The 72,089-nt window shown below is 41.6% G+C and overlaps 4 protein-coding genes across 9 annotated transcripts; 3 read left to right on the top strand and 1 right to left on the bottom strand.

Moving 5' to 3' along the window:
* Positions 1-1,962: 1,962 nt before the first annotated feature.
* Positions 1,963-6,797, top strand: LOC131258135 (nitrile-specifier protein 5). The gene is made up of 2 exons (XM_058259243.1): positions 1,963-2,043; positions 5,577-6,797. The coding sequence occupies exons 1-2, from the start codon at positions 2,014-2,016 to the stop codon at positions 6,519-6,521; spliced, it is 975 nt and encodes a 324-aa protein (XP_058115226.1). The 5' UTR covers positions 1,963-2,013; the 3' UTR covers positions 6,522-6,797.
* Positions 6,798-24,702: 17,905 nt separating this feature from the next.
* Positions 24,703-28,833, top strand: LOC131258134 (fasciclin-like arabinogalactan protein 1). The gene is made up of 2 exons (XM_058259241.1): positions 24,703-25,345; positions 27,964-28,833. The coding sequence occupies exons 1-2, from the start codon at positions 24,767-24,769 to the stop codon at positions 28,561-28,563; spliced, it is 1,179 nt and encodes a 392-aa protein (XP_058115224.1). The 5' UTR covers positions 24,703-24,766; the 3' UTR covers positions 28,564-28,833.
* A 9,485-nt stretch (positions 28,834-38,318) lies between these two features.
* Positions 38,319-43,675, top strand: LOC131258132 (callose synthase 3-like). 5 transcript variants are annotated; one of them, XM_058259236.1, is made up of 10 exons: positions 38,319-39,104; positions 39,450-39,595; positions 40,639-40,820; positions 40,948-41,044; positions 41,219-41,233; positions 42,089-42,212; positions 42,306-42,403; positions 42,489-42,627; positions 42,699-42,850; positions 43,316-43,675. In XM_058259236.1, exons 6-10 carry the CDS (start codon positions 42,159-42,161, stop codon positions 43,341-43,343), a joined length of 471 nt encoding a protein of 156 aa, XP_058115219.1. In that variant the 5' UTR covers positions 38,319-39,104; positions 39,450-39,595; positions 40,639-40,820; positions 40,948-41,044; positions 41,219-41,233; positions 42,089-42,158; the 3' UTR covers positions 43,344-43,675. The 5 variants fall into 5 exon arrangements, with proteins under 5 accessions (XP_058115219.1, XP_058115222.1, XP_058115220.1 ...); XM_058259240.1 differs by having other exon boundaries at positions 38,320-39,104; positions 43,327-43,675; XM_058259239.1 differs by lacking the exon at positions 39,450-39,595.
* A 1,011-nt stretch (positions 43,676-44,686) lies between these two features.
* Positions 44,687-64,100, bottom strand: LOC131258131 (thioredoxin-like protein YLS8). 2 transcript variants are annotated; one of them, XM_058259234.1, is made up of 3 exons: positions 63,978-64,100; positions 45,173-45,554; positions 44,687-44,900 (listed from the first exon to the last, which is right to left on the bottom strand). In XM_058259234.1, the coding sequence occupies exons 1-2, from the start codon at positions 64,095-64,097 to the stop codon at positions 45,246-45,248; spliced, it is 429 nt and encodes a 142-aa protein (XP_058115217.1). In that variant the 5' UTR covers positions 64,098-64,100; the 3' UTR covers positions 44,687-44,900; positions 45,173-45,245. The 2 variants fall into 2 exon arrangements, with proteins under 2 accessions (XP_058115217.1, XP_058115218.1); XM_058259235.1 differs by having other exon boundaries at positions 44,687-44,896.
* Between the last annotated feature and the right edge of the window lie 7,989 nt (positions 64,101-72,089).

Here is a 72,089-nt window from a genome sequence, read left to right as displayed (position 1 = left end):
TGACCTCCAATAAGGTAGTTGGTCTTGTTCTTCAGCAATTGGTTCAATTGAACCATTCTAGACCACATCGCTGGTCTATTCTTCAAGCAATGGTTTAACTTTGCTCTCTTACTGGAGTCACTGGAGTATATGAGAGGAGTGACTATCTCAGTTTGTTTGGGTTTGCTGGAGTGGGTTGAGTGATGGTTTGGAAACTCATCCAGGCCCTGTTTATATAGGCTATGGTGACTGAGGGTTATGGTCTAGGGAAATAAATCTCATTGACCGTTTTCTAGCTGTTGGAGAAAACTAGCCATTTATGGCTGTTTTTTACTGTTGTGCATGAGCCATAACCACTGCTGCATGCTGACTATTGTGAGACAGCAGCTAGCCATGCAGCAGTTACAGCATAGTTTTTGCACTAATGGCACAACAGTAACACTGCGCCACTAGTGCCTTTACAGTCATACTGTCTCACATGCTCACGCTCTCACACTGAGCCCGTGACCATGACCGAGCTTGAGCGCGCACACGGCAAGGTCTATAGTTTATGGACTATGTGGGCAAATAATAAGGTACTCCACACTTTTCATTTAAACCTCTAAATCTTCTCTTCCCTTTCCCATGTGGGACTATTCAGAAAACCCCATAAAATGTTTTTTACAAACATGTTTTAATATATATTATATTTTATTTTATTTAAAATATATTTTATAAAATCAATATTATGTAATAAGAACCAATTCAGTGACTTGGTTACTTTGATATTGATGTTGCTCACCAAGTGTTTGATAAAATGACTCAACAAAGTGTGGCCGGTGGCAAAGAAAATATGTATATGAAACAAATACTTTTTTTTTCTTGCTTGGAAGGTGTTTGATAAAATACCTGTAAAACCATTGTTGATGTTTTACATACAATGAGATTTTGAAGGTGCAGTTCATATGTTTGTAAAAATGTTGCACTGACAAACTTAACTCGAACTTGACTTGATCTCAACTCAAACTAGCTTGATCTGCTAATCAGACTTGAGAACCGAGCCAAGCTGAGTTCGAGCTGGTTCAGCTAGTGGCGGAGCTGAGTCGAGCTAAGTGTTTGACTCGAACCCTTGACCAGGTGTTGAAACTCCCGAGAGTCTACCACCCGAGCAAGAGCAAGGATGGTTAAGATGGAAAGCTCTTCAGGTTGGTTAGCCCGCACACCGACCTTTACACGCGCCACCACTTGCAGACCTGGTGAGTGTGCGGACCATCTGATCCGTCCATATTTATTGTACACTTCCCATCCATAGTGGGGTCCGCAACTTGGAAGTTTTTTATTGCATAAATGGAAGCCACGTGTGCGTGAGCGTGCCCCATCGTACTCTCCCACGCAGATTGCATGCAGCCCGCGGCTGGAGGAATATTCTTGCACCCCTAAGCTATGTGGGGCTACCGTGATGTATGTGCTGTATCTACTCCGTTCATATATCTTTCCATATCATTTTAAGACATGGAACCAAACGTGAGGCAGATCTAATTCTCAAAGTGAAATACATCATAGGAAACATGGGAGAAAATGATGCCGACCGTTGTAACATTTGCGTAATGTGTATTTCACATCCAACCCGTTCATAAGGTAAATCAAACCTATATGAAGGGAAAATATAAATTTTGCCTTCCTCCAAAACATTTCGTGGACCCCAAGAAGTTTTTAATGGTGAGCGTTCAATTAGCAATTGTTTTCTACGGTGTGGTTCACTTGAGATTTAAAATTCTTCGTATTTAGTTACATGAACTAAAATGAGTTGGATGAACTGATTAACGGATTGGATATAACATATAGATACAGTGGACCCCACAGAGCTTAGGTATGCAAGGATGCAATCTGCGTCCTCGCAGTGGAAATCACTCAATCAGTGGCACCATGGTAATTTCGTCGGCATCGGTGGGTATTTGTGGGAGTCAGCTCAGCAAGTGAACTTTAAATCCGTCCTATATAAACCCACTATAAAAGCTTCAGCAAACAGCAGCAGACAAAGGATTGCAGGAATCAATGGCTCTCTCTCAAGGAAAATGGATCAAGGTCTGTCCTCTCCTCTCTCTTTCAAAATTTACCAAATACATCCTCTTTTTTCTGAATTTTGTAAAACACCCCCGCGAGATGTTTCTTTTTCGATTTTAGTCCTACGTTAAAGAAGGACCGGGTTACTTTCGAGGGGGTTTCGGATCATACTCGGAAATCAGGATGGTGTTCTTATAAATTTCGTATATTTAAGGGATAGGGGCTTTAAGGAAATTCATGGGATTTTTCCTTTTTTTTGAGGTAGTTCCTCTACCACTGTTGGAGATGGGAACTAACTGCGTGTGGGGTCCACTGTAGTGTATTTATAGCATCCAACCCGTCCAGAAACGTTTCCCTGTCATGATAGTATAAGGGTTTAAAAAACAGAGATTCCAATCATCAGATGGGCCACCCAACGGAAAAAAATGGAACCATCCAAAACCTATAAATTCATCTGATGGCCCACCTGATAATTGGATCGGGCTGATTTTTGTGGGTTTCGATTTTCATGGTGGGGTGATACTTTTTGACGGATTGGATTTCATACACACAGTACGGTGGGCCCCAAATGAAGCTAGTTGCACGAAATCTCTAGCATTTTTTTGAGGAACCGGCTTCTTTTTTTTTCTCAAGTTCTATAATATTCCGTATAGCACTTGATACACAGGCGCTCAGAAACATGTTTACATGGCATAAGTTAAATCAAGTTAAACAGATTCAGTTGTGGAATCCAGTGTGTTTTAAATTCACAGTCCTAATATCGTATTGCTTGATTAATCCTAACATCTGATTCGTGGCCACTTGATTTTGGAAACAAGACCGTTGGATTTTGTTCATTTTTAACCGTCCATTAAATGTCCAGCTTTTCTATAGCCAGATAATCAAATAGTGTAATTTTTGGTTCATGATACATCTAAGATGGGAACCATAATTAGAATAGTTCAATTTGAATGAATTATGTGATAAGAATACAAGTTCTAAGTGCACGCGTATCATCAATCACACTCTGCCGGAGTATCAAAGTTCTGTCTTTTTCTCTGTTTCTGTATGTTTATTTAAATATATTGTATTGAAATAAGGCCATCAATAGGCCGGGCTCGGGCCTGAGAAATCAGAATTTTGAATCAGACGGGACCGACCGCCCGGCCCGAAGCAGGTCTAAATCTGGGCTGAGACCTACCCCAGGCCCGGCCCTTTGACAGCCCTAGTTGAAATAAAGAGATGAGAACGCAGGCAGGGGCACTGTAACTTGTAGTATAGTGCCATCTTTTCCCCCAATTTGCCATTTTTTAGCCAATCAGTGCCGTAGAATGAGTAGATCCCACCATGATGATCACCCTTACAAAAAATCAGGTTGATCGGCTAAATGAATGGACCACACATATATGTTGCTTTGTTGTGTCATACGATCGGTTGTCCATTGATTACAAATTTGTTGCCCACCTGACGGAAGGAAGGTCTGATTCTTGTGGTAAGTGATCTTCATGATGGGGCCTACCTTTTCCATGGTACTGATGTCCTACATAAATGGCATGTTAGCGGAAAGATGGTGCACTTCCACAAGTTGGGTATTGTTTAGGGGTGTACATCTAGTCGAACTAAGTCGAGCTGGCCTCAGCTCGACTTGGCTCAGCCACTAGCTGACCTCAGCTTGAACTCGACTCAGCTTAGTCCCCGAGCCTGACTGGCCAGCTCGACTCAATTTGGTTAGAAGCTTGGGCTGAGTTCGAGCCAAGATCGCCGTTGAGGCATTTTCGCAAACACTTAGACTGCAACTTCAAAATCCCACTACATGTAAAACAGAAGCGATGGTTTTACACGTATTTTATTAAACGCCTTCTAAGCAATATAAAAACCAAGAAAAAAAAAAAAAGGTATTTGTTTAATGTACATTCCTTCCTTACCACAACCACACTTGGTTGAGTTATTTCTTCAAACACTTAGTGAGCAACTTCAATAGCAAAGTAACTGAGTCATTGATCTGATTCGATTCGAGATCCGAGTCGAGCTGGGGTTCGAGCTCAAAAAATCAGCTCGACTCTGCTCGGACTCAGCTTCGAACGGAGTCAAATCGAGCTTTTTCGAGTCGTGTCAAGCCAGCTAACCGAGCTAGTTCGGTTCGTGTACACCCCTAGTACTACTATTGCTGTATGTGATCAATCCTGGCTGTAAATGAGATGTGTCATGTGCGTAGGACATCAGAGCCGTGCAAAAAGTGGGTCACACCATAAAGATTACCTGCATTGAAAATCAGGAGGATCCATTCATCAGGTTGGCCACACTTAAACGTTGAGTCACCCCATCGGTTATCTGGAAGGTGTAGCTTTTCGCTGGTGATCTTCATGGTGTTGGCCCACCTTCTGCCCGGCTCAGATGCTTTACACACATCATATGTTGGCGGGAAAGATGGGGCTGTTTGTAGAAGTTTAACATGATCATTGCCATGTTCAAATTAACGATTTAGATTAGTTTTATTCAGCTTTCTCCAAACTGATTGGACAATCTTGACCATTCCTTGCTGGGTTTTTCATGTTAGAACAGTCTCATAGGTAATGAGTTGGATTGTTAGGATTGTCCATCAAAATCAAATCCAAGGAAGGAACGTGCAATGGAAAGGTCCAAATCAATACAGGATGTTGTAGATGATCTGGACCATGTGTTTTATAGGTTAGGATGATCTGGTCGGTGTGATTTTGCCACTGTATCTCTTGATGGATGGGGTGGATCAATTAAAGTCAACCCTGAGGGATAATTTTCCAAAACTATCAGAAATAACTCTTGTTAATGGACGGTTGAATTCATTGTACATCGCATGTAAAACACCCAAATTCCTTGGGCCCCACCGTGTTATATATATAAATCCACTCCGTCCATCAGGTGAAAGCCCTTATTTGAAGCATACGAAAGAATAGACTGATTAAAATCTCCAGCAGGCCATTCCGGTGGGAACAAAATACCTCGAAGTTCACTCGGTGTAGGCTGCTTGAGTATTGGATCAGATTGATTTCTGCATCCTAACTTCATCCTAGTGAGTTACCCCAGATTTACGGTTTAGATGAATGATACACACGTTGGTGGGCCCCACACAGGTTGGCATCACATCCCCATTGTTCCATGTAGCGACTCACCAAAGTTGTGAATCTGGCTTTTTGTAAATGGTCATAGAATCAAGAACAAAGAAAAAAAAAAAAAAAAAAACACCTGTGAATTTCACATATACAACATGGTGGGCCCCACAGAGAATTGGGCATTTTATGCCTATCACAGGTGTTGCAGCTGAAGCTAGGTGGGGCCCACAGTGATGTATGTTTGAAATCCACGCCGGAAAATGGATAGGTAGAAGGAAATGACAAATTGCTCACATTCATCAATCATCATACATTGGTGGCCCACGTGATGAATGGCCTGGATGACTCATACTTACAGGAGCCCAGAATTTGGATGGTCTGGATCAAGCAGATCTATTGTAGTATTTATTTTTTCTTTTTCCAGTTTTACCCAACCAATCAGCTATATTTCTATTTTTATATTTCCATTTTATTCCCTCTGATCAGCTTGACCAGAAAGGAAGTGGGCCAGGAGCAAGAAGCTCCCATGCCATAACAGTCGTGGGCAAAAAGGCCTACGTGTTTGGTGGCGAGCTCGTGCCACGTGTCCCAGTCGACAACAAGCTCCACGTGTTCGATCTCGAGGATCTTACGTGGTCGATCGCAGATGTGACCGGCGACGTCCCACCGCCACGTGTCGGCGTGACAATGGCTGCAGTTGGTGGGACCATCTACGTTTTCGGTGGTAGGGATGCAGATCACACAGAGCTCAATGAGTTCTACTCTTTTGATACATACACAAATAGGTGGGCCTTAATCTCATCTGGGGAAGATGGGCCCACCAATCGGAGCTACCATTCTACGGCTGTGGATGACCGGCGGGTGTACGTGTTTGGTGGGTGTGGGGTCGCCGGCCGGCTGAATGATCTTTGGGCCTATGACGTCCATGATCATGAGTGGGTCAGATTCCCTGGGCCAGGTGAGAAATGTCGTGGTAGAGGTGGGCCAGGCCTGACGGTTTCAGGTGGGAAGATCTGGGTCGTATATGGATTCGCTGGTGAGGAGATGGATGATGTACACTGCTTTGATCCAATCAAAGAAGAGTGGGCCCTTATTGAGACAGTGGGGGAAAGGCCCACTCCTCGGAGTGTGTTTTCAACGGTTGGGATTGGGAAATACATATTTCTGTACGGTGGGGAAATCGATCCAAGTGATCAAGGGCATCTAGGGGCTGGGATGTTCTCAGCGGAATTTTTTGCGCTGGACACTGAGACGTTGAAATTTGAAAGATGGGAGGACTTGGCTGATGTGGGCCACCACCCTGGGCCACGTGGATGGTGTGCTTACTCTGCGGCCCAGATCAACGGCAAAGATGGATTGCTGGTTTACGGTGGAAATTCGCCGACGAATGATAGGCTGGACGATATTTTCTTTTTCACACCCGATGTGTAACGTTTCGGTGTCGGTGGGAATCTCAGCGCGCATTTCATAATGGGACTTTGGAAATTTACATTTTGAAATGCTTTCTGAATTCCCGCCAAGCCTCTTTAAAGAGTGTGGTGTGTATGCTAGTTGAGTGAGTGTGATAATCTGTAGCCTTAAATTCCTTATTTTGAAGTGATTTTGTGTGGACAATGTAATGTTTTAGGTGCACGTGTAATTGAAAGGGCTACTTGGCCGTTGGATGGCTTTAGAAAAAGAGCAATGGTGATGGACGGTTTTGATGCATGTAAACGTTGAAAGTCTGGGAACTAGATGTTATAGGACAGTGAAAGGTAGACGGTTGGAAATTGCAGGGGTTTGGGGTGGGCCCAAGGATAGGTGGGGCCTGGGCCATCTGGATTTTGAACCGAAAATTTCAGGCTGCGTAGAGTGTATGGTTTTTCAAATGAGACCCAAACAAAATCCGTGACTACTATGGACTGACTCGAGCTGGGGTAGCCTGCTGTCTGAGCGAGTCAGGCCAAGCTCAACTCGATTAGGCTCATGTAAAGTTGCAGTTGAGAGGGGTTCAGGTTCAGCCCAACCTCAATAGCCTGGGGCTGTTATTGACAATAGATACAAGCCCAGATCGGGAGGCCCAATTGATGAACGGTTAGGATGATCCTGTCACTAGTGAGCTGGGCAGCATGTCCTGGCTTATAAGGCCAGGGCGTGGTCCCCAAAAAGGATGGTAATGGACAGGGTGGCCCAGTCCTTGCAGCAAGGGCTTCGGCCCCTAAACTTGGCCCGAGGGCCGTAATCTAGACCGGTGCAATACTGGGGCAGGGCCATTGATGAATGGTCCAGCCCAAGCGGGTCGGGTCACATGAATGGTTTGGTTGTTTTAAGGCATTTTTAAATGGAAAAGGTTCTATGAGGTCAGACCTCATGAGAGATTCCCATGAGGTCGAGCACTATGGGCCACATGGTAATGGGTGTCAGACATCCACACCATCAGTTCGATGCATCATTTCATGAAGGACTATGGATGTAAAAATCAAGCCAATCCATTACTTAGATGGGCCACACTATAGGCAACTGTTGAGAGTGGATATCCACCCATTGAAACGTTCCTAATTGTTTATAGGCCGACTGAGATGTGGTTCATACATCCAACCCATCAGTTGTGTGTGTCCCACAGGGATGAATGGTCACACCAAATTTCAGGCCATTTGAAAACACAGGTGGGCTCACTAAGTTTACATGGTTTCAAATTATGTGGCCCACCTGAGTTTTGGATAGGGCTGATTTTTGGGACATCCCATGAGCTAGAGGGGACCCACTGAATGAATGGTGTGAATGTACAACACGCCATTGAATGGTAGTATCTTTTTCCTTTTAAATGTGGGGTCACATCTTCTTATCAAAACCATTTATACAGTGCGACTGGAGTGTACCATAAATTAACGACATCCAAACCGTACATCAGATTCTTTGACTTAATTTAATCGTATGTACCAAAAATCATCCACGTGGAAAAGTCAAGTGGGACACAGCACATGGAACATGTTGAGAGTGGACAGTCACACCCTCGATTTACGTGGACTCTCTCCATGTTGTTTATACGGAATCCAGGCCGTCCATACCCTTCATCTGACCAATCATGGGGAGGAGACCGAAGGGATTGTTTAGGATCTGAAGGAGTCAGAAAGACCTTGAAATTTGAAAATGCTTTTTTCCTTGTCCTCTTCTTTAGAGGAAAACTTTGTTAGGCCCACAAAGTTTCTGATCAGACTAATATTTATTTTTTTTTTCCTTTTATCGCAATAGTAATAACCCTATGAACGGTTTGGATGGCATATAAACATCACGGTGTGATTAAGGAAGGATCCAACGGTGGCTATTTCCATCCTCATTGTTTATATCAGTGGCCTGAGTTTTGATCTGCCTAACTTTGGGTTACTTTCCTATTTTAAGATTTCCAAACTGATGGATGGAGCGGATATGGAGTGGATATCTCACGGACATCGTGGTGGGTCCCACGTAGCTTCTGCCCACAGGCAGTTCCTGTTGGCTGGACGCTCTCAACAGTTCACATTAAGCTGAGAAAATTTTCAAACATCGAACGGCTGGAACAGGAACCTTTCTGGACATGGTCCATCCACGTAGGGGTCCCATCATAAGTACGGCCTGGATCAATTAAAAATGGGTCCCACCTGTACAAGCGGAGTACTGGAGGTACTCGTCGCGATGTTCCAGACGAGAGAATTATGGGAAGGAAACAGTGATACTCTGGTGGGAGCACATACGCTTGCAGTATCAATTGTTCAAGTGACATTACATAAATCTAAACCGTTCAAATGCAGGGACCTACTGCTAGTGGGCAAACCCAACACATATTTGTTAATTTCTGATCGTCTAATCGAGTTTCTGAGGTCGGACAGTTATCCGTACGACCATAGCTCCTGTGGGTCCCACCATGATGTATCTGTTTATCTGCTCCTTCCATCTATTTTATCAGATTATTTTAAGATATAGTACAAAAATTGAAGCAGTTTCAAAGCTCAGGTCAACCACACCAAATAGTGAGCTTGGGTTACATTAAATCACAAAGCATTAAATGTAAGAGTCATCTCTGGTGTGGTCCACTTGAGCTTTGGATCTACTTAATTTTTAGTTTCATAAGATAAAATAATCTGATAAAATGGATGGAAGTCGTGGATAAACAGATATATCATGGTGGGTCCCACAGGAACTCTGTTTAGACGGCTTAATGTCCGACTGGGAAGGTAAGTTTTGAGTAGTTGAGAAAAGAAGCTGGATAAAAGTGGCGTCTACAGTGATAATTTTCTCCCGCTTCCAGCAATTTTCTACCTCCACACGCACCACATGTACGAATCTGATACCAGAAAATCTGAAACGTGTATCATGTGGGACCCACCGTGTAGATAGTGTGATAAAATTATTTCGATCAACTATCGGTGGCCATACACGAAGAAATGCAATTTTTTTCTGGACCGTCCATCCTTTTCTTTAATGTCTATCCTACCTAATAGCTGACCGGCAGGAATTTTCATTCACAACATCTCGACACGAGGGGCCCACCTGATACATACATGGATGGGATTTCAGTATCAGGCTGACACGTGTGTCTTCTGTAGAAGTGCTTGTGTACTATCCGTAGCTTTTGGTCATACGTACTTTTTCCATTTTAACCGTCTAGTTTTTAAATGATTTCTAGGTTATGGTCATTGACAAGTCCATGCTGGGCTCCTATTTTGACGGTTTGGATTACGTACACGTGGCACTAAAATAACATCTCGCGTTCTTTATAGGCTACACCGCCCCACTCTAGTCTACGCCTAGGGGACTACGATTCGCACTGAACGGCGCGAGGAAAGCCGACGCTACCCATTTCTTACGGCGTCACATTCACCGAGTTGTTTTAAATAGTCATTAAAGAGATTCGCGCGAGGATAAACGGAAGAAGTAAGTCGCGTCACACGTGCCAACATGTAATACGTGAGAGAGATCTGGATATGTAACAGGTGGGCCACTGAGTTAACATACCCTCTCTTAGAATTTAAGCTGTTTCTCTCATCAGATTGGCAACATTTACACTGACTATAGGTCATGATTTTTCTAACCGTCCATTTCTCTCATAGGTATGTGCCGCAATCAATCAGACGATTGTCCTGGTTTAAGAAAATCTGAATTTTCAAAGCAGAACCAATAAAATGATTGGCTTGGATCTTGTACACGTGTTCCATGAAGTAACATATGGCGCGATTCACCACTTCCATGCCTCCACTAGGAAGCCTTGATCAGAACGGTGGGCCAAGTCACAAAACCGTTAGATCTTCGTTATTTGCACCCTCATTTCTTTCCACTTGAGATCTTGTTGCGATCGAGGATTTGTCGTGTTTTAGTTACGGCCGTTAAATCAACGGACACGATCTTCGAATCTTATAATTAGGGATTAGGGTAAGTTGGTCATTTGGAACCAGTCAAAGTTTGAAAATTGAAAAACGCCTGCGTGATTGAGGGGTTCTCTGTGACTATTTGCTGACGTGAATGGGCTTCATGTGGAGGAGATCTAACCCGTTCATTAGTTGGGCCACCTTGTCTGACCGTAGGATCCAAATTTCAGGACAGGTGGGCTACACCATGGTGAACAGTTGATTAAAACCGTCCAAATTACGTGTGGGGCCCACTGGGGTGTTTATATGCCATCCAATCTGTTCATGTGCATCATTAGAATGAATGGATTCCCCCCAACCAATAAGTTTTCAACGGTAGGCGTTCAATTCCCACTGTTTCTTGTGGTGTGGATCACTTGAACTTTGGATATGCTTCAATTCTAGGCGCAAGCTCTAAAACAATCTAGAAAAATGGATGGACGGCATGGATAAGACAATATCCAACGGTACTGAGTGACTCACCAGACAATATCCAATTAGCTTGCTTGTCCACGCATGTGAGCTTGGTAAAGCTCCATTTAGATGGGCCAATCAGATCAGGCCAAGGTCAACCTCAGCCCGATGGTCTATTTAAATGGGCCATGTTTTCAGTTCTGAGTTGATGAACGAGCTGTTATTCATTTGTGACCGTTGATTTTATCAAGATCAACAAGAGGTTTGTTTAAGAATGCTGCTAGAGACTCATCTACTAGCTTGGGCCCGGGCATGGACCGTCTGAATAATTTTCAGGTTGGACTTGGGCTCAAGTCATTTTAGCCCGGCCCAACTCAAATTTGTAGTACGTGCCATTCCAATTCTCCATCAGGCAATCAATTCATCTTGTGGATCCCACCATACATCCACTTGGTCCATCAGTTTCTGTCTCTTTAGTTTAGGCTTGTGGGCTGATTGTTAGTCACCCTTTTTACAACCGTCCATTTTACAAACCACAGATCCAACGGTAAGCATCACCTCACCAAAATACTTTGGAACCATAAGCAATCCAAGTCAGGTCTCACTGACCAGATGCTTCAAGTTGATGATCTAACCTATTTTCTGTGGTTGATCTCAACCGTCCGCTCTTTTGCATGCTATTATAAGTACATGGATAAATTCCTTGAATGTAATAGCCTTTACACGCAGGTGAATAAGAGCGATAGAAAAAGCTTCTTTTATTTTCTACCGACATTCTGGAGGACCCCACCATGATTCAACGGTCGGATCTGATGTGTGTTTGGACGGTCACACGTGGCCAAAACAACCAGCTGTATTGCAAGCTCATGTCCCACTTGTTGCAGAAGGTCCTTTTCCCATTATGATAGTGAAAATCATTATAGAGTGGGTGACACCTCAACATGTATATCATCTTTAAATAATAAGAAATACAGGTGTAAGCGTGTCCAATTCAGTTTCATATGTAAGGTGGGCCCCACTACTGATGGATTGTATCACCGAAAATAGGTGGATTGGACAGTCCTAGTCTCCAGCTAATGGACCTTTCTTGTTGAATTTGGACTCATTGGATTCACTACATCAACCGTCCATTGGATGACCATAAATCAGACGGCTGAGAGTATGGGATGATCCATTTAGTGTGATATTCAAAGGGTTATCTATGTACAGTGGGCCTCGTGATTTGGACGGTTCGGATTGAAGTACGAGGATGCCACGTGTGCATTGGCTATGTTCAAGTATCATGGGGTGGTTCTATGTAAGACAGCAAATACTGTCCGTTTTAGTCAAAACTCGCCGACAATGAGAAGGTGGGCGGAGTGAGAGAATCAAAGAAGGAATAGTCACATTCAGCTCCTGCATATGAACTTTTCCACATACAATCCTTTGTCTTCCTCCCACATGTGGCATATTCTGTAGATCCGTTCCATGAAAAGGGTGGGCCAAGAAATGAAGATCACTTCATTTAAAAATCAGACCGATTCACTAATTAGCAGGAAAAATCAATGGGAATCCATGATTCAATGTACTGAAATGGCCCACCCAACAAGTGGGTTAACCTGATTTTCTTTCTCAGTGATCTTCATGTCCTTGTCCATCTTTTTCACGGACCAGATTTTCTATTCGTGTCACACGTTACGGGAAAGGGAGGGCTGTATGTGAAAGTACTGATGAGGGAGTTGTATGTGATCATTTCTAAAAACAAAAGAAAAAGGGGGTCGCTATCCATGAATGGGTGTATATTTTACAGCTTCGCATGTAATTTCTTTTCAAAGATCGGAAAAGGACAAAAAAATACGATTAATATAATATACGGTCGTAAATGAACATGAGGAATGATCCGGTTCGAAAAGATGGGGCCTCATCTTTGATGCTTGATGGACCATCAGATATTTGTGGGGCCCACATTGGTTGAGCTGGGCCCTCTATCACAAATATTAGATGGCTAGGATCATTCGATCCAAGTAATAAGGGGACTATTTCAGCGATCCAATGCTCTCAGATGCACCATAAGTCATAGTGCTCGTAGTTGCATTGGGACATTCGGAAAGATCAAATGACTGATCTGGTCTGTCCATTAGGTGGAGTAAACATTTCATGTGTTACTAGTTTAATATCACACTAATCAGATGATTAATCAATCCGTTACACTGCCTTCGTCTTATAGCCATCCATTTTCCAAGCCAGGGATTTGATGGGTAAGATGACCTGTTAAAAATTATTTTTTACAACCATAAGCCATCCATGATAGGCCTCACAAATAAATATATCAAACTCATGATTGCACCTATTCTTAGATAAATAATCCTGACCATCCACTTCATCAGTGATTGCTTGGACAGTCCGGATCACTCTCACTCGAATAACAGTTCACTTGATGATTTCTCTTGAGGAGTGATCTATCACAATGTACAGGTGTGGCCCACCTGATGAGTAGATCTGACGGCTCACCTTTCGCGTGGCTGGAAAAGTGGTGTAGCATGGTAAGCTGAGCATGCTATGGGTGTACGTGACCATTTCCTTTTCAATTAAACCCTAATCATTGTAGAATCTGTATAAACACTAGGTCGTCTCAAGTACATCCCGTTGGACAGAAAGCTGAGGTCTATCGAAAGATAGCTTCCAACTTCTTAAGTGAATGAGAAATCCAACCTTTCCAATGAAAATAATAAGACTATTTTCTCATTAGGTGGGCCACACCATAGAAAAGAATTTCTTACAACTGATAAGTAGAAAAATAGAAATGTGGCCCATTCAATAAATGGGTGTGGATGATTTTTCTATGGCCTAATCTAGCGGTGGGACCAACATTTTGGACGGGTTGGATTTAATAAGAATATGAAATGTTGGAAGTTATTGCTGGATGATCCCTAACTTATGGTTCAACGGGTTAGACTTGAGACCTTCTGTACCGAACCATCTAACGGTTGTATAAAAATGCAGCTTACGAGACACACATGCGTCGCGACATTAATGTCACGATCGATGATGCGATGGTGGATACAGACATCCTTGGGTGGACCCCAGGGTCCACCCATAATCATATGCTGTATGCTTTAGGGCCCGTTTGGCCGGGTGGATAGGAAGGGATTGAATAGTACTAGGTGGATGGCATGATAGGCAATGATGGTGTTGTCAGGGGATTGTCTTGAGATCCATGGGGTTGCTATATACAGTCTGTTTGGCACGCCCGGCCAATCCCGAGATTAAACCTTCCCATTCCTTCCATTCTCTGGAACCAAACACGTCCCAGGCAAATTTGAACGGATTAAAGTGGATTGGATGGGATTTAAAGGTAATGATGGTGTTGTCCATGGATTGTCTTAAGATCCATGGGATTGGATCAGATCACCGACTCTGTTTGGCATGCCCGGCCAATCCCGGCCAATCCCGGGATTTAACTTCCAATCCCTTCCAATCCGACCAGCCAAACGGCCCCTTAAGGTGATCAAGTGGTGGTGAAAAATGGAGAGGGAATGTTGTATGCTTTCACACACGTGTAGAGCAGTACCATCAGTATGCAGCACACGTGCAAGTACGGAAGAGTGAGATGAATAGAAGGTTGGAAATAATGCTCAGTAAGATGAAATCTGAACAGAAAGTTTGAAAACCTGTTTATCAAATCTGAAAATTAAGTATTGAAATTAAAATAATTTATTTATTAACAAACTATTTTAAATTTATTAATTTATCACATTTGCACGGCTACGTTACAAACAAACCGTAATTGAATTCCTACCAATATTGTTAAAAACTTCATGGATTCCACCCTAATGCTTATTTGCCATCCAACTCATTGATAAAGTCATAAAGACCTAAGTGAGGAGACCACACCAATGTCATCTTATCCATTATCCAAATTTGTGGTGGTTTACAAGAAATTTTTAATGGTTAATTACTATTGTTTTTTGTACTATGGTTCATTTAAGATTTAAATCTACTTCATTTTCCAAGTCATGCCATAAAATAAACTTTTAGTATGGATGGATGACGTGGATGTGGTCACATACATCATGGCGCACCCAATAATTAGGGGTCTCACCCACCTTAATGGATTGAAGAATGTAGATTGCTTGAGTGGGTGTGTTAAAAAATTAATTTTTTTTAAAAAAAAAGAAGAAGAAGAAGAAGAAGAAGCCCATAGCTATTAGATGGTGTTTTGTGGTTCTACCATTATGTATGCGTTTTATTCATGTTATATATCCATTTTTCTGAATCATTTCAAGGAATGATTTCTAAAATGAGGGAGATCCAAGTCTTACATGGACCACACTGCAGGAAATAATTGTGATTGGATGCCCACCATTAAAAGCTTCTCGAGGACCACAAAAGTTTTGGATGAAGCTGATATAGTGTGGTAAATAAATATTACAGTGGGCCATAGGAAGTTTTGAATAGTGGGCATTTAATTACCACTCTTTTGTTCTGCTCTGGTGTTGTCCAGTTGAAACTTGGATGTATTTTATTTTTAGGCTTATACCTTAAAATGGTATGGAAAGATAGATGGACAGTGTGTATAAAACACATACATCATAATAGCACTGTCGTAGCCAACAATCTCTTGGCACCTAGAGTAGGCAATCGGAGTGAGATTGCCCATCCACCAATTATGTGCCACAAATTCCGGAAGCAAATTGCATAGCTAGGGATGCAGATTAATAGCTACTGAACCGACAATAGGAGTCTCGCTACTGAAGTGATGTCACCACGTTATGTGGACCTCACCATAGAAAAGAGTAGGGACAATGACTCCCACCTTTGAAACCTTCTTAGGCCCACCGTGATGTTTATTTGAGACATGGAATATGGAAAAACATAAATATTAGCTTGATGAAAAACTTGTATGGTCCAAAGAAGTTTTTAATGATTGGCGTCCAATCCCCACTATTTTTTGTGGTGGGGTCTACTTGAGCTTTGGAATTGCCTTATTCTTTGGCTCATGCCCTAAGATGATCTCTCCAAATGGATGGACCATGTGAATACAATACATACATTATGGTGGGGCCCATAAAACGTGGTGATGTCACTTCAATAGCAATATAGTGTGTTAGTGGTGTGTTGACATTATCAAGTTATGTAGGCTCCACCGTGATGTATGTGTTGTATCCACACTATACATACATTTGGCTACATTACTTTAGGTTATGACCTAAAAAATAAGATTCATCTAAAACTCAAGTGGACCACAAAATATAAAACATTAGTGACTATAATTTCTACTATTGAAAACTTCCTAAAGACCACCGTGATGTTTATTTGCCATCTAACATGTTCATGAGGTCACACAAACTTAAATGAAAGGTAAAAAACAAATATCAATTGATTCAAAAACTTCAATGCCCCAAGAAGTTTTCAACAACACACTCAATCCCCCCACATTATATGGTGTGGTCCATTTAAACCTTGGATCAACCTTAGTTTTTAGCCCATATCCTAAAAATATCTCGTAAATTGGGTGGACAGTAGGATAAAATACATATATCATGTTGGGCCTATAGATCTTGGTAACCTTGATACACTTGGTAGGTTGGTGGTTTTCAATATTCCAGGCGAGAATGGTTACTACATCATTGGAACTTAGCCATATGAACCATCACCTACTATGATGTATAAAAGACATTTTCTATCTATTTTTTTATACTACTTTAAGACATAAGATAAAATGTGATGTATATATAAAGCTTAAGTAAACTACATTACAGGAAACAAATGGGAATTAAGTGCCTATCATTGAAAACTTGTTGTGATTACAAAAAGCCCTAATCAAGATGATATTTATTTTTTCCCTTCATCCAGTTTTGCATGACCTTAAAAAAATGTTAGATGGCAAACAAATCCCATAATGGCCTTAAGAAGGTTTCAATGATAGTTGTTCAATTCTCATTATTTTGTACATGTGATCCACTTAAACTTTGAAAGTACCTCACTTTCCGGGCTTATGCTCTACAATGATTTGGATGTGCCTCATTTATGTAGATCTAACACATAAGTTATGGCAGGGCTAGAGAAGTTTCACATTAAAAGTTGAGTAATGTGCTAAGCTAGCAATTTATTCTTTAGAGAGAAATTTTTTATAATAGCGTGCACGCGACAATTTTAATAAAATCAACACAGCGCATTATGTATTAATCATTAAGTTAGACTTTCTTGCTGAAAAAATTCGACAAAAATTAGGAATATTTTTTCATGATTGGCATTAACAAACATTATTTACCACTGGTCGCTTTTCAAATTCCATATTAGGTAAAAATAAATAAATTTAGCAATAACAAACAGCCTGGCGGTTTGAACGGCCTGGATTGAGGTGCATGAATTGTACGGTTAGTGAGCAACTCGTACTCTGAGGGTAGACAACTGGCTATCAAAATCCTAACCGTCCATTTCCCCGTAACTGTGTGGCCAACCTGCTTAATAGACAGGCCTTAATTTTGGAGTAGGGAACAATCACCACGGTGGCCATCGTATGAACGGCTCCGATCATTTTACTTTCGCTTGTTTGAAGAATAATAGCGTCCTTCTTATCAGCAAGCGCATTGTTCTCTGACACGCTGGATTAACACGTGGGACCTTTTTTGTGATCTAAACCGTTGATATGGTTGGGCCCACTTTCCTTAAAGACACCCTTTAAATCTTATACAGTGAAATTTCCTAAATCTGTGGAAGTAGACCATGGGTCCATCTGTTTTCCCAACCGTCTATAACCGTAGGCCGAAACATCAACTTTTTAGATAGAAATTTCAGATGAATTCCCCATCCTGTTTGGTCCATCTGATCAACGGTTTAGATCATTAATCCACGATTCCCACACGTGCAAAACCCTAGTCGAGAACACACCCAACCTTTACTAGTGAGGAGGATAGCACGTGCGGAGTGCTAGAACTCGCGGCGGCCAGAAATCACAGCCGTCGAATGCGCTGTTGCTCCCAACCACTCGCCCCAGCCAAAGAGCATTTGTCGGTGGAGGCATCTCCTGACGTAAGAGAAAGGCCCGATCTTCGTACACGTGGCAGCATCCAATAAGATCTTCTCGACCAGCCTGGCGCTCTTTTGGAATGCATGGCCAGGAGCTGGACCGAGGCCCCACGTCCTAACCATGGTTACCTAACCCAGGTAAGGATACAAACGAAAAACACCCACAGAGTTCATCAAAACTACGGAAATACCCCTCTTGCTGTGATTGACCGTTAGGCATGTGGTAACGTGTCAGTCCAGTCTCGTTTTCCGTTTCGGGGTCCCTGCTAACGTGCGCCCCGGTCTCAACGCCTTCACCTTCAGACGGCGAGATCAACGGCTCAGATAGGCCGCGTTTAGCGCATTAGGGGACCCGTGCACGTTAGATATACCCTCGGTAAAGAAAGGGGTGCATTGCTTTAATGCCTTGTTTTCTGATAAAGATGCCCAAATCACGTGATAGCGAAGGCTTTATTTAAAGAGAAAAACTATGATACTCTGGCAGTATGTGTTAGATGATACTCAGGCACTCAAGGCTTACTTATAAATTGCATAAATGACTTATAAAATAATCCAATTTAAACTATCCAAATTATGGTCCAAGTTTAGATGTGCCATTAACCAAAATTACGTATATTTGATTATTGGTGGACATTAATTGGACGGTTAAAAATGAAATATCCAATGGTTAGTGGGGTTAGAATTTTTCAAACAACTCGAGTTTCGGGGTACGACTATTGACAGCAGTTTACATAATTTAGTTGGTTTAATTTGATTATTATATGGCACGTGAAAAAGTTCGGAGTTGCCTGAGTATCAAGCTTCTTACTTTTCCAGAGTATCAAATAATTTGATCTATTACTTAAACCTCGTTACCATCGTTGCTTTTTCAAAGCGCAAGTTAGCAAATTACAGGTTTTGTCAAAAGATAAAAGAAATTGATACTCTGGCGGAGTGTATTGGCTGATAGTCTGATACACAGAAATTGCATGAGTATCTTACAAGCAGTCAAATCAAACCGTCCAAAAAATGTTACCTAGTGTAGATGTATCATAGAACAAAAATTAAGCTTATTCGATTATCTGACTCGCGGATTGGTGGATATTTATTGGACGGTTAAAATGAAAAATATCCAACGGTCCTATTTCGATAATCAAGTATCCACCAATCAGAGATTACGATTTTTCAAACAATCTGATCTCGGAATGCAACTTTGAGACACCAATATGAATGTAGTCGGTTTTATTTTTTATTTAATATTTGCCACATGTACAATTTCTGTGTGCCTGTGTATCAAGTGTCATACTTAGCCTGAGTATCTTATATGCATATTTTTTTCCAATTATGGTAACTTTGCCTGACACTTAATTTAAACCGTCTAAATTATCGGCCATAATTAGATTGACTATAAACCATAAATGATACTGATTTGGTGGGGTATTTATTGGACGGTTGTAAGGAAAGAATGCCAAAAAGTCCGAAGTCAAATAATAAGTGTCCACAGATCACTAATTAGAGGTCAGGTGTATATACGATCTAATTTGATCCTAAATGTGCCACGTGGACAAGTTCTGTCTGCATGTGTATTGGCCATTTTACGCTACCAGAGCATCAGACGACTCCGATAAGGGGATACCCGAATAGACTGTCAATTGGTGTCTGGATCCATGGATACTCACTGTACCCGATCTCATAATATAATTTCAGGCCTGAATTTATTTTTCCAGTTTGGAAAATGGTACCATAAGGTAGACCTCATGGGAACTTCCCATGAAGCCGAACTATGTATTCGGTGAACTTGTCTTGGGATACTACAATCCCATGGATCTTAAGGGCTTGTTTGGCCGGCAGATCCCATGGTATTAGGAGGGATGGGATCAATTTTAAGGTAATGATGGTGGTCTCAGTGGATTGTCTTAAGATCTATGGGATTGCTTATATCCTGGGACTTGTTCACTCGGTCTGTTTGGCACACCCTGCATAACCCGGGATTTTACGTTCTAATCCATCCAACCGAGGGATAGGATCAATTTTAAGGTAATGATGGTGATGTCAGTGGATTGTCTTAAGATCCATGGGATTGCTCATATCCCGGGACAAGTTCACCAGATCTGTTTGGCTCATCATGCCTATCTCAGCTTGATGTGTGTCGAACATCAACGCATTGAATTTGATGGGTCCCCTTTAGATCAAGGGATATGTCAAAAATCAACCGTATGCAGAACTCAGGTGGGCCATACCATCTAAAATCATGTGAAGATATACTAAAACATATAAAAGTACTTGGTGGGGCAACTTAGTTTTGGATGCGGCTGAAACTTGGTTTGACCCCTCATCCAATTGGGACACACAATGAATGGTCTGGATTTGTAAATCACATCTCGATGGGCCCAATAAATGATTATAAATGTTTTAATGGGAGGATAACCTCTCTCAACTGCTGTCTATGGTGTGGCCAACGAAAACATGAATTGATTTGATTTTTAAGCCCATGGCCCACCATAAAATGATGCATATGACTAATGGGGTAGATGTTCGACACACATCACAGTGGGGCCCACACATCTTGACCTCATGGGAAGTTCCCATGAGGTCGACCTCATAGTACCATTTCGCACTTAGGTTTTTTTTGTTTTTATTTAACTTTTGTGGATAAGAATGTTTCTGGCATGGAGTAAACATTGACCATGGCCGGATTTGAATTCAGACCCGGTTACAGATCCGAGCCCATGTGATCAGATTCGAATCCTGATGCCTAGGCAAGTAGGACCCGAATCCAATTCCCTTATATTTAAATTATATTTAAATGGGGGTAAATTACCAAAATCCCTCTCTTAGATATATCATACACTGTATTGCATGGCATGGAACATGTGTATAAGATCTGGAACGTTGATCTCACGAATGCTAGCATGGACCGTTAGACGCCACAGTCGGACCTATCTTAACTGTCCATCTGTAATTGTTGAAAGCCCTCTGATTATATGGTTAGGGCCATTCGGCAAGTGAGCTTTCTGTGCCATTCCATCCACGTAAGGGCTCTTGATGAACGGTCCGGATCTCTTAACACGTGCACAGAAAAGGTGTCCGCAGTTTGATCCTTTACATCACAAAAGTCTCCCTAATTTACCCTTTATTCTTCTCGTCAAATTCACACATCCATCTCATAAAAAAAAGGGCAATCCGGTAAGTTACTTTCAACGAGGCCCCTGCCAGTTTGTCTAGTACAAGTGGGGCCCCTTTTTCAGTGATCTAAACGGATGGATCTTTTTTTATCTGATTAAACGTGACCCTTTGCTGTATGTTCTTTCTCAACCGTCTAATTGTTGACCATTATCAAAATATTAGGATTTTTTTTTTTTTTTCATACGGTAGATTTTTGGTGCATCTATATATGCCAACGTTTCACAAGCGTGCAGGATCTTGACCGTATACGGATATAATCAACAATTGCATGGTTAGAAGTAGGGCTGTCAATTGATGCCTGGATACGGATATAATCAGACCTAAATTTATATTTTTGGTGGAGCCGTACAGGAGTCGAGCTGGGACAGCTCACTCGGCTCGGCCTTAACTGACCTTAGCTCGAACTCTGCTTAGCTTGGTCATCGAGCCTAACTGGCTAGCTTGGCTCAGTTCAATCAGCAACTTGGGCCAGTTTGATCCAAGTTTGAGCCAAGATTGAGCCTATCCGGCATTTTCTCAAACACATAGAGTACACCTTCTACTTCTCACTATATGTAAACTAGTAGCAGCATTTTACATCTATTTTATCAGACACTCAAGTTGGTAACATCAAAATCAAAATACAAGAGTACTTGTTTTATATCCATACCTTCCTCGCCATCGGCGGACACTTTGTTGAGTCATTTGATCAAACACTTGGTAAGCAACATCAATATCAAAATAGCTGAGTCACCGAACTAGTTCGATCCGAGATCAATTTGAGTTGAGGTTCGAACCAAGTTGAGTCGAGCTCAGGGAAGCTCGAACTCGACTCGAAAACAAAGCAATTCGAATCAAGCTTTTTCGAGTCGAGTCGAGCGAGCCTATATGAGCTAATTCGGTTCGTATATAGCTCTAATTTTTTGCTCTATTGATAATCGGGTCCTGCTCGGATTCTTGGACTCATATTAGGAATGAGGTCGGGTCTGGATCAAAACCAATTAGACCCGATGGGAGATATGAATCCAATCAGATTTGGATTGGATATCCAACCCTTATGTGAACTTTGAACGACAGGCTTCACGTGGAAGGTGGGTTGCATAGGCAGACCTCCTACAATGTCAATGTGAAATCCACTCCGTCCATCAGCTTTGTGAGATCATATTAGATTAGTAGTCCAAAAATGAGGCAGATCTAAGACTTAAGTGGGCCACATGACAATAAATAGTAGGGTGAATACACCTACCGTTAAATTGAAGCCCATCATGATGCTTATATGCCATCCATACCGTTAAACCAATATTAACACAATTCTAAACTTCTGTGGCCCCCACAAACCTTTCAAAGGTGGGTGTTCAATCCACACTGTTTCGTGTGGCATGGCCCACTTGAGTTTTGGATCTGCCTCGTTTGGACACCTGCTATTACATAATCAAGCTAAACTGGTGGATGGAGTGCATTGCGGTAGGCCCCGCATAGCGTTCTCACGAAAGTGGCTTTAGTGGATTCCTATGGAGGCCACTGTGATGTATTTTTCTTGTATCCACACCATCCATCTGTTTCTACAGATCATTTGATGGTACAAGCACAAAAATGAAACAGATCCAAATCTCAGGTGGACCAAACCACAGGAAATAGTGGTGATTGACCATTAAAAAATTTTTTGTGGGTGACAAAAGGTTTGGATCAAGTTGATATTTGTAGGGGTGTACACAAGTCGATCCGAGTCAAACTGAGCTTAACCCGGCTCGGCCCGGTCACCAGCCACACCCAGCCCGAACCCGGCCCGACTCGATCACCGGGCCAACATGTCTAGCCTGCCGGCCCGGTCAGTAATCGTGCGAGTTCGGGCCAAGTTCGGGCCAGTTTCGAACCTTACGGCAAGTTCATGGGAAGGGCTTTGGCAGGTAATCCACGTCCCATTACAAGGCCCTCGATCAACGGTTTAAATAGTTGAACTATAGACTCCACAAAAAATCTAACTAGTTAGGACATTATAATTCCTTTTTGTATTTGGATGAATATAGGTCGTTCAAGTTATACGTCTATGAGGTGGATGAGTCACTGTCACTTCAAAGATGGGCGATAAACTATCCCAAAAGGGTAAAGGGGAAAGGGACGGGAAGAATTTTTAATATATATATATATATATATATATATATATATATATATATATATATAAACACACACACACACACACACACACACACACCACTTGACCGAGTCGGGCCGAGTTGGGCACCGAGTTAGGCCGAATTGGGACCTATCCAAACTCGGTCCGAACTCAGTTTCGGACTGAAAAAAATGGCCTGTCCCGACTCGAACTCAGTTCCAAGTCAGGCCGAGTCGAGCGAGTTAACCGGGCTAGCCCAGTTCATGTACAACCCTAAATATTTGTGTGGTCCCTTCATCCATGTCCTTTTGACCTTATCAATAGGTTGGATGACAGATAAACATTCCGGTGGCCCCCGAGAAGTTTCTAATGGTTGGCATTCAATAACCACTGTTTCATGTGGTGTGGTCCACATTAGATTTAGATTTGTTGCATTTTTGGGATCTTGCTCTAAAATGTTGTGGGGAAACGGATGAATGACATGGATATAAGAAAAATACATAATGGTGGCCCCCACAGTCAGGGATCCACCGCCCTTGGTGGACCGTGTGATCCACTAAAGATGCGTCGCATGGCTAGAAGTGTGCACGAGTCGAATCGAGTTGAGCTTGGCACAACTCGACTCGGCTTAGCCACTAGCTGACCCCAACTCGAATTTGGCTCGACTCAGCTTAGTCCTTAAGCTTAACTGGCTAGCTCAGCTTAGTTTGATTAGCAGCTCGGGCCAATTCAAGCTAAGTTTGAGCCAAGATCAATCCTATTCGACATTTTCACAAACACATGGATTGCACTTTCAATTTCTCATTGTATGTAAAACAGTAGCAGCCGTTTCCAGGTATTTCATTAAACACTTTATAGGCAACATCAAAATCAAGAAAAATGGTATCTGTTTCATATACATATATTCATTGCCACTAGCCAACACTTTATTGAGTCATTTCATCAAACACTTGGTGAACATCATCAATATCAAAGTAACTGAGTCACTGAATTGATTCGATCATAGTTCGATTAGAATGGGGTTCGATTCGAGTCGAGTTGAGTCAAGTTAAGCTTAGTCAAGTCAAGCTTAGGCAAGCTCTGCTTCAAAAATTATTCCAGCTTAAAAAATCAGCTCCCCTCAGCTCTAACTCAGTTTCAAAGCAAGCTGAATCGGTCATTTTTGAGTCAAGTCGCGCGAGCTAACCAAGCTAACTCGGTTCGTGTACAGCCCTAAGCGTGGCACATGCAATTGCATGAAAGTTGAGTGGACACCATTCCAGGTGTCCACATTCACTTCGCACGTGGCACACTTGTACGGTAATCCAGAGGCCCCCCAGGTACGGATTCGATGGTGATTGACCGTAAACCAAAAATCACATGAAACAGGTGCTGTAGACGATTCCGGTCGGCGAAATTCGCCCCACGTAATTCCATCAAATGCCGAGGGCATTTTAGTAATTTAAATCCACAAACCGCCCCCCACGCGTCCAAAAAAAACCCAATGTCACCCTTCGTAATTCTTCCCAAAACCCCGCCCCATTTCCATCCGCACCTGCTTCAGATCTCCACTACAAACACCCCTCACTCTTCTCTGCAGCTCGCCTCTGTTCTCTCTCTCTCTCTCTCTCTCTCTCTCTCTCCTCCACACCACAATGCAGCTCCTCCCAGCAGCTTTCCTACTACTGCTGCTAATCTGCGCCGCAGATGCGCACAACATCACCAAGATCCTCGCCAAGCACCCTGAATTCTCCACCTTCAACCACTACCTGTCCCTCACCCACCTGGCCCCCGAAATCAACCGCCGAGAGACGATCACAGTCCTGGCCGTCGACAATGCCGGCATGTCGGAGCTTCTCTCGAAGCACCTCACCATCTACGCTCTCAAGAACGTCCTCTCTCTCCACATCCTCCTCGATTACTTCGGTGCGAAGAAGCTGCACCAGATCACCAACGGTACAGCCCTCTCGGCGACCATGTACCAGGCCACGGGCTCCGCCCCTGGTACGGCAGGGTTCGTAAATATCACTGATCTTAAGGGCGGAAAGGTAGGGTTTGGAGCGGAGGATAGCGGGACGTTGGATGCTTCCTTCGTGAAATCGGTGCAGGAGATTCCGTACAACATCTCCATTATCCACATCAGCAAGATCCTCACCTCACCCGAGGCCGAGGCCCCCACCCCAGCCCCCAACGAGATGAATCTGACGGCTCTGATGTCGAAGCAGGGTTGCAAGGTGAGTCTGAGATATCAGTGTGACAAAATATCGCTCAGATTTTGAAAATATCGTGATATTATTGCCGAATTTGGATCAAATGATATGATCGCAATAATATCGCGATATTTTACAATTTCCGCTGTTTTTTTTTTTCGCGTCTCAAAATCATTTTTATATGCATATATTTTAAAATTTTAAAATCGATTATAAATTTATAATAAATAGTTTTTAAATATTTGATTTACCACTAGATTTTCCCGATAACATCACGAGAAAAACGTGAAAATTGAAAATCTCCCGAGAAATTTCCGAGAACGAGAATTGCCACGATGTGAGAGAGCTCGTGAGTCTGAATAAAGGCGTCGCAGATTCGTGCGCGTGTGACGGTCGTTTTTCTTTGACAGTTCGTCTTTATAACAGCTGGCAGAGTCTTTTCTGTTCCGGCAGTTATAACGCCGATCTCTGCAGTCGCTTACAAACGTGCAAGATCGGAGCTTTCCACCGGGTGGATCACATCGTCAGATGTCGTGGCCGACAGCATAAGTGGACTCGCTTTTCCGTACGTTGTGGCCCACATGAGGATTGAAACGATTTGATTTTTTTTTCAACGGGCAGATCTTAACCACTACTGCACGACTGATCCGTAGTCCGGATCCCGCGCCGTCATGATTTTTCCTCTATTTTACTACGGCCGTTATAACGTCCGTTATGGGGATAAGGTCCGGTGCTTCTAAGTAAAGCAGAAGCACACGTGTCGATTTGAAATACGTGGTACTTGGGAGCTGTCAGGGCCTCACATTTTAAGATCCTGGATTCTGATGCGGTGGTGACCTTAAGGTAACCATGACGACGGTACTTGTCGGTGATGGAGAAGCTCGTGGACCCCACCACGATATGTGTTTTATCCACGCCGTCCATCCATTTTGCCAGCTCATTTTAGGGTATAAGACAAAAAAAAGAGGCAGATCCAAATCTCAGGCGAACCACACTTCAGGAAACAGTGGTGATTGGACGCCCACCATTAAAAACTTCTTGTGAGCTACAGTAGTTTTAGATCAAGCTGAATTTTGTGGTTTCCCTTCATCCAGATCTGTATGACGTAATCAACGGGTTGGATATTGGATGGCAAATAAAAATTAGTGGGCCTTAGGAATTTGTTAATGACAGCCGTTCAATTACCACTGTTTCCTGTGGTGTGGTCCACCTGATAGATCTGCCTCATTTTGGTGATCTTGACCTAAAATGAGCTGGCAATATGGATGGACGGAGTGGATAAAACACATAGATCATGGCGTGGCCCACATAGCACTGACGTCGGTACTGGAGGAATCACTACCGAGTCATCCTGGGGCTTAAAAACGAGCGGATGGAGAGAGGCTCTTTCAAGCCGTCCATTTGTTTTGTACAAACAGCCACTGTTTCATCAGTATGGTTCCCCTAATGGAAAGCTTGGATCTCTCACACGTGTGGCATATATTGGCACGCAGTAGTGTCCCTGTTTCATAATCGCAGTTGGGAGTTAGGTTCCTAAAAGTTACTATCTACCCCCACTCAGATTGCTAGCATCATCCATTCATACTACTTTTATATATCCAAACGGGACAATTTTGCACTGTTGAATAACCAAAATAAAAAGACAAAAGGGTGTATTATAATTATGAGGAACGATAACATCCAACGGGTTGGACTGCTACTTTAGTGTCCAGCAAGTGGGTATTTTTCACCCTATCATGCTCATGCAAAATCCAACCTGTCCAGAAGATTCGCCCCACCATGAGAATCAACGTAGTCAAAAATCATCCAAATCCATCCATTAGATGGGCATACCTTTATTTCTTTATTATATCAACGCGTATCCATTGTATTTCTTTGGTGTGTCCCACCTACTGGGTGGAATGGATTGAATTTTTCAGTAGGACATTCTAATGATGTGACCAACCTATTGGATGGGTTGGATTTAACATTCACATGAAAGGTAGTAAATAATCCATGGCTGGACAGTAACTTGATTGGATGTGAGCATATCTCAATGTGTTTTCCTTTCCTTTTGTTGAATGTCCGTTATAACGGCCGTGACAATGAAGCTCGCAACTCCAACGGAACTGATATTTACGACCCAGATCGTCACTTACAACCATTTTTTGTAATTCGGGTTGTACTTTCTTTTGTGAAAAGTAGGAAGAAAGGGCGTGTTTTCCCAAACGGGTGGGTTTGAACAGTAGCTGCGGATAGAATATGTCGCACGCGTGTGCGAGATAGCCATGTACACGCGCCACGCCATATTCGAACGTGGCCCAGAGTGGGAGATCCAAGCCGTCCATTGGGTAAATCCCACCGAGTAGATTCTCCCGAGAGAAACTAGGATGAGATTCTTGGGTGGGACCCATGATGAACGGTTTGGATCTCTCACATGCAGGCCACTTCAGCACATGGAGGGGGGTTTCCTAGTGGGGCCCATGGTTCAGCAATCCAGGCCGTTGATCTGATGGGCTGGGTCGTAGATTGACAATGCCCTAAATCTGGATCAGGCCCACTACTCCAAGGTTTAGGATTGTAAGGAATCGAGTTAATCAGATCTACGGTCTGGATTACTTTCTCAAGCTATTTGCTAACACCATTTCAAATTCCCACAAAAGGTCTTCGCCGACCTCTTAACGGCGTCAGGATCCCTTAAAACGTTCGAAGACAACTTGGACGGTGGTTTAACGGTTTTCTGCCCTGGCGACGATGCCACGAAGAAGTTCATGCCCAAGTACAAGAATCTAACGGCTGAGGGGAAAGCATCGCTGCTGTTATTCCACGGCGTTCCGGTCTACCAATCGATCGCGATGCTGAAGTCAAACAACGGTGTGATGAACACGCTGGCCACAGACGGCGTGAAGAAGTTCGATTTCACGGTCCAGAACAACGGAGAAGAGGTGACCCTCCAGACCAAGATCGTAACGGCGAAGATAACGGGAACGGTAGTTGACGAAGAGCCGTTAGCCGTTTACACTCTCGATAAGGTGCTGGAGCCCAAGGAGCTGTTCAAGAAGGTCGAGACACCGGCGCCGGCGCCGGCACCGGAGAAGCCCTCGCCTGCGCCGAAGGGGAAGAAGCTGTCACCGCCGGCGCCGGAGGGGCCCGATCTAGCTCCGTCGGATGATCAAAAGGCGGCGGATGATGACTCTGGATCCGTTAGATTTAACGGCGGGTGGGCCATGGTTGTGGGTTTGGGAGTTATGTTGTTAATTTAGATTTTTTTTTTTAAAAAAAAATTATTTTCTTTTGGTTTGTATGTGTGAATTAGGTTTTTTTCTTTTTTTCTTTTTTTATAATTATGAAATAAGTTGCCCATTTTTTTGTGGGGTGGTGTTTGGTTGGTTTTATTTATTTGTGATTATTTGTAATTTTGATTTTTTATGGTGTGTTAGAAATTTCTTTTATTTATTTCTTTTTTTCATATTTTGTTGGACAGTTGTAAAGGTTTCTTGAATGTGTGACGGTGCTGGGTTTTGCTTCTCTTTTTTTCTTTTTTTTTTTTGTTAACGATTTTATTTATTTGGGAAATGATATTTGGACACCCAACCCCGATTGATAAATGCACCCTTTATTTTATCTTTTTAGTAAGAAAATAGTACAGTTTTTGTACTGTTATAGTGCCAGAAGTGGTATTGGGCGGTAATGGCGAGTGCCGTTAATGGGTTCTTTTATTTATTTCGGTCTCTTGACTTTTATTTTTTTAATTGAGGATTAGGTGCGGCCCCTAACGTGGGGCCGGCCACCTTGGTGTATGAATTCTTCTACATCCACGCTATTCATCCGTTTTGAAAGAGCATTAGCCCAAAAATAAAACAGATTCATTTTTGTGGACCATAATATAAGAAACAGTGCTGATTGAATAGCTTACCCATAAAAACTTCCTATTGCTAGCTGTAATGAATGTCAGCTCCGTTCAAAACTTTTGTGGCCCACCGGAAGTTTTTTAAAATCGTCAGTTACTATTGTTTTCAATGTCATAGGCCACATGAGATTTGGATCCTTTTCACCCTTATGCTGGTGAACTAAAATAATGTAGCAAAATGGATGGACGATGTGAATGTAGGATATACATAAATCAAGGTGGGCCCCACATTAACCAGCAGACAAAAAAGTGTCACGTGGGAGCAGGTGAAATTCTAGACTTCTCTTTGAAAAGCTAGATGGAGAGAGAGGAAAAATCCAGATGAAAAGAAAGAGAGGGAGATGTACATCTGAAATGACCATCTTAGTATATTTTCGGTAATTAGTATATGACGCGATGGATCATCTTAACCAGGTCACCAACAGTACTTTGGTTGCAAGGATCCGGTCATCTTGGACAATTGGAGTGGTCAGTCAATCTCGACTGTCCACCTCGACCAACACACCTCAAAATTTCACACTTTTAAGTGGAAGATTAGTAGTCCCATCAACAATTGACTCACATTTATTCGGCCCACCCTTATTTTGATAACTTATGTTGGCAAAATATCTGAATTTTATTAGGGTTCATTTGGCTGCCGGGAATTGAGGTACAAAATGAATTCTTGGCTGTGACCTGAAACCCTAATTGTAGGGCCCACCTTGATGTATGCATTGTATATCTTTTTCATCCACATGTTTTTCAAGCTTATTTTGGGGCCAGGTCATAGAAATGAAGACGATAAAAATTTCAAGTGGACCACACCATAGGAAGCATCATTTATTCTTCCTAGGCCCACTATAATGTTTTTTGACCATCCAACCTGTTGATAAGGTTACACAGATCTAATGAAAAGAAAGAACTAATATTAGCTTGATCCAAAACTTTTGTGGCTCATGGAAGATTTTTAATAGTCAATAACCACTGTTTCCCATGGTGTGGTTCACCTGAAATTTTTATTTGTCTCATTTTTTGGACCATGCCTTAAAATAAACTAAAAAAACATAGGGACGGCATGGATATATAATGCATACATCAAGGTGGGCCTTACGAGTTGCATCCAAGTTGCCCTTGAAAATGGATTGATTTTATTTTTTATTTTGGAGAATGGATGGAAAATGAATTTTATGGAAATTTTATTTTTAAAATTTATTCTTTTAATTCTCGCTTTTAAGATGAATTACATGAAAAATAATTTTTCATCCTATGCTTTATGTTTTAAATGATAAAAATGGGTATGTGAGTGGATGGGGTTGACCCATAGGCTTTTTGGTTTGGATAGGCATTTGGGCAGGTTTAAGCAATGCCTTTTAGATGCATAAGATGGACTTGGACTTAGAAATAAAAGCATGAACAATTTTAAACTGACCTTAGGTTATCCTCAATCTAATTTGATTAGTCTCGAGCTCATGTATCTCTATTATACACACATTAACTATGTTTCTATGTTATATATTATATACAGACATGGGAGGATTGTCATATACGCATAGTTCTGCAGATTCTCACAAAAGAAGATTACTGCTAGGCAGTTAAGCTACCTAATGAATATCATATGGAAGATTCCTATGGCTAGAATTTCCTTCACCATTATTCCTCATAGCATATCCAACTTGAATTTTGGATGGTCTATCTTTTGAGCTCTTGGACTAAACTATGGAAAACAGACCTTATGGAAAGAATGAATCATGCACATTTATGTTACCTATTATATATAGGCTAGGGAGGATTGGCAAATGTGCAAAATTCAACATATTTTCACCAATTTTTTTTACCATACAACTGTTAGAAAATTTCTATGGATAGAATTTCGTTCATCACGAGCTAGCTCGCTTAGCTCGCTCGACTCAACTAGAAAAAGCATGATTCGACTCGGTTCGAAGCTGAGTTTGAGCCAAGTCAAGCTGATTTTTTTAGCTTGAAAATGAGTTCGAGCCGAGTTTGAGCTAGCCCCAGCTCGACTCAACTCGGGCCAGCTCGAACTCGGCTCGGATCGAACCCAGCTCAAACCGAACTCGGATCGAACCAGTTCAGTGACTCGGTTACTTTGATATTGATGTTGCTCACCAAGTGTTTGATGAAATGACTCAAAAAAGCATGGCTAGTGGCAAGGAAGGTATGTATATGAAACCAACACCCTTTTTTTTCTTGATTTTTATGTTGCTTAGAAGGTGTTTGATAAAATACCTTTAAATCCATTGCTGCTGTCTCAAATACAGTGAGATTTTGAAGGTACAGTTCAGGTGTTTGTGAAAATACTGCAATGGCGAACTCGGCTTGATCTTGGCTCAAACTGGCTCGAGCTGCTGACGGAGCAGAGCTGAGTTGGCCAGTCAGGCTCGAGGACCAAGCTGAGCCAAGTTCGAGCTGAGGTTAGCTAGTGGCCGAGCTGAGTCGAGCTAAGGCCAGCTTAACTCGGTTCGACTCGACGTACACCCCTAATTATTCCCCAAAGCATATTCCACTAGAGTTTTAGACGGTATATCTTTTGGGTGTAGGACTAAAAATTGGAAAATAAACCTTATGTGGAAAATCAGATGCCTTAAAATCTATGTTGAAACAGGGGCCTTTGACCGATTGACAGTCTTGTCGACCGATCAAAGGATATCAAAATAAATTTTATTTTATTTTTTCAAAACTCTTTGGATAGTTTTTGGAGTTTTTGACACGTCGAAAGTTCTGGTCGACAGGTCGACGTGCTGCACAATTTTGTGCATTTTTACACAAATTGTTTCTATTTCCATTTTTTTCTTAAACATATGGTTGTAAATAAGCTTAGGGTTAATGCAAGGAGTGCTTAAGGGGCTAAGAGGGTTTTAGAGAGAGAAAAAGGCTAGGATTTTTCTTTCGTGGGCTTTGAATCGGTAAGGCTTCATCTCTTGTAACTTTGTTATTCATAGTACATTATTGCTTTGTGTTGTGGTTTTTTTTTTTTTTTCTCGCAAGGGTTTTTTCTTCATGTAAATTCGGAGTGCTCTCTGTTGGATTTGCTTGTGCAATTGAAATTCTCTCGTTTAATTCTTCTCTATGTGCTTCCGCGAGTCCCAACATGTGGTATCAGAGTTAACATTGGAAAGCTGATCAGATCTGAAGACAAGGTATCTATGACACCTAACAGGAAGTTCGATGTAGAGAAGTATTCTGGGAAAAACAACTTTAAACTATGTAAGGTGAGTGAAGATGAAGGGCCTTCTAGTTCAACAAGGATTTGACGATGCACTCTTTGGAAAGCTATAAAATTCTATGAAAGAAGAAGAGTCGAACAAGTTAGATCAAAAGACCAATATCTCAATCTAGTTGTGTCTAACAGATAAAGTCATCTACAATATTATGAGAGAAATGACTGTGGCTGATACATGAGCAAAGTTAGAGAACATATATACGAAGAAGTCTCTTGAAAATCGTTTGTATCTAAAGTTCCAGTTGTTCAATTTGAAGATGACTGAGGGGGATGATGTTGAGACCCACATTAGTAACTTCATTAGGCTAGTTTGCAAATTATTGGATGTCGATGAGGTGATGAAGGATTAAGATCAAGCGTATACTTTGTTGAATTCTCTTCTAAAATCATGTAAGTCGTTCAAAGACTCCTTGTGCACCAGTAGAACGATCATTAGCGTTGAGACCATTATCTCAACCCTTTAGTCAAAGGCGATGAGAAAGAAAAGTGGTGGTGTGAAGAAATTTTGAGCGGGATAGTGGATCTTCACGATTGAGATCCAAATCTTAAAAGCAAAGAGAACACAATGAAAGCAAAGAGAAAACGATTCTCCTTTGGTTTTCTGTGTATTTGAGACAACCCTAAAGGGTTGAATATATAGAGCTTTACAGATGTCTATACAAGGTAAATGTTTAAAAACAGAATCATCTATCTATGGAAATTAGCTATACATCATCTATCTATAGAAATTAGCTATACAAGGCATGTGGCCTGTCTAACATCCCCCCTCAAACTAATGCTGGTCATCGATAAGTAATAGTTTGCCAACTAGAAATGAGTGATGTGCAGAAGTGAGGGACTTCGTGAGAATGCTGCAATCTGATCATGGGATGCGACATGTAGAAGAAATGAGCCGAGACTGAAACTTCTCTCGGATGAAGTGACAGTCAACTTCAATATGCAGTGTCCGTTCATGGAAAACTGGGTTAGAGGCAATCTGAATGACACTCATATTATTTACATGGAGTGGAGTAGGATTTTGTAGATGAACGCCCAAGTCGAAAAGAAGTCCACATAACCAGATAATCTCACTGCAAGCAGCTAACATCGCTCGATACTCGGCTTCCGTGTTTGATTTAGAAATAGTGACCTGCTGTTTACACTTCCAAGAGATGAGAGAAGTGCCGAGAAAAATACAGTAGCCAGTGGTAGATCTACGTGTGAGAGTACAACTGGCCCAGTCAGCATTCAAATAAGCACGAAGGTCCAGAATAGCCGTGGAGGAGAAGAACAGTGATCGATCCAAAGTTCCACGTATGTACCGTAGGATGCGTAACACTGCAGTCATATCAAGAGTCCGAGGAGTAGAAACAAACTGGCTGATAACTTGGATGGCGTAGGCAATATCAGGGCGAGTCATTATTAAGTAAACCAGACTCCAACTAAATGGCGATATAATGTGGGTTCTGCAAGGAGATCACCATCGTCACAGCCATATTGAACGTTAAGTTCTAAGAGAGTCTGAACGATCTTCTGATCCGTCAATGAGGCCAAGGTGAGAAGATCCTTAGTATATTTACACTGGCTGACTAGGATTCCACATTTAGAACGTGAAAATTCAAGTCCAAGAAAGTATGTCAGATGTCTAAGGTCCTTCATCTTAAAGGATGATTTCAGAATTTCCTTTAATGTCGAGATGCCAGTAGCATCGCTACCAGTCAGAAGTAGGTCGTCAACATATATGAGAACAATGACAATTCCACGATCAGTGGTGCACAGGAATAAGGATGGATCATAATCAATTTGAGTAAAGCCAGCACCTGTAACAAATCATGAAAGCATTGGAACCATGCCTGAGGGGCCTGTTTGAGGCCGTATAAATCTTTCTTTAGGCGACAGACCTTATAGGCAAGGATTAAAGATCCAGGAGGAGGCTTCAAATATACTGTTTCTTAGAGGTCTCCATGAAGAAAAGTATTTTTCACATCCATCTGAGTGAGTGGCCAAGAACGAACAGATGATATTGTCGGAAGAGTGCGAATAGTTTTTATCTTGGCCACAGGAGCGAATGTCTCATCGTAGTTAATTCCGTGTTCCTGTTTATATCCCTGAGCGACAAGCCGAGCTGTGTATTGATCCAATGATCCGTCAGACTTGAGCTTGACAGAATAAATCCATTTACTACCAATTAATTGTTGGTCAGTGGGTCAAGTGACAATGTCCCACGTATGGTTATCATGCAATGCTTTAAGTTCTTCTACCATAGCCTGCTTCCAACAATCATGAGTGGTTGCCTGATGGTATGAAGTAGGAATAGATACAGTATCCAGAGTAGCATTCATGGCAGACATAGAGTATATGAAGCGATCAGGTTGGCGATGAACACGAGTAGAACAACGTACTAAGGTAAGATCTAGATTGGTAATAGGTACAGTAGGGAGAGTAGTAGGTGGTGGCTCTGTACGTGGTCGTCGTGAGTAAACATGCAATGGACAAGGAAGTGTACTTGGGGCAACAGGAATGTTAGGAAAAACAGTAAGACCAGGGGAGTTTGGTGTGGGCGAAGGAGGAACAGGTGAATGGAAGGCAATGCTCAAGAAAAATAACATGTCGTGACACCTGAACATGATGAGAGACCGGATCATAGTAACGAAAACCCTTCTGAGTTTCTCCAAATCTCAAGTACATATATTTGGCTGATTTTGGAGAAAGTTTGTTACGTTCATGTGATGCCAGATGAACATAATATACACAACCAAAAACACGAAATGTGGAATATGTAGGAAGGGAACTAGTGAGAACAAAGTAGGGAGATTTACTGTGTAGAATGGTGGTTGGCATCCGGTTAATCAAATAGACTGAATGCATCATAGCTTCCGCCCAGAAAGAACAAGGAACACTCATAACCGTCATCAGGGTATTGGCAGTCTCAACAATATGGTGATTTTTTTGTTCAGCCACCCCATTCTGTTGTGGAGTATCAGAACAGGTGGTCTGATGAATAATCCCATGACCTTGAAGATATGTTTGAAAAGTTGTTGAGAGATACTCTCCCCCTGAGTCAGAGCGGAGAGTTTGAATTTTTACTCGAAATTGAGTGTCCACCATAGAGTGAAATATCTTGAATTTTTTAAAAACCTGTGACTTAGAGTGCAAAAAGTAAATCCGGGTATAATGTGTGAAATCATCAATGAATATAACATAGTATCGTAGTCCAGAGAGTGACATAATTGGTGAAGGGCCTCAGACATCCATATGCACTAGCTTAAACATAGATGATGATTTTATAGTACTTAGAAAAAAAGGAATACACTTACTTTTTGAAAGGCAACAGGAAGAACAAGAATAATCTAAAGTACTTTTATTAAGAGAAATATCCCCTAACATGCCAGAAGAAAAGAGCTGAATCAAACGATCAGAATGTGGATGACCCAGGCGAAAGTGCCAGAGTTTCCACATTTTATTTGCCGAACAATTATCCGAGGAAGATGGAGAGAACAAACAACGAGCTAGAGTGACGGATGGGTCAAAGTACAGCACGTACAGACATCCATGCCGCCTACCCTTCCGAAGTACCTTCCCCATTGCCAAATCCTACACAAAACAACAATTTGGAAGAAAGACGACTAAGCAGTTATTGGATGTAAGTTGACTAATAGAAATTAAATTTGAGGAAAGTTTAGAGACATAAAACACATCACGAAGGGTAAACTGGTGATGGGCAGAAGGAGAGAAAGTCAATGAACTAACGGACTGAATGGGTTGTTTAGTGCCATCCACGGTATAAATAGCCTGATTTCCAATATAGGGATGAATGTTGTGAAGATGTGATATGTCACCAGTCATATGATTGGAAGCACTCGAATTGAAGAACCAAGGAGAAGATGAAGATATACCTAACAATCCGACCGTAGAAAGGGCCTGCACGATTTGCTAGAGCATCGCAGGAGTCAAAGGTGAGGAAAGACTTTCAGCATAAATAGTAGATGCAATATCACTAACAGAAGGCTCAGAAGAACTAGTCGTAGAAGTAGTAGAAAGAACACGACCACGGACACGACCTCGACCACCACGTCCATGGCCGAATGAAGATGCATAGGCACGTGAACGGTAGTCCTGAATACTATGACCAATCCGTCGACAATAAGCGCACCAATCTTTGCACTGAGCGACGACATGTCCCACTTTGTTACAGTCGCGACGCGTTAAAGGAGTAGAACCACGGTTTGGTGCAGAGGTGGATACAGTGAGTGCCAGGTCAGATGGTCCCTGAGAGAGGATTTACAGTCGTTGTTTCTCAGCTAATAAATCATTAATAACCGAATTCAGTAAAGGAGTTGGGCTATGGTTCAGGAGAGTAGCCCGACAATGCTCAAATTCTAGACGCAGCTTCATAAGAAACTGTCTAACTCGCTCATTATCGCGCATTGTTTGGAATATCTTAAAGTCATTAGGGAATTCCAAATCCATCATAGCCATCTCCGTTCAAATTGTAACCATTGTAGAGTAGAATGTTTGAATACTTTTGTCACCCTGAGTAAGGTAAATCAGATCTTGTTCCAGGCGGTATAACCTAGCCGCATTACTCTGTTGATAAATAGTCTGGAGATGCTCCCACATGGCCTTAGCAGTGCGATGTGGCGTGAGGCCAACTGCAATGGATCGATCGACCGAATCGAGAATCCAGATAATAATCCGTCCATTTTTCATTTCCCACTCAGCCACTTTGTCGGCATCTGTGGAAGTGGGGACAGTAACAGATCCATCAATTAGTCCCTACAAACCACAACCCTTGAGACAGCTCTGAAAGTGGATGGCCCATAGATTGTAGTTGGTACCATCAAAACTATATCGCGGGGCCTATGTACGAGAGTCTTTGTCCATAGTTAGGAAGTGATATAAACCATGCCAAGGAAGAATGTACCTTGCAGCAGGAGAGTCGGTCACAGGGACAGGTAACAGAACAACAACAGCACCAGTAATGGGGACTGTGCGGACGGAAGCAGCACAATAGTTGCGGACGGAGGTAGCAGGGGCATGCGCAGCACGTGCGAAGTAGAGGCGTGCGCAGCAGAGACGTGTGCAGCAGGGGCGTTCGCAGTAAGGATGTGTCAACACGTGCGGATAGAGATCGGATGAGGCCGGGGTGTGATCGGATGGGCCTGGGTAAGATCGGATGGGCTGGGGATGCTCGGAAAAAGGTTAGTGATGGTCGGACAGGGCTGTTGACGCAGCAGGAGTGCAGAAGGGGTGCAGGGATGGTCCGGAACAGGGTTTTCTGATGTAGGAGGGGCCGGATCTGTCAGAAAATGGTGTCGGCGATGAAGGAGGTGCCAGATCAGGATCGGTACGGCTTTGATACCATGAAAGCAAAGAGAAAACAATTCTCCTTTGGTTTTCTGTGTATTTGAGACAACCTGAAGGGTTGAATATATAGAGCTTTACAGATGTCTATACAAGGTAAATGTTTAAAAACAGAGTCATCCATCTATGGAAATTAGCTATACATCATCTATCTATAGAAATTAGTTATACAAGGCATGTGGCCTGTCTAACAAATCTAAGGACAATGGCAAACGCAAGTTGAAGTGTTGAAATTGTGGCATGACATGTCAGAATCCTAAGTTTAGGAAGGAGAAATCATAGAGTTCTTCCAAGGAGGCCAACACTGTGGAATCTAGAGATATTGAGACTTAGGAATATGCTTCCTCGGACTCACCAACCTTGGAAACATAACCCTTGCATGGAGATATTGAGGGCCTGGAAACAGGAACATAAGTCCTACAAACACATAATTATCTGTTTCACCAAAGCCAACACTATCAGTGAAACTAATTTAATTTTAAGGTAACTGTTCCACTATTGAAAAAATGGTTCAACATCTAGCTAATGGTTGCTTCAAACCGGATCATTTTCCTAATTAAAATATTTACCAACTTATGTATTAGGTTTAATGAGTCTTATAACTACCCAACCAGATTAGATGGTGACAAGATTCACCCATATGCTAGATGGTGACAAGCTTCTTGAACCAATTCTCTGTTGACAGTCATCAGTATGCTACTAAAGCAATTTGAAGTTGCTTGATCTTCTTAAATTGGATTGCCTTTTATTTAACCAACATCACCAAACTTCAATCTTTCTAAACAAAAGAAAAAAGATGACAAGGGTTTGAACTGTTTCACATTTAATATTTAGCCTTCTGTATCTTGCGTGACTTATATCATGTTTTCAATGCCTTGCTTGAAAAATGCAGTTGTGTAGGGCCTATTCCATGTCACTCTCATTTGCTTGACAGATTTTTGTTGTAGGAAACTAAAACATGAAACTCAAGATAAACATTGTGCTTGTCAGTATGTGAGTAATATCCACCATGAGAAGTTATCATGTTGGCCCAAGAGTTTGGGGAACCGAGATGCCATTCCAATGGAATGTGTTTGCCATCTCTAGACTTTATAGGTTTTTTTTTTTTTACCATAGTTTTTTATGTTGGTGGGGTTTTACTTTTTAAATATAGTTGAGGCCTACTTTCCATCCAAAAGGTTTGTTTGATGAAAGCAAGATAGCATCTTCAAAGGAATTCAAAGCCATAACACAACTGTGGTATTTGAATGGAAGATGTCCTGAAGGCACCATTCCCATCAGAAGAACAAAGAAAGAGGATATTCTAAGAGCAAGCTCAGTGAAAAGATATGGTAGGAAGAAGCACAAAATTTCATTTTCTTGCCTCTTTTTCTTTACTTTGGTTGGCCTAATTGTTCTGTTATTTTAAAATTTTCTTTTGAGAGTAGCATGCAATTGCATATGTAGAAGAAGATAAATACTATGGAGCAAAGGCTACAATAAATGTCTGGCAACCATGGATTTTTGGTTTCTATTAGAAGTTAGGTCTCAAGTAAAATGGATTTTTGGGGTGTGTCATTTTCTTTTTATTTTTATAATGAAAAATGACAGATAGATGTCATTTTCTTTTTATTTTTTTAATGAAAAATGACAGATAGGTGTCATTTTCTTTTTATTTTTTTAATCAAAAATGACAGATAGATGCTTATCAAGCCACAAGCTGCTACAACCTCATATGCTCAGGTTTCATTCAAGTAAACAGTGAAATAGCAATAGGGCCAACATCTTCCCAGTCTCAGGCTATCATGGTTCCCAATATGATATCAGTATACTTGTCTGGAAGGTAAAATGGTAATAATGGCGGTTGGGCAGCTTCTTTTATTATGGCGGGCCTGGTAAAAATTCCAAATGCCCTTAGGAATATCCTAATTCCCCTCTCTTCTCTCACTGTCTCTGTACCATTCCATGTAATCCTAAGGGTTATTTTTGCTCCCCTTTCTTCACTCCTGGAGTAACATGTGCATGTACTCCTTTTGTCCTTTTTAGAGGTTTTGACTACTCATTTTTCTTTTTTCTTTTTTCCTTTTTTTTATATAAAAAAAAAAATTACTTTCCACTCTCTACATGAGAGGTTGGAGAGAAGTCAAGTTTCTCTAGCCAAGAGAAACAGTCTTGTCTTCTATATATGCAATTGTTTGTGTTCTCCCTTCTTGGGTTGACTTGTTTAGTTATTAACGAATGGGTGGAATTTTGGTGTTGGGTGTTTTGAGAATATGGCCTTGGATTTTGCTATTGGCTATATAAGTTTTTGTGTGTTTAGATGCTCAATTCAATTGCATATCAATTTATTAGGATTGTTGTGTAATTTGGAGTTAAGTCTTCCAAAGTGAGGGGAAGTTGGGCTAGCCCCAAATTCGTTTAGGACCTATTTGCTTGGGTGGGCCTGATCAAAATGGATATGATAGACCATCCATTTTGTTTTGAGCCACGATGAAAGGCAGCAGATTGGAAATGGGTGCCTTTTCAATGTTTACTTGCTTTCAGATAGAACATTTTTATAGACCAAACATCTGATTCTTTTGGATAGAGATGAGCCTGAATTCTCCATCCAAATGGACCCTTGAATGATGAGAAAAACTTTGATATGTTACCCATACATTGATCACTCGTATAGGTTTCCTGAAGTTACCCAACTACAAACTTTGAGAAATAAAGCAGGTATCTTTATGTTGTAGCAGTAAGAGGTGGGCTGTCATTGGCATTTGCAGATGCATGCTAACAGCAATCCTACCATGCATTGTGCATTGGCCAGCTTTTTGCAGCTGTCAGCTTGTTTTGTGCATTGTGGCCCACCTGATGAGCTGACCACCCTGATTCTTGGTTTAGGACATCTACATGAGGGCCATCTGATGGATAGCCTGGATCTTACCAAAAATGCCACATCGACACATGCGTGTGTTCTTAGAAAAGCTCTCAAGTCCAACTTGTAATGTGTGGGATTGCAAATTAGAGTTCGATTTTCATTGTAAGATGAAATGGCACCCTCCACTTCCACATTTCCTCTTAAAGTAATCGCAGAAATCTCAATTCAGTTCAATTGATCATCCAAACATGAATATGCAAATTGCTCCATTTTGTTTCGTTTGATGAATTTGTCCATTTTGGTTAATGTGCTTCCTCCACAATGTTGCGTAGGTTGCTGGGAAGGGCATTGGCAAATGGGCACCATATCTGGCTACGTAACGCTCTGTATGCTGATAGCAAGGTTTTCACACGCTTGCATCTAGCAAAGGTTGGTGTTTGTTGCTGGAAGATTTTATTTTCCACTTGATGCAAATCTTAGTTGGAAATATAATAGAACAAGCTGATTTGTTTTTTCTCGTTTTGTGTTTGATTTATTTTATTTTGATCTTTTTGTATTTGTTGTTTGGTCAATGATTGGCTCTGTATCGATTGTCATGCCCAGAGCGCAGCTATTCAGGTATACTCTTCTTCTTACTTATTTCGTACATTGTTACTGAAGATATCTGGAAAACCTTGAGTTAGTAATTAGAAAACTAAGAGACTGTTCAGTGGGATTTTTTTTTTCTCAGGTTAGTCAGAAGGTGAATGGAGTGGCTTCTGTAGATTATAACCAGATATAACAAAATAATTTATCCTGTATTTAGGATTTTCTTTTTTTAACTTGATTTGTGATGTCGGAGGTGTTTAAGATTTGGTTTTTACCTGGTTTGTGTGTGTTTCATTGGCGGCTGGCGGTGGGTCAAGATCTATGGTTGGATGACCATTTGATCTTGAATAAATCCTAAAAATAAGATGACCATTTTTGGAATCAAATCTTTGACCACAAACAGTAACCATCACTAAGATCCATCATTGCTTACATCCTTCATTTTGGTCAGCTCCGGCACTCTATAGCCCTGATCTGCTGAATCTTCAAGCATTTCTTGGGCTGAACTTGGTTTCAAAAGGAGATGAATGCCAAAAATATATGCTGTATTTGCTATTAGATTCCAATTGCGTTAGATATGGCAAAAGATAGCAATGGTAAGGACCGTGAGCTCAAAAAGAGAATCAATGCAGCTAATTACATGTATTGTGTTGTTCGCGAGTGCTATGCATCATTTAGAAACATTATCAAGCACTTAGTTGATGGGCCATATGAAAAAGAGTAAGGAATGTTTTAATTACAAATGATCTAATAATTCATTTTTTAACAGATATACAATGGGATCTACCGGCTCCGCCTTTTTCTTTTTTTCTTTTGGTGGGATTATTATTTCACTACAGTTGCATCTCCTGATAATTCTTGTCTGTGGTTTCACTTACATTTCAGGGTCATAAATGATATATTTTCTGAAGTTGAGAAACATATAGCCTATGACACCCTAATAAGTGAATTGAAGATGAGTGCTCTCCCCAGCCTTTGTGACCATTTTGTGAAGCTGATTAAATATTTGGTTCATATCTGAAATGTTTCATATTTCATTACTGCCACAAACGAGCTTGGTTGTGTAATCTATAAAAGCCAAATCTTTGTTTAATCATTTCAGTTAGACAATAAACCTGAAGAAAGGGATCGGGTCATCATTCTATTCCAAGACATGCTGGAGGTTGTGACTAGAGACATAATGGAGGAACAGTTTTCCAGGTGAAGCATTTTCAATTTGATTCTTTCATAAAATGCTAATTTATTAGTTGATGTTTTAATGTTGTTCTACATTTTTCTTGTGCAGCCTTTTGGATTCAAGCCATGGTGGTGGTCCTTATGGAAGGTATGAAGCGATGACACCTCTTGATCAACAATATCGGTTATTTGCATCCTCTGCAGCAATCAAATTTCCACTACCTGAATCAGAAGCCTGGAAAGAGAAGGTAAGCAAGCTGATATAATGAGAAGTTCTGGTCTTCTAATTGTGGCTCGCTGATTATTTTCCTTGTTCCAGATCAAAGGGCTGTATCTGTTGCTCACTGTGAAGGAATCTGCAATGGATGTACCATCCAACCTAGAAGCCCGAAGGCGAATTTCTTTCTTCTCAAATTCTTTGTTCATGGATATGCCACCAGCACCTAAAGTTCGTGATATGCTTTCATTCTCGTGAGTTCTCTAGATGTCAAACTCTCATCAATTCCTTGAATTTTTTTTCCCGTCAGAAGTTAATTGTTTAATTTAGGAAGTTTGTGATGCATGTGTGAACTTGATACCCCTTCTATTTTGGAAAGGCTTGTGGTTATATGCTTAAGGCCGGTCAACTTTACAGTCTCTACCAGCTGTTTCCGTGCATTGCTTCCTTTCTTTTGAGGACAAGATTTAATATACATGACATAGACTATTTTCTCACACCAGATATGCTCTCAACATTAGGGGCCTGTTAACCTGAATAGAAGAAGGGAAATCCAGTTCTTTTGACAATTAGTGTGCAGAAAAATATATTGATGATATTAGAAAATCATTGTATTCTTTCCTAGTGTTAGTTATTTTGAGTACTGCACTCAATTACTGAAGATTTGATTCAATTGTGAATTGCAAGGATAAATTCAAGCAAAAACTTATGTTGCACAGTGCCTGCACAGGTGAGGTGCGACTTTGATAGGAACTCGTTTATTATTCTGCTTTGGTGATGGCTGCTATATCAAAGGCTGTGAATCCTGCTGAGCCCATCAATCCCGTCGAGCCAATCCAAAATCTTGACCAGGTGACGCCTTATCATGTGATTGTGAAATTTATAAAAGAACCTACATGAAAACTTGAAATTTGAGTTCAATAGAGTTAAGCATGAAATTCAATGATCTTTTATCATGTAGTAGGCGCTTATTTGAGAAAGAAGGTAGATACCAGGGATCTCTTAGTAAAATCAGTTATTGTCAGACATTATTATTATAATTTCTATCAGGGCATGTACTACAATGCTAAGAAATACCATTATTATAAAAAAAAAATTTAAATATAGGCCCTTTATCTGGAAACCGTAGCTGTTTCTAATGTTAGGTTATTGCTACGGCCCTAGTCCGAGTTTCAGCTACAAATATAATCCGTAGCTATATACTTTTAAGTTATAGCTACGGATTTAATCCGTAACAATAGTCTCAATAGCTACGAATTTAATTCTTAGCCATATCTTTAAGACCTCTTGCTACAGAAGCATAACTACATTTAGCTTTGCTGCTGAACAAGTAGGCTTTTAAAGAACGATATTTCAGAAGTCAGAACAGTTTGAGTCTAACTCAATCATAGACCTGTAAGAACAATGTATTCAACGATGAACCACATAATTGAAAGTAGGAAAAGGAGAGTATGATAGATCTACAGACTTTAAAAAAGAACCAATGGAAAAAGAAACAAGGAAAGAAAACAGAGTGGTTGTGAATGAAACTGAAAAGCATATCACCTTAGTGAGATGGTAATCCAAGAGATATGCAAGCAAATTGATGCTGATTTTTGAATCTTGCTTTCTAGTTGCCAGAGAGGTTGAGATCCCCTCTTTGTATTGGGGGTTAGTATGCACAAACACATGCATATGCTGCTTTCTTCGTATTAGCAGATGAGTGTATATTTTGCTAATTTACACGCCATGTTCTGCTTTTTAACTGTGCATTCTGTTGGATGTCCTTTCCCATGGGTAGCCTTTAATTCATCCTTCCAAATTTCAGGTTCGTGTGAAGGTTGCTCTTAACAGGCAAACCAAAACACAACTGATTGGGCCAAACTGCCCTGGTATTATCAAACCTGGAGAATGCAAAATCCGAATTATGCCTGGGTATATTCACAAGCCTGGGCGTGTAGGAATTGTTTCTCGGTCCGGCACCTTGACTTATGAAGCGGTATGATTTAATTTGAGTTGAAGCCTTTGATTTTTAGGGAACTTATTTGGGGAATGTGATGGGATTTTTTTATTTTCTTCTTTTTTCTTTCATACAAGGCAGGTTTTCCAAACCACGAGGTGGTCAAAATTTGTGGATGCATTTACCAATTACTTGAGTTGGCAGTCTGCACCATTAATTAAATACCTCATTGCCAATAAAACAGCTATTATACAGCAAGGAAGAATATTCTATTATAGAATTTTGGACAGGAGATTACTACACAGTTGCCTCATCTGTAGGACACCTGAACCTCAATCCAAACCGACTATTCCATTGCTAACTTCCTTATTGGAAATCTGTCTTATACAAGACGAAATGATTGAGATTGGTCGGTTAACGATAAGAGGCTGAGCATTTGATCATTTTCACAGAAGGAAAATGGAAGAACGGGAAAAGCCAAACTCGAGGAAAAAAGTATCAACGGTACCTAAGAGCTTGAATGACAAAAGCAACCTCTCACACCCAATTAGTAACAGGAGACTTGGCGTTGTTAAGTTCTAGCACTCTGCAAGTACACCATTTAATGTCCAACACAGATATAGAGTTACGTAGTTACCAATGTATATAGACAATTCATTGTTTGATCAAACCAATAGCTGAGACCAACACCAGGTCGTCCCAGAAGAAACTCAATATCGGTACCTAGTTGAGTAATCCTTTGGTGCAATGACCAGACCTTGGCCTTTCCTTGCTCCCCTGTAGACAGTCTCGATGATGTCAATAAACTCCTGCTTGTCCTTGAGAGCCCAGTTGATCTTGTTGTTGTTTATCGTGCCCAAGGCAATCATCATGCGCTTGTTGCGGAAGAAGAACATGACAGTCGAGGGGTCGTACAGCTCATACAAGGTGTTGAAGTTGGGCACCTCGGTGATATCTACCAGGTAAATGACAGCAAAGTTCTTTATAGTCTCTGCAACTTTAGCCAGCACCTCATCCATCTACATACAGACCAAAAGTGAAATCAATCCCATCACAATCAAAAAAAGAGTTATCCATTTGTTTTGCTAACACATTCAGGTACAAAAGCATTGTAAAAGACACATTATTTGCTTTGCATTGTCAATGTATGCCATCCACATTATGAAAAAATACATTATTTGCTTTGCATTGTCAATGTATGCCTTCACATTATGAAATTCATTTTTTTTTCCTACGATGTGGAAGGTGACGATTTTATTAAGTGAGGCCAAAGCAAAATGAATAGTCTCTGCAACTGAAGCCAGCACCTCATCCATCTACATACAGACCAAAAGTGAAATCAATACCATCACAATCACAAAAAGAGTTATCCATTTGTTTTGCTAACACATTCAGGTACATACAAACCAAAAGTGAAATCAATCCCATCACAATCACAAAAAGAGTTATCCATTTGTTTTGCTAACACATTCAGGTACAAAAGCATTGTAAAAGACACATTATTTGCTTTGCATTGTCAATGTATGCCCTCCACATTATGAAAAAAATACATTATTTGCTTTGCATTGTCAATGTATGCCCTCCACATTATGAAAAAAATACATTATTTGCTTTGCATTGTCAATGTATGCCTTCACATTATGAAATTCATTTTTTTCCTACAATGTGGAAGGTGACGATTTTATTAAGTGAGGCCAATGCAAAAAGAACTACAAATCAGACCAAGAAAGATCGCAGGGGTGTGTGTGTGTGGAGGGGGAGACCTACCGACTAAAACCCTTGAGGCTAAGGCCTACCCCATTACATTCAATTTAGCCCTGCTAAAAACCTCCAAAGCCCGCCCGCTACAACTAAAACAATGATTGTTCCTCTCCCCCAAAGTAAAACCAAATGCCAGCCAACAAAGTCTCCAGATTGCCATCTCTACCTTTCTCACTCCTCCACTGTGCCAAGACAAAAGGCAAATCAATTGAACCCACCAGCACCCACGTCACACCGAGCAAGCTGTTGTCCCAAACTTCCCTAACAAAAGAGCAATGGACAACCAGTTCCTCATTTTTCAAACACACACACTATAGAGAATGCTAGTGTATTGTGTATGTGGTTAGTGGCCGTTTTAGTCCCTTTTAGTGTAAGTGCATGTGCACACTTCCCTCTTCTCCTACGGTGTACTATATGCTTTATTATAATAAAACATTATGTGTTAGGGCAAGCTAGCCTAACACAACATCTCTCCCAAACTCTCTTCCTTCTTCTCTCTCAATATTTTCCTCTTTTCTTCACATTATTATTATCAAATCATTCTCTACTTGGTATCAGAGCATAGATCCAAGTATTGCACATCCAACAAATTAAAAGGCGACACGTCAACAGCTGTACGACTGACGTCAACGTTGTACGGACATATGGACTCCGTTTGAGCTAAAAGTTTAAGGGTTTGATATATCTTGATTTTAGAAGATTTGTCATAATTTTTTAAGAATTTTTTGGACCTCCTTTCATGGTAGTTTGGGCGAAATAGAGAAATTTGAAAATCAGGCTCATTTTCCATTTTTCTTCGATTTACCTCAAATCGGTAAGCTTTTCTTTGGTTTCTTTGCTCAAGATGGACCGAAATCTTCCTCCCAACATACCCATGGAGGATTTTTTTTTTTTTTTAAAAAAAAAACTTAAGATCAATGTTTAAGAGGTTTTTAACCTCAAACAGACGTGCGGCTGAGCCGTTTTTCACTTGGTTGGGCCTTTTTTGACTGAGTTTCATGGTATTTTGGATGATTGATATTTGTTTGAGGTTTATCTCTTATTATCTTGAAGGATTGAGTAAGATAGAGTTGTTTGAATCAATCCTTTTTAGCGTAGAGCCTCTCTTGGCATAGGTTTATCTCTCTTAGACTCTCCTATAGCTGACAAAGGGCTCTCATCTCTTGGCATAGGGTCTCTCGAATCCGACCCCTTGCAGATTACCTCCACTAAGTTGAATGATGACAACTATCTTAAATGGGCACAATCTGTAAAAGTATTTTTAGGAGCCCGTGAGAAGTTGTCGTGTATTTTGGATGATCCCCAAAGCTCTACAGATGTTACCTACAAGTCTTGGACAAAGAAAAATTATCAAGTTATTGCATGGTTGTTGAATAGTATGAATTCCTCGATTAGCCATTCAGTGATGTTTTTACCCTCAGCTAAAGGCATTTGGGATACGCTTCATGATTTGTTCTCAGAATCTCAGAATTTTTTACGGGTATTTCAGCTTATTTAAGAAATTGGTTGGTTCCAACAAAACTCCAGATCATTAAAAGATTACTATTTGACGCTTCAGGGTATATGGGATGAGTTGGATATGTATCAGCCGCTTCCTTCCAAATGTAAAGAGGATCATGAACATGCTCATAAGCAGCGAGATGATACTCGTATCATGCAGTTCTTACCTGGGTTGAATTCTGATTATCTTCATGTTTGAGATCAAGTTATTATGTAGGATTCTCTTCCCCCATTGACGATAGTTTATGCCATGTGTCAGCGTGCTACTATCTCTACTCTTCCTTCTCATTCATTTGTGCCATTCGAGCGTTCGGCACATCTTGCTAGCGATCAATCCTCCTTTGGTCTTCGGGTACCATCCTTGAGTTGAGGGTGCATTTCTGATTTTTGTGGTCGTGATAGAGGCCGCGAGGGAGATTACATTCGTGGCGGCCATAGTCTTCGTGGTCGTGGTGGACGTGGACAAGGACATGATGGTTCCCGCATTGTTCATATTGCAGTGGAACTAATCACACCGTTGATGATCGCTGGCAGATATATGGTCGTCCTACGTATGTCGCTGCTTCTATTGCATCCACAGTTGCTCATGAGACACAGTCTTCCACCCTGACAGCTGAGCAGTCTACTTCAGGGGAGTCTCTTATCATTTCTCGGGTTGCATATGATGCCCTTATGTGGCTTCATATTCATGATATTCTTGAGCCATCTCACGCAACTTCGGCCCAGTCAGGTACTGCTTGTCTTGCGTTATCATCTCCTACCTCCTGGGTCATATACTCTGAAGCTTCCTCCCATATGACTGGTAAGTTTCAATTTTTTTCTTCCTATTTTCCTTCTCCTCACACTCAACATGTCGCAGTCGCAGATGGAACCCAAACTCCCATCTCTGGGATTGGTTCCATCCCTCTTTTTTCTTCCTTGTCTTTATCCTCAATCTTGTATGTGCCTCGTTTTCCATTACACTTGTTGTCTGTTAGCTCTCTTACTAAATCATTAAATTGTTCCATTACTTTCTTCCCTTCTTATTGTTTGTTTCAGGACCTACATACGAAGAGAGTGATTGGTGGGGGGCATGAGCGAGGAGGCGTTTATCTTTTCGATGATACACCAGTTGCCGCTTCTAGTACCCTTTCTTTGGATCGAGAGTCCATGACTCAGTGGCATTGCCGCTTAGGCCACCCATCCATAACTAGATTGAAAATTTTGTTTCCCTCCTTATCTGTCACTAAACCTTTATACTGTGATATTTGTGAATTGTCTAAATATCATCGTGCTACGTTTCTACCTAGCTCTTCTAGGAGGAAATCTCGACCTTTTCTTCTGGTTCACTCAGATGTCTAGGGACCAGCTCCGGTTACCTCCACTTTTGGATTTAGATATTTTGCCACCTTTATTGATGATTATTTATGCATGACTTAGATTTATCTTTTGAAATCTAAAAGTGAAGTGTTTGATGCGTTTAAAGTATTTTATCATGAAGTGTGCACTCAATTTCAATGTTCTATCAAAACCCTCCATTCTGATAATTTGGGGGTGTCACGCCCCGAACTCGGAAACCGGTCTCACAAAATTCTCGATCACCGAATCTGGCGCCGACAGCTTCCGTAGAACCCCATTCTCGGATCCCGGCACCCATTCACCAGGTTCCGATCCTGGGATACTACAAAGAGGATTTATAATCATCAGTCTAATTCATAACGAGCATAACCAAAAGCATAACCCACGAACAATAACCACAAGAACACTACAAAATCCACTATGATTAAAAACTTTTGAGTACAATGCGACTGAAAGGGAAAATACAATGTAACAAAAGAAACAAAACTCCAGAAGCTCGGCTACATGCTCCAACTACAGCGAGACTATGGTTGTGACTGCGTCCTGGCGTCACCTACACGCATCAATCGTGCATAAGCTTATAGAAAGCTTAGAGGGTGGTGTAAGTATGTGCGCAATATAAGCGTGCTCAAAATACAAGGTAAGAGTAATGCGAAATCATGGTGATGAGCTCATGAATGCAATCAGCCGTACCAAGGCTATGCGGTGCAAGATATGAATGCTATCGGCCATATCACAGCCATGCGATGCGAGATGCAACTCAAGCATGCCAATCCTCATCATGTATCAGTACAGTTCTCATTCTGGATAATCACCGGGGTTCAGTACACTCCAAATGGCACTGCCGCTCTCCTAGCCGCACAGTCCAAGTGAGCGTAAGAAACCTCACTATCCGCCTGGCCAATAGTCTGCCAATACCTATCCAGCACGTCGATAGCGGACCCATTCGGGAGCTGGTCAAACTCAGCCTAGTATTGCCCCTACCCTCGGGCGAGTAAGGCCACACTCTTTTCCAACCAACCACGACACAGTGGGAGACGCGGCCTCCTGGTATTCGGTCCTCGTGCGCTCATATATCCACTCGATCTCGACGTTGGAGTCATCCTCTGGTACCATCGGGTTTAGGGATTTTCACTCAGGGACATCTATGGCGCCCGTATGCTAGAACCAAATATTTTCGGTATCCAATCTTGCCATCCACGATGTGTCTGTGGAGGCTATGACCCTGATGTCGCTAGGGCATACAGTAACTACAATCACACAAATGCAAGTGCATGAGCCACACTATCAGTCATGCAACAATCCTACGTGTACCATGCACTTATATGAGGCAACTCCGCCTATCAGGGAGCCCACAAGCAGTCCACCCGAAGGCATATGATATGATCGGTCACTCCTCACATCAGGCATACATATGATGCGGATGATCATGATTCATGGATCTATACTAAACATGTATAAAGAGATGAGCTCTGTGTATAACGGAGATGGGCCTAGACGGCCTACTTACCACAAGTATGGGCCTATCAGTGGGCCTTAGGGAGAGTTATAATGCGGACATTTAACCAACATTATCCATTCAATGTGGACGTCAAACCAGCATTGCTCCCAAGGCGTGGCCCGTTACAAAATCAATACATATACCATGATGAAATTACACCACATTGGGCCTTATATATGTCCTATTGGGCCTTGACCCGTGGGCCTCCAGTACATCAAATGGGCATCATAATATGGGCTTAATACAATTCAAGGTGGGCCTCAACAAGGACCACCAATACATAAAGATGGGCCTCCACAATGGGCCTTAAATTATCTACGAAACGGTTGGACAGTTGGATGAAACACATGCATCATGATGGAGCCCACTCTAGTGGAGGGTATGGTTTGCAATACATACATAAGTGGGTCCCATGTGGGGCCTACCATAATGTTTATTTTCCAACCAACTGTTCATAAGGTCATGTGGACCAAGGTAGGACCCACTGTGATACTTGTTTGCCATCCAATCTATGCATATGGTCATGTGGACCTTGAGTAGGGCCCTCATTGATATTTATTTGTCATCTAATTTATTCATAAGGTCATGTGGACCTTGAGTAGGGCCCACAGTGACATTTATATGCCATCCAACTGTTGAGGAGGTCACGTGGGCCTGGATAGGGCCCACTGTAATATTTGTTTTCCGTCCAAATGGGCCGAGGTCACGTGGGCCTGGATAGCGCCCACTGTAATATTTATTTTCCATACAAAATGGGCCCACTGTAATGTTTGTTTTCCATACAACCTGTTGATAGGTCGTGTGGACCAGGGTAGGGCCCACTGGACTGGGGCCCACTGGAAATGTTTATTTTCCACCCAAACTATTCGTAAGGTCACACGGACCGTGGGTTGGGCCCACCATAACACTGTCAGAAGCCCACCGTGACGATTTTTATTTTATTTTATTTATTATTATTTTATATATACATATATATATCATATGGAAAGGGAGCCCACCGTGATGTGGTCTACAAATCCAACCCGCCCATTATGTGTGCCCCACTTGGCTGAGGGTACAGACCAAGTTTCAGCCGCATTCAAATTTCAGGTAGGCCCCACCAAGTGTTTTTATATGTTTAGACATGTCTTCACATGATTTTAGATGGTGTGGCCCACCTAAGTTCCGTATAAGGCTGATTTTTGAGATGGACATCCGGTTTGTGGCGACCCATCAAATGCACGGTGTTGATCGTTGAAACGCATCAAGGTGGGGCCCACAGCTGGGGCCGTGAGCCCCAGCCCGTCCGTCCGTCTGTCAGTGCAGCAGCAGCGTCAGCTCTGCTTCCTCCCTTGCTTTTTTTTTTTTTTTTTTAAGAAAATAGTATTTCTACGGATTCTCCATGGTAGGGCCCACATCAGCAACATCCACTCCAGCCATGGGTCCCTGTGGCTTGATACAAGCCCATAGAGTCCAATATTAGGCTATTTTTGATATACAGGAGCATCATGGAGTAAATCGAAGGTAGGAACACTGTTTCCTACGGTATGACCCGCTTGATTTTCTGATTGGTCCCAAATTTTAGCTCAACGGATAAAATGATCTGGGCAACGGGATAGACTGCTTAGATTATATGTATACATTAAAGTGGAGCCTGCATGAGTGCCCACCATTTTGGCTAGCTCGTTAGTACCTCCCATGCCAGTTTACACTTCCCTGTTTGCAAACGTCCAGCGTCCAGGGACGCTGGACAGCATGCATAAACACATTATCGTGGTGGGTCCCACGTGGATGTGGCCCACCAACATGTATACATATAATATATACATAATACGTCTTATATTATATTATATATATATATATATATATATATATATACATAATACATATCATATTATATATGTTATATATATTATATAAAATATAACATATATATAAACAAAAGGGTGCATTGGGCCCATCCAAACAGTGGATGGTGTGGATCATCACCTGTAATAGAGTGGGCCACACCGTCTGATGTAGATGGACGGGGTAGATGTAACACATATTGGTGGGATCCACACCATTACAAAGAAAGAGAGAGAGAGAGAGATAGAGAGAGAGAGATATACGGTGAGATAGAGAGACCTCGCCACTATGGGCCCTCTTGATTAAATCACATACATCCAAATGGGTCCCACCAACAAGTGGGCCCAAAAATTTAAAATAATGACAAATCACCCACCTTTAAGCCTCCTCCTTGCTCCCTTGGCCTCAAATGCTCCTTAGCTTGCCTTTTGATGGAGGTTGATGGACTTTTGATGGTGGGGATGAGAGATGAGAGGGTGGACCACACTTGGGAGGGAGAGAAGGGTTGGACGTGTGGGGGTTGAGTTGCTTGGGAGAGATTTGTTTTTTTTGAGAAATGAGGGAGAGAGAAGATATGGATGGGTGAGGTGAGGTGATGGAGTGATGGGTGATGGGTTGGGTTGAAATTTTTGAAAAGGGGTATGGTTGTTGTTGAAAATGAGAAAAAGAGGAGTGGTGAGGTGGAAAGAGGGTGGACTTTTGAAAAATGAGGGAATGGGTTGTAGTACTTGAGGTAAGGCTTGCATTAATGGTTGATTGATGGGACTAATTGTAGAGATTCCCTCGAAATTCGCAACGCGCGGTGTTTCTTCGAAATAAATGCAGATCGGCATCTTCTTGCCTGGGTATCGGTTTGGTGCGCAAGTCACGGCGTTGGAACCGCGGCGATGACGCGGTCGCCAAGACATAGGTTTCAGATCGAGCCGACGACAGTGTGCGGGACCTGGCTTAGGATCGTGTGCAAATGCCGGATATGGTGCGAAGGTTGTCGAAATTTGACCGGAAGAACCGCGGAAGCTAACGGAACGGTACGGATTAGGACACGGGTCTTACAGGGGGGGAATACATGCCTACTACCTTTCTGTCCTTCTTGCAAGAACGTGGGTATTTTGTCTAGAACGTCGTGTGTTCGCACACCTCAACAAAATAGTGTTGCAGAATAAAAGAATCATTATCTTCTTAAAGTTGCTCGCACCCTTCTGCTTGGTATGCATCTACCTAAATATTTTTAGGGTGATGCTCTTCTAACTGCTACTTTTCTTATTAATCGTATACTCTCACATATCCTATCTTATAAATTTTCATTTACTATATTGTATCCTCATGATAATCCATTTTCTCTACCACTTGAAGTTTTTTGTTGTACATGTTTTGTTCAAATTTTGGATAGAAGTAATGATAAACTTAGCCCCAGGGCAATTAAATGTGTCTTTCTAGGGTATACATGGAGTCAGAAAGGGTATAAATGTTTTGACCCATTGACTCGCAAGAAATATGTCTCTGCCGATGTAACCTTCTTTGAGGATATTTCTTTTTTCTCAGCTTTAAGTCGATTCCTCTGTGATCCTCTTACGAGTCAGGGAGTATGACTCTTATCCTCTTTCCACTAGTGATCATGGGAAAACTCCTCTCCCCTCTATTCAACATCCTGTTGGTGATTTGGGTGAGCCTAAGCCTCTGCGGGTGGCTATCTACCCTTTTGCTCACTTTGGATATTGACTCAGGTGACTTTCCTACCTCAAGTTTAGATCTTCCCATTGCCTTGCGCAAAGGGTCACGATCTTGTACTCAACACCCCATTAGTAATTTCATTTTATATGATTATCTTTCACCGCGTCTTTTTAGTCGTTTGCAGCTTCCCTTTCATCACAGACTATTCCTCGATCTCTCTCACATACTCTTCAAAGTCCTGACTGGACTAAGGCGATGATAGAAGAAATGTCTGCTCTTGAGAAGAATCATACTTGGGACCTTGTGCCACTTCCTTTAGGCCATAAACTTGTTGGCTGTTGATGGGTTTATACAATCAAGTTTTTTCCAGACGGCTCCATTGATCGAAAGCCCGTCTTGTTGCTAAGGGTTACACACAGACTCATGGTGTGGATTACTTCGAGACATTCTCTACGGTGGCTAAGCTTAATTCGATTCGCGTTGTGATCTCCTTGGCCGTTAATTTATCATGGCCCTTGTTTCAGCTTGATGTTTAGAATGTATTTCTCCATGGAGACCTTGCAGAGGAAATTTACATGCATTAACCTCCTGACTTTGTTGCTTCTCACAACCCTGCCCTTGTATGTCGGTTGAAGAAGTCTCTTTATGGACTCAAACAATCCCCACGTGCATGGTTCAAAAAATTTAGTCCGGCTCTCTTGGAGTTCGGCTTTGTTCGTAGTCATGCCGATCATTTTCTCTTTATATGTCATCGATCGATGAGCATCATGGTTCTCATTGTCTATGTGGATGATATTGTTCTGTCCGGTAGTGATTTTGCTGAAATGAGGAAGGTCAAAGATTTTTTGAAGACCAAGTTTGAGATCAAGGATCTTGGTCCTCTTCGCTACTTCCTCGGAATTGAAGTTGGTCTCTCATCATCCAGATTGGTCTTGTCACAACGAAAATATGCGCTTGATCTTCTCATGGAGACCGACATGTTAGGGTGTAAGCCTGCTACTACTCCCATGGATACTTCACAAAAGCTTCGACCAGATGATGGTGCTCTCCTTACTGATCCCGGGATGTATCGACGACTTGTAGGCCGGCTTATTTACCTGACTATTACTCGCCTAAATCTCTCATTTGCGATGAGCATTGTTAACCAATTCATGCAAGCTCCCCATACTTCTCATCTCACAGCTGTCTACCGCATACTTCGGTATCTAAAATCAACCCTGGGTCTTGGCCTCCGCTTTCAATCGCATAGTCATCTTCATCTTTTTAGCTATTTCGATGCTGATTGTGCATGTAGTACTTTTGATCATCACTCTACATCCGGCTTCTTTACCTTCCTAAGTGGCAATCTTATAACATGGAAGAGCAAAAGGCAGCCAGTTGTTGCGCGGTCCTCGGCTGAAACAGAATATCATGCTATGGCTCATGCGACGTGTGAACTCATGTGGCTTCGCGACCTTCTTGAAGAACTTGGCTATCCTCCTTCGGATCCTGTTCCTCTTCACTGTGATAACCAAGCGGCCATCCATATTGCTCGTAACCCAGTTTTCACGAGCGAACCAAGCATATTAAGGTCGACTATCACTTTATTCGGGAGAAAGTAGCTTCTAAGGAAATCGTCACTCTTTTTGTTCGATCTGGGGATCAACTTGCTGATGTTCTTACAAAGTCCTTGAGTCGAGATGTACTTCATCATGTTCGTGCCAAGTTGGGCATGATCAACATCTATGCTCCAACTTGAGGGGGAGTATGGAGAATGCTAGCGTATTGTGTATGTGGTTAGTGGCCCTTTTAGTCCTTTTTAGTGTAAGTGCATGTGCACACCTTCCTCTTCTCCTGTGGTGTACTATATGCTTTATTATAATAAAATATTATGTATTAGGCCAAGCTAGCCTAACACAACATCTCTCCTAAACTCTCCTCCTTCTCTCTCAATATTCTCCTCTTTTCTTCACATTATTATCATCAAATCATTCTCTACTCACATATTTAGGAGCAGCATCATCATCCTCTTTCGAAGGTTGTCAATAGCAAGCACCTTGTCATCATCATTCTCTTTCAAATGTTATTAATAGTCAACACCTTATTCTAACCCACGAACAAAGCAAGAGTTGCAACCTTATTGCATCATATTGCCACATAAAAATGGTGTGCCACAACTGCGCTCCCGTCGAAGAGCTGGTGATTGTTCTATACAAGGAACTAACAGAGAACAAGCCAAACTTTTCTTTATTCCACATCATAGCATCACTATCTCCCACCTCCCACCAAGGGAATAATGTTGCGCAACCACTCCGATAGCCTGACAAAATCTTCCAACTCGTCATTTGTCAAACTCCTAAGACAAGGAGGAGCTCAAATCAACTCATCTCCTGAAAAGGAGAGACATTGCACAATCAGGATATTTGCATCAAACACGATTTTATCTAGCCTTGGAAAGTCTTCATACAACACTTTCTTGTCCAGCCAAATATCCTCCCAAAAAGGGATCATCTTACCGTCACCCAAAGAAAAACCCACCCCCTTAAAAACTTTAATGTCAACCCAACTATAGACTGTTTTAGAGACAAAGCCTTGTATAGAGATGAGCCTTTGTCACCATCCCCCTCCCTGAACCCCATAAATTGCCATCCTTAGACCCAAACCTCCAAAGCCATTTTCCTAGCAAAGTCGAGTTCATTGCCTCCAATTTCCTAAGACCAAACCGCCTTCATCAAATGGTTTGCACAACTCATCCTACTTTATCAAATGAAACTTATGCTTCGCTTCAGCTCCCTGCCATAAGAAATCCCTCCTAAGCTTCTCAAATGAGACAAACTTTGGACATCTGAAAATAGACGTAAAACAAATCGGACGATTAGACATTGATGTCTCTATTAGTTTCAACCTTCCTCCCAAGGAAAGATGTCTATCAAGGTGTTCCTTAACGGTAATGGTGACCACAATGGTCATTGCCATTACTGTTATATGATTGGGCCGCTACAACCATAACAGCTTTTTTTACTTTAAAAAAACCTATTTCGGCCCCGTTACATGTCAAGTTATGGCCCCTTAACGAGTAATGGTTACAAATGTTACTGTTACCAATACCATTTTGTGACCATTTTGGAATGCCTTGATATCTACTCTTCCATCTTAACAAATTTCTTTCAAAACTCCCCATGACTTTGTCCCATAAATGCTTGGTCGGTTTCCCTATTCAAAGTAAGAGGCCGAGATAGGAAGAAGTGATCCAACACGACAGCCAAATACTTCTACAAAATTAACCACTTCCTCCTTAGAAAGAGGAATGCCCAACAACTCACTCTTAAGGATAATCACCTTTAATCATGAAACAGCTTCAAAGCATCTAATGACCTTCCTTAAACTATCTACTTTAGCCTCATCCCCATCACATAATAAAAGAGTATTGTCTGGATGCTAAAGATGAGTGACTTGGAAATCTATCTTATCCACACTAAAACCTTCGATGTAACCCCACGGCTAACCTCTTATCTAGCATCTTGCCTAAAGGAATAAGTGGGGAGGGAAAGACCTAGAAATTAGGTGACTAAACACAAACTTAAATCCAGCTTCTCCATTTTTGCCCGCAACCCAGCCAACCCAACACATAATCTAGAAACTTTCAATCAACATGATTATACTCCTTTTTGATATCGAGCTTACAGATAACAACCTTTTCCCTCCCCTGTATTGTGAATCAATGAATTCATGAGCTGTTAATGCACTAACTACAACTACCTCTCAGCCACATGCTCCTTGAAATTTAAAGATCACACTACCCAAAACCACACGAAATTTGAAGGCCACAATTTTAGCTAATATTTTATAAGGATCCTCAGAAGACTAATTAGACTAAATTCCCTCAAATGTTTTACTCCTCCCTTTTTTGGTTTGATAGCAATAAAAATTAGACCCAACTCTATTGCAGGGTTCTCGTTACCATGAAATTCATTGATGAAGCCCACCAAGTCGCCTTTTACTACTTCACAAATACTTTTAAAAGAAAGCCAAGGGGAATCCATTCAGACCAAAGGCCTTGTCACTACCAGGATACTCTTACCTTTGCTTGAAATTAAATCAAAACGCAAGATTTCTAGTCACGACCTTACTCACCCTTTCCCAGTAAGGTCTTTGAAAAACTTAACAATGGCACCACACATTTTTTATCTGTCCTCTAACCTCTCCCCATCCATCGAAACACTTTTGATCTTTGTTAGCTCTAGCCCGGGCACTAGCCATTGCATGAAAAAATTTGTATTTTTGTCCAATTCTTTGAGCCAACTCGCCCTAGACCAATGCTTCCATATGGTTTTTCTCTTCCCTCAAAAGATTATATGCCGCCAAATAAGTCTCTGGCAAAGCTTTTCCTTTCGAAAGAGCCATACCTTCTTCCATTATATCAAGGGCTTGAGTATTTTTACATTAGGGCCTGTTTGGATTCGCGTATAAGGGTGCGTTGTATGGTATTATAACAGAATATTCTCGAATATACCCATTATACAGCGTTTGGATTAGAGCTGGCTTCCGGCGTTTACCATGCGTGCGAATACACCAATAATCAAAAACTTTCAAAAGGCGGTAAACTGATTTGAGACGCCACTGCATCGTGCAGTGCAGTCTCTTCAATGCATAATATTATCGGGCGGCGTATACCTCTTTGGATATTATACGTTTCAACTATGAAGAACGGAGATATCCTGTTCCATCATCGCATAGTATCGTTTTTTTCCCAGTGCATGTGGCCATTCAACTGCGGAATAGTTTCCTCTGTTAGTATTGATAATCTATATACCACTGGGCTATGGTGTAATCTCTCTCCTCTCCATTGTTTCTCTCTCTCCACGCAAAACCCTGCATGTAGCAGCATTCCGTGAGAGATGAGTCTAGAACCACACTATTAGGATCATCATGGTTATTATCTTCTTTATAGTTTTAGGACGCTTGTCAGTGCCTTTCTTTCTCCATCTCCATCTACATCCTCTTTCTCCTCCTCCGTCTATCAAAACCTTATCCAGGGTCAAGATGGCATTTTCTCTCTTAAGGATCTGGATCCCTGCTTCCATCCAGACCGTCGTACCTTCATCTCGATCGAGTATCAACGGTGATCGGAAGAACACGAATCTCTCTCTACTGAAGAAGGATCCTCTCTCTTATAATCCTCTCTGTTTTGATCTTTGTTTTTTTTTTCGTTTTAAAAAAGTCCATCTGACTAATAAATACACCCATGCTTTCTGCTTTTGGTAATAGAATAGTATGAGGTGATACTATTCTCTTTTATTTTTATTCCTTTTTAGAATCTTAGATTTGTGATTTTTTTTATTTTTTTTTAAGTTCATTTTTGCTCTTGGAGGGAAAAAGAAAAAACCCGAATCCATCGAAAGGCCAGCAAATCGGACGGCCTGGATTGAGGTCACTACTCCTTCATTGGGTAATAACCCTCCAGATGTTGTACGACAGTACAAAACGCAGGCTCAATATGTCGTATCCAAACATTGCATAGTATAAGAAATTGTATATTTGCCCGAATAATACGTCCTATCCAAACATTGAATAATGGCATGTTGATTTGGATGTATTCTCAAAACCATTCAATGTATACATGAACAGTACCCAATTACAATACAAGTTGTCAAATGCGATCGCATATGCGCATATACGATCACATAAGCGCATACTGTGGATCAAATCGCATATGCCATGATGGCATATGCGATCTTGGCAAGTATGCCATGATGTCATACGCCATGGCATACTTTTATATGCGGCCAATATGCGATCGCATATGCAAGTATGCAATCGCATATTGCATATGCGATTGCATATTTCCTAATAATCAGAGTGGAAGCAATTTTTTTATTTTTATTTTTTTAATTTGGAGAACTTTTGCCTATAAATAGGCACTCATATCCCCTCCATTTTCACTATTCTTTACTCCAAAGCTCTAAATCTCTTACTCTCTCTCTTACTCTAATCTCTCTACAATTACTTCAAGTATTTTTTTTTTTTTTTTTTTTTTGTGTTTTATAATTGTGCTTACTTTTTGTAAATTAAGCCGTAAGTTATAACTTGTAAGTTGTTTCAAGTTATCCATTTATCAGTAAAATTTCTTTACTCGAAGTTTATAATAATTGGTTCTCTTTTAATGTAGCTTGATTGTTTTGTTAAAATTTATATAATATAATATAAATAATTAAATATATAACTTAATGAAACACTCAAACTATAATGAAATAAGTAAAATAACCCAATCCAATCATGTGTACTAATTAGGCAAGTTTTTCCTATTTTTTAAGATTTTTTTTCATTTTTAAATTTTTTATTATTTTATAAGAAATATGCTATGGCATATGCGATTGTGCGATCGCATATGCGAACAACATATGTTGATCGCATATAATCGCATATGCGATTTGACAACTTAGCTTCATGGTTCCAAAGAACCTCTTTCTTACATGCATTAATCATGCCTTTAGGGCTTATTTGTTTTGCCAGTTACCCCTGTAATTGAAAAGAAAAGTGTCTTCATTACAACTATACCACCACCAAACCAAACATGGGAGTCGTCAGTCAAATTTAGATGCATTCAGGAGACAGGTAAAGGAATTTGTAATCATTGTACTTTTTCATGGCACTACTGTGAAAATCTTTATTCCAAAGAATGACGTTAATATATTTTCGTAATGATTTGACATTTAAGTAATCTAAAAATGCCATCATTTTGATTTTGCCGCCTACAAACCAAACACGAGAATCGAGAGTTAAATACAAATGTTGTTGGAGAGAAGTAATTTGTGATCATTGGACATTTCCTTTATATTATTGTGGTAACTGGTAACAAAAACATGCCCTTAAGTAATCTGAAGTTTTTGAAAAAACAAAAAACCCACAAAACCCTCAACCGCGAAGGATGAACACTGCTCTTCCACAGCTTTGAAAATCCATCAATTTCAGGCCATGATAATTGAGACCTAAATAGCCACAGACCCTATCATCCTCATCCATTGCCAAAGCAACTGGGCAACGGTCTGAAATTAGCCTTGGAAGTCCTCTTATATGCATGAGAGAAAGCTTCTGTGCCCAAACTGTGGGAAAAAATAAATCCGATTTTGATTTAACCACTCTAGATTGCCCATTTAACCTTCACACACACCCCTCAGTAGATCCACCATCTCATTTGGTAGAATCCAATTTGAAAATTCTTTCCTATTTTTAGAAATCCGATCCTTACATACAAAAATGCCCCCCAATGATCCCACTGCATCTAGCCCCACCCAATCTTTAATCAACCAAACCCAATTTGTAAAGAGAGAGAGAGAGAGAGAGAAGCAAGAGTCTACTATTCTCTAATCAATCACCTGCATCTTCTTCTTTCTTTCTTTCTTTTTTTTTTTCTTTTTCTTTTTTAGAAGAGCTTACATTCTAACTAATTATCTTCACCGACAATCAGAAATCAACCCCTCAGTGGAGATTCCTAGGCAAAGAAGTTGGAGAAGAGAAATCGTAATCCATAAGAGGTGCCAAGAAAATACCTCACACACATCCCTTCCCACAACAAGCAGATCCTTTGAATTGAATGAGGTTGCATTCGCTGAAAAATCGAGAAGCATCTCCCACACGTGTCGTCTGTTAAGTGATCATCCACACGGACCGCGAGAGAGTTCTCGACCCGAGCGACTTCATACATAGGTAAAAACACAATTGGAAATTAGCACCCGCAAACTAGCCACATGTGAAGCTTCCATTGGTCACCTTAACACCTTCCACCAGCCCATTACACATGTCCATCACCCTCCCCCTGTGTCAAGAGTGGCAGTATCGCCATGTGTCACTAGCTCAGACAAAAGCCCTCTACATACCCCTTGCAACAACGTGGTGCCTCTCTCCATCTCTTCACCTTTGCATACACCACTTGACAGGACGTGTGTCACTCCATCAAGCAACACTTCCCCACCTACCCCACTAGACATATCAGACACTTCCACATCCCCTCCACAATGTCTGATGGTCCACAAGAGCAATAGACCTAAACATCATCTTCCTTTAAATCAACTTACAACACAAGCTCCCAATCTGCCTTATCCTTCATCGAGATGGAGTGCCTTGGAGAATGCTTTTGTTGTTGAATCTCATAGCAACTAGCTAATTCCATAATCATCCAAATCGTGATCCTGTAATCCCTTCACTGATGGAAATCTTCTCTAGCATAGGAGCAAGCTCATTCCATCTTATGTAGATTCTGGCAAACCGAAGCATTTCACACCTTTCTAAACTTGGATCGATCACAACCACTCCACCAATGTAAGAACTCCATGAAAATTGTGGATCTGGTACTCCATTGGGAGCTCCTAGATATTGTACCATGCTTCATCCCATCCGAAAGTCGACTATTCCTCCCACCTATAGATAGCTCGAATTGAGCCATCCCTATACACATTGCAAATGATAAAGAAGTTGTCGACATTTGCTTAAGGTCGAAGAGAAATCCATATCGTGAAATCACTCAAAAGCTTAAGACTCTTGTCTCCTTCTTCCATGCTACGATCCTACGATTGCCACTCTCACATCTCCTCCACAGCTCTTGGTCTAATAGAGGCAACCAGGATCCATTGGAAGGAGCCCCATGCATGCTCGAGGACATTCAAATGCATAATCACTTCCGAACCCGCATGTTTCGAACCCATCGGTTTTGCAAGGGAAGGAGACATCTTTCCCAAGGTTTTGCCTGTCTTCACCTTGTTGCTCGGGTTCCAACAATCATATCTTGAAACAATCATATCTTGGGCAACGATCTCCATTGTTAGTCATACCAAAACCAACTAATATTCTGAGTTGTTAAGCTATGGGCCTCACATGTCAAAACTGAATGCCTGAGGCCAAGGATTCATATGATCCTCTTTTCTCTAATACCATTGTATTTTTGTCTTCTGATCACCTTCTTTTGCATTGGAGCCCTAGCATAGTGCAGATAAATACAAAATTGCATTTATATGCATGTCTGTAAATATGTACAACGGTGATACGCAAAATGTGTATTATCGTGCTCAGCTGGATCCATTCAGTTTCTTTGGTAGTGTTACTTTTGTGTAATGACATTAAGGAGCTGAACCTTCTTTATATATCTTTTAGTTTAGTTCCCATATAGGCTAATTCCAATGCAGATACATTCGCTAAAGAGGCAGTGAGATGGTACTTGCATGTTGGCAACACTATCACATTAGGAGTTCTTTTATTTTTACCTTCAATAAATTGTCATTATTTAAATATTTTTTTTTTTTAAATAAAAATAAAAATAAACACACACACACACACAACACCAATGATATTCTACCTACAATCTGACAAAAATATATAATTTTTCCAGCTTGATTGCATCAATCCAAGAACCCGTAGGCGACCACCAACAACATAACACCAAAATTCACTGAAAAATCTACAAAACAGTAACAATCAACAGATGAGAATATGCTTCCTTCCTTTCGATACAAATTCAAATCAGTTGATGAAAAAGGTCGATTTCACTGGACAACGAGACTGGTCCAAGAAAACCCTAACAATTTCAAACAGCTAAAAACTAGAATTCATCAAAGATCAGCAAATCATGGGAGACATAAAAGAACAGATGAAGATCATAAAAAACTGCGGTAAGAATCTATGGAACAGAAATCGAGGATTCTTTATAGTCTAGGGAAAGAACAGATGACGATCATCAAAACTGCGGTAAGAATCTATGGAACAGAACTCGGGGATTCTTAATCGTCTAGGGTTTGCTGAGATCCAAATTGAATGGAAAAACCATTGCCGTGGAGGAATTCAAAGAGGAAAGAAGAGAAAAAAGATGACATACCTGCTTGCAGATATCGTCCCAGTCGTGGCCGAAGCGTATGACTACCACCCGTTCTTTTTCGGCGAGGATCGCCTGATCGACGGCCCAACCCGAATGCAGGTGGGGCAGAAGGTATGACATCTGTTCACTCCCCAAGTATAGGGTTGTGATGTAGTAATAAACTAGGTGAGACCGAGGTCAATCCCAAGGGACTGAAACCTGTACGTTATCTGAAACTGGGTAGAAATAGAAATAGCCTAAGATGAAATCGAAATCAAATATAAATTGATGAATAATGGTGAAATACTAATCTAAAACTTAAGGAATTCAGAGGAAGGAAACTAGGGATTCAGAGGATCCACTTGTAGAGATCAGGGAGATCTTATGCCTGCATCAAGAATCATCGAAATCAAACTGAACTTACTTGATTTAGTCTTCACGAGATGAAAGGTATATGAATCAGAATGGATTCCATCATCAAACCATGCCCATGAGACAAAGCAAACAACAGAATTAAACTAATTACCAACCAATCAACAATGCATGGAAGTTAGGAAGGATACCGCCATCCGACCATGCCCATGAGACGATGGTGAATAACAGGGCTTCCTGACGTCATAAACATCAAAAGGAGGAAGAAATACTCAAAACCATCGCAGATCTATTGTAATTTCAGTCACAACAAACCATTAAAAATAACAGAAAGTATTCTTTTTAATTTGAACAAAAATCAACATCAGTCAGTCTAAACAATAGGCACAAGCAAAGTCTCTCCCATCAGACTACAAGCTTCACCTCTTAGCCCTAGCTAAGAGGTTTAGCCCGACATAATCCGGCTAACTTTTTTAAACATAAACATAAGTACTAAAAACTAAATAATAAAAACTCTGACTCTCTCTCTCTTGTGCAGCCGTCCACGATTTGGATCCCGGTTCATCACCTTTTACACACACACACACACACTCTCTCTCTCTCTCTCTCTCTCTCTCTCTCTCTCTCTCTCTCTCTCTCTCTCTCTCTCTTTATAGAACTATAGTCGGAGTAGAGTTTCCGCACTCTATGCGGAAGTTTTCCGCAGCAGCGGGGTCGGCTGGGGCTTGCGTATCAACCTTTACGCAGTCAGTACGCAGCAACCGGTGGAGGACCCGCTTTCGAACATCTGATCCATTCGAACTTCTTGGTGGTGGTCAATTGCCTCAGGGGAAGGATTTGGTCGGCTAGGATCGTCAGTCCGATCCTCACCGAGATTGCAGAACGGCCCGGATCTTTCGGTTGCGCGCAACAGAGCCTGTGCACTTCTTGCGCTGTGATGTTGGTGGAGTCCATGATCGAGTTCGGTTGAGAAATCGACACCGTCCATTGAAATCCTTGCGAAAAACGATTCGGGAATGGTGATTTTTGGAGTGAAAGCGGTGGGGTACACAAGATCTTCTACTCCGCCGTCCATCCTGCGTTTAACGGCTGGGATCGTGAAGACAATTACATAGTGGCAAAAAGACACCTAGGCGTTGGTCTTAGCCATCTTATAAGACATGTGAACAAGTCGGATCATCGAACTGAGGAGCGAGTGGGGCCCACAGCGATCACCCGGCGAAACAACGTCGGACACTATTTCCTTTTCAAAAACGGACTTCGGGTCAGCCCTTTGCTTGACCGGACTCTCCGTCCGGTGCACTTCTCGTGCACATGTACCCTATATACATGCAATCTACATATGGGTTCATCGTGATGTTCGAGAGAAATCTGTGCCGTCCATCCATTTTTCCGCCTCATTTAAGGCGTTGAGTCCAAAATTGCAGCGTATCTAGAAACTAGGTGGGCCCCAAATTGGAGATTAATGGGCTGATCTGTCCGTTGGCCCATTTCTCGAGATCTCCAATGGTTGAAATTTAATACGTACGGTTTATTTATATCTCCCAGGCCATGTATGAATTTTCGAGCCAATCAGATGGCGGGAACTATGTGATCTTGCATTCTTCACCAATTTCGGGCCTCTTTAACGTGAATGGCTTGATTTCCTCGGATCCCTGGCATGTAAATTCTTCATTCTTAGTTCTCTGGAGTGCGTCCCTTACTCTGGTGACTTCGGAGTGTCAAATCTACGCTTTTGATACTATTTTTCAGTCCATGCTCGTAAATACACTCTGCATCACAAACACGATTAAATCGGGCCATTGAATGGTATCATGCTTGTAAATCCAGGTAATAATTGAGTCTAATATGTAATATTTGACCCTCAACACAACCCCCAACCAGCGTTTTGCTAGTCCTAAGCAAAGTATACGAAAAATAAGTTGAGAATTACAGGACAATTTATATGAACTCGAGTGATTTTTGAAAATAATCCAGAAATAGAAGTCTACGATTCATAATACGGTAAACTTTATAATCAAGTTCAAATATTAATCCATTAATTAGAACAATTCTAAACATCGAGTTTCATGGGTGTATAGTGTAATCACGGCTTACCATCATTAAGAGATCCAATTATCAATTCCTATGATACATTGATGATCGACTGAGCATTCAAGACAACCAAAACCTAAGCCAGAAATTGCCTTACAATTCTCTCTCTTTTTTTTCTCTTTTTTTTCTCTTTTTTTATTCTTCCAGCTTTTGATTTTTCCATCGAGGGGAAAGGGAATCGCATCCACACCTATAATGAGCACACCTATGTTGAAGATTGTACACCCAACCCTTTCTGATGACAACTGTTTTTTTTTTTAACTGGGTGTTCTTTTTCTTTCTTTCATTCATTCTTTTTTTTTTTTTTGTATTCTTTGTATTGAGCAAGATGGACAATTCCCCAGGTTGGTTCCTTCCATGCTTAATGATCACCAAGTTACAATTCAATATCGAACTGAAACCTTAATGTGCAGGCGAGATGTGTCCTGAGAATTCATGACTCAATCAATGTTTACAACTTCTAATAATGGATTAATAATTCAAACTTAGCTGTGAAATCTAACAGATAACTGAATCCAAGAGTCATAAATTACCAACATCATGTATTTTGCAATTCCAAGTGTCCCAGATGGCCATCAAAATCACTTTGAATTCATACGAAATTTCAGAAAAATTTAAAAATTTCACAATTTTCACAATTTTCACTCAAGACTAAGAAAACACAGATTAGGAAACCTAATCTCCCACCCCCAACCTAAAATCTACATTGTCCTCAATGTAAAAGAAATAGGCATGCAATGCACATGGGACAATGAAAATATAAGAGGAGTGATGGAAAGATAGTATCTGGATGAAAGAATCAAGAGGCTTTCCAAAGATATCTACGTAAGAGCGGGTCAGCACAAGAGAGAAACCAACAGAAGTAAAATAAAAATAACAAAAATAAAATCCTACCTACACCACTTTCACAGGTGCTCTCGATTGCATTTAGCGTATGCAACAAGCCTTTAAACCCCTAGGTTACCCTTAGTGGACGAGTTGTAATCTTGTGAGGGTTTGCAGTAATGTTACCCACAAATATTTGAACTAACTAACATAAAATAAAATAAAATAAAATAAAAGGCTGGGTTGCCTCCCAGGAGCGCTAAGTTTACTGTCACGCCCCAAACTCGAAAACCGGGCTCACAAAATTTTCGATCGCCTAATCCGGCGCCGACAGCTTCCGTAGAACCCCATTCTCGGCTCCCAGCACCCATTCGCCAGGTTCCGATCTTGGGATGCTACAAGGAGAATTTTCAACATCAGTTTGATTCGTAATAAGCATAACCAAAGGCATAACCCACAAACAACAACCAAAAACTCCATCACATATCCACTATGATAAAAAAATTTACAAGTACAATGAGCATAAAGGGAAATACAATGAAGATGAACAAAAACTCCAAAATGATCTGCCACACGCCCAAGCCTCAGCGCTGCTGCGATCCAATGTCACCTGCATGCAACGGTCGTGCATAAGCTTATAGAAAGCTTAGAGGGTGGTATGAGTGTGTGCGTAAGATGGTAATGCAGTTATGCAGTATCAGAGTAATGCGGAACATGCTGATGAATGCCAAGAATACCATAGCCGTACCAAGGCCATGCAGTGCAAAGGATGGTGTCGGCCATATCAAGGCCATGCAATGCGAAATGCAACTCAAGCATACAAATCCTCATCTAAGTCCACATATCGATACAGCTCAAAATCTGGAATATCATCGGGGTCTAGTACACTCCAAGCCAGATTGCTGCCCCATCGCGCGCAATAAGGTAAATGGAAAAGACCTCACTATCCGCCTGCCAATATCGGGCTCAGCTCGTTAATAGCGGACCCATTCCTCGAGCTGGTCAGACTCAGCCTAGCATTGCCCCCTACTCTCGGGCGGGTAAGGCCGCACCCCCTTCCAACCGACCATGACACAGTGGAAAGCGCAACTGTTTGGTAATCGGAAATCAGCACTCATGCACCCACTCGGTCTAGACGTTGGAGCAACCTCTTGGTACCATAAGGGTTTAGGGACTTTCACCCAGGGATATCTATCGCACCCCATGTAGAACAGTATTTTCGGTATCCAATCCTGCCAACCACGATACGTCTGTGAAGGCTACGACCCTGATGTCGCTAGGGCGTACAGTAACCATATCACACAATGCGAATGCATGAATCACACTATCCAGTCATACAGCAATCCTGCATGTATCGTGCGCTCATGTAGGGCAACACCCCTTGTACGGGAGCCCCTAAACAATCTGCCCGAAGGCATATGCTATGATCAGTCATTTCTCATATCAAGCATACGTATGATGCATATGATCATGAATCATGGAATTAAACATGTTACATGGGATGGATGATGTTCATAATGAAGATGGGCCTAGACGGCCTACACATTACACATATGGGCCCTAGGAAAAGTCATAATGCGGACATTTAACCAACAATATACTTGCAATGGGGACGTCAAACCGCCATTGCTCCCAAGGTATAGCCCGTCGTAAACATCATTACATAAATCATGTTGGGATTGCACATTGCAATGGACCTCAGGTATATCCCATTGGGCCTTCAATACATCAAATGGGCCGTATCATATGGGCCTCATATTCATCAAATGGGCCACATCAATGGGCCGCACCAATGGGCCTTATGTGCATTGCAATGGGCCATAACCCGTGGGCCTTAGAATGCATCAAATGGGCCTAATCTTATGGGCCTTATGTGTATTAAATGGGCCTCGCCAATTGGGCCCCATATGTACATCAAATGGGCCTCAACCCATAGGTCCTAATACATCTTAATGGGCCTTAACCCATGGGCCCCTAATACATCAAATGGGCCTCGACCCATGGGCCTTACATATAAATCAAAGTGGGCCTCAACCATGGGCCACAAGTAAGCTGAGATGGGCCTTAAATACATATCAAAGTGGGCCTCGACCACAGGCCACAAGTAAACTGAGATGGGCCTCCCATCACTAGCAAATTATATATAATAAAATATATATATATATATATATATATATATATATATATATATATATATATATACAATATTACACATAATATAATATTTTATATATATATATATATAAATATACATACACACACGCGCACACCCACACATGCACGCACACGAACAAGCTCACTGTGGCCTCAACACCATCATCACAGTGGGCTCCACCGTCCGCCTGGACGGTGGCAGCTAAACACGTGCATCACTGTGGGCTCCATGTGGGGCCCACCATAATATCTGATATGCCATCCAACCCGTTGGTATGGTCAAGTAGACCTAGATGAAGGGTGAAATTAAATTTCACCCTGATCCAAAACTTCTGTGGACCCCAAAAGGGTTTCAAAGGTAGAGATTCAATCCCACTGTTTCATACGGTGTGGGCCACCTGAGTCTTGGATAGACTTGAAATTTGGAGGGTGGTCCACATTTAGACAATCTACTCCGTCCAATGGCCCTCCATGGCTCCAGACAAGCAAAACAAGCCCAATATTGGGCATGTTTCGCCGTATAAAAGCAATAGGGAAGGTTTTAATGGTGAAAACCACCATTTGCTACTGTATGGCCCGCTAGGACCTCGGGTTGACACCATTTTTTGGTTCAACGCCTAAAATGAGGTTGAAAGGGGAATGGACGGCGTGGATTGAAAACATACATCAAGGTAGGGCCAGAATGAGTGGGCCTCCCCCATTGGCTTGGAACCAAGCCAATATTTGTTTTTCTTTCCAGCAAACGTCCAGCGTCCCTGGACGCTGGACTTAGCATATTCGTTGGAGGTGGGCCGTGCTTAGGTGGGCCACCAAGTGGGGTATGGTGTGGGTTCAATACACACAAAGTGGGCCCCACTTGTAGATGGTTTGGATGGAATACATACCTTGTGGTGGGGTCCATTTAAGTGGGCCACACAACTTCATTATCATCACACATAAAAAAAAGAAAAAGAGAGGGAGAGAGAGGGATAGAGAGTGGGACACACGTGATGGAGGGACCCCGGCATTATGGGCCCTCCCTTGCACTAAATCATACATCAAGTGGGTCTCATTACACATAGGCCTCTTAAATCCAAAATCCAATGGTGGAGATCCCTTCCCCACTAAATTAGACGGTCTAGATGACCCTAAATATGCAAGGAAAATAAACATCATGATGGGGTCCATGGAGAATGGCCCCATCATGAAATGATCATGATGATCCAAGTGGGCCATCGGCCACATCTTAGGGTCCAAAGTGAGATCCAAACCATTGATCGGTTGGCCTCACTTGGCCCATCTTAAAAACATCAAAAACTACCCTATCAAAGCACCCACCGCTTGATCTTCTTGCTCCCTTGGCTTCCTTAGCTCCTTGTGCTTCTCTTTAATGGAGGAAGATGAGAAATGGATGGCTAGGATGAGAGATCTAGGGATGGAAAGGTGGGCCACACTTGATGTTTGGGAAGCTTGGAGAGGTTCATACGTATGGATTTTTCTTGCTTAAAGGAGAGTTTGAAAATGAGAGAGAGACTTGTAAAGGGAGAGAGAGAGGGAGTGATGGGTGATAGAGTGATGGATGTGGTGGTGATGGGTGTAAGAGGCTCCTTTTTGACTTTTGTGGTAAAAATTGTAAGAAAAGCATGGGTTGTAAGAAACTTTTTGACTTTTGGGGCTTGCTTGGGAAAGGGTGAAAGGTGATGTGTACTTGACATGATGGGATTGATAGGTTGATTGATTGATGTGACACCTTATAGAGATTCTCTCAGAATTCGGACTCGCGGCGTTTTCCTCGCACCGAACGCTGGCCCACATCTCCCAACCAGGGTATCGCCTCAGCGCGCGAGTCGTAGCATCGGAACCGCGGCGACGACGCGGTCGCTAAGGTACAAGTCCTGGGTTGAGTCGACTCGGGTTGACGGCAAGAGAATTAAGGTCGCGTGCAAATACCGGTTAAGGGTCGAAGGTTGTCGAAATTCGACCGGAAAGACCGCAGAAGCCTATGGAACGGTACGGTCTAGGATACAGGGCTTAAAGCTCTCCCCTCCTAATAAAAATTTCATCCTCGAAATTTACATAATCATTGCAACTAAAGCATAACTCACAAGGAAGAAGAAACATACCCATCATCATATAACATCAGAGATAACATACAAAATACAACACAATCAATCATCAAAAAGATGGAGATAACGGTCTCGAATCTCAGCCTCGCGCTCCCAAGAAGCTTCTTCAACAGAATGGTGACCCCACTGAACCTTCACCAACGGAATGACCTTAGTCCGGAAGACCTGCTCCTTCCGATCAAGGATACGGACTGGCTGCTCAATATAGGAAGCGTCCTCACGAACCTCTAACGGCTGCCAATCGATAACAGGAACGATGTCTGACCCACACTTCCTCAACATGGAGACATGAACAACGTTGTGGACGCTAGACAACTGAGATGGCAAGGCAAGCCGATAGGCCACAGCGCCAACGCGCCCAGTGATCTCAAAAGGTCCTATGAATCTCGGGGCAAGCTTGCCCTTCGCTCCAAATCGAACTATGCCCTTCATGGGCAAGACCTTGAGATACACATGGTCTCCTACATCAAACTCCAAGGGACGACGCCGACGATCAGCAAAACTCTTCTGCTGGCTCTGAGCTGTGCGCATTCTCTGCCTGATGATATCAATAGCCTCTAACGTCTCCTGCACAAGCTCGGGA

This window comes from Magnolia sinica, chromosome 10 (genome assembly GCF_029962835.1).
Source record: "Magnolia sinica isolate HGM2019 chromosome 10, MsV1, whole genome shotgun sequence".
NCBI classification, from domain to species: domain Eukaryota; kingdom Viridiplantae; phylum Streptophyta; class Magnoliopsida; order Magnoliales; family Magnoliaceae; genus Magnolia; species Magnolia sinica.
Note: the sequence above shows the minus strand (reverse complement) of the source record. Positions and strands in the feature narration are given on the sequence as shown.

What these genes read in the sequence shown, in the direction of transcription:
- LOC131258134 (XM_058259241.1), top strand. Translation starts at nt 24,767, where the DNA reads ATGCAGCTCCTCCCAGCAGCTTTCCTACTACTGCTGCTAATCTGCGCC. An exon ending in TGTCGAAGCAGGGTTGCAAG is followed by an intron (nt 25,346 to 27,963) that starts GTGAGTCTGAGA and finishes TTCCCACAAAAG; the next exon opens with GTCTTCGCCGACCTCTTAAC.
- LOC131258135 (XM_058259243.1), top strand. Translation starts at nt 2,014, where the DNA reads ATGGCTCTCTCTCAAGGAAAATGGATCAAG. An exon ending in CTCAAGGAAAATGGATCAAG is followed by an intron (nt 2,044 to 5,576) that starts GTCTGTCCTCTC and finishes CCCTCTGATCAG; the next exon opens with CTTGACCAGAAAGGAAGTGG.
- LOC131258132 (XM_058259239.1), top strand. Translation starts at nt 42,159, where the DNA reads ATGAGTGCTCTCCCCAGCCTTTGTGACCATTTTGTGAAGCTGATTAAA. An exon ending in TGAAGCTGATTAAATATTTG is followed by an intron (nt 42,213 to 42,305) that starts GTTCATATCTGA and finishes TAATCATTTCAG; the next exon opens with TTAGACAATAAACCTGAAGA. An exon ending in CAGAAGCCTGGAAAGAGAAG is followed by an intron (nt 42,628 to 42,698) that starts GTAAGCAAGCTG and finishes TCCTTGTTCCAG; the next exon opens with ATCAAAGGGCTGTATCTGTT.
- LOC131258131 (XM_058259234.1), bottom strand. Translation starts at nt 64,097, where the DNA reads ATGTCATACCTTCTGCCCCACCTGCATTCGGGTTGGGCCGTCGATCAG. An exon ending in GGGACGATATCTGCAAGCAG is followed by an intron (nt 45,555 to 63,977) that starts GTATGTCATCTT and finishes GTCTGTATGTAG; the next exon opens with ATGGATGAGGTGCTGGCTAA.